The sequence below is a fragment of the Paralichthys olivaceus genome, chromosome 16 (assembly GCF_024713975.1).
Source record: "Paralichthys olivaceus isolate ysfri-2021 chromosome 16, ASM2471397v2, whole genome shotgun sequence".
NCBI classification, from domain to species: Eukaryota; Metazoa; Chordata; class Actinopteri; order Pleuronectiformes; family Paralichthyidae; genus Paralichthys; species Paralichthys olivaceus.
In genome coordinates, this window is record NC_091108.1 from 23,331,786 (window position 1) to 23,403,874 (window position 72,089).

At 40.5% G+C, this 72,089-nt stretch overlaps 1 protein-coding gene, 1 long non-coding RNA gene and 1 pseudogene across 2 annotated transcripts; 2 read left to right on the forward strand and 1 right to left on the reverse strand.

The window, feature by feature from the left end:
- Positions 1-5,453: 5,453 nt before the first annotated feature.
- Positions 5,454-8,972, reverse strand: LOC138405185 (EF-hand domain-containing protein 1-like; annotated as a pseudogene).
- Positions 8,973-16,662: 7,690 nt separating this feature from the next.
- Positions 16,663-21,086, forward strand: LOC109645709 (uncharacterized). Its single transcript, XR_011238859.1, has 7 exons — positions 16,663-16,785; positions 19,855-19,883; positions 20,186-20,356; positions 20,447-20,590; positions 20,693-20,768; positions 20,883-20,903; positions 21,002-21,086. It is a non-coding gene; the product is annotated as an uncharacterized lncRNA (long non-coding RNA).
- A 388-nt stretch (positions 21,087-21,474) lies between these two features.
- LOC138405164 (uncharacterized) lies at positions 21,475-33,673 on the forward strand. Its single transcript, XM_069511731.1, has 8 exons — positions 21,475-21,557; positions 21,741-21,824; positions 22,082-22,165; positions 22,631-31,957; positions 32,149-32,692; positions 32,794-32,850; positions 32,937-33,089; positions 33,232-33,673. Exon 4 carries the CDS (start codon positions 26,092-26,094, stop codon positions 29,149-29,151), a length of 3,060 nt encoding a protein of 1,019 aa, XP_069367832.1. The 5' UTR covers positions 21,475-21,557; positions 21,741-21,824; positions 22,082-22,165; positions 22,631-26,091; the 3' UTR covers positions 29,152-31,957; positions 32,149-32,692; positions 32,794-32,850; positions 32,937-33,089; positions 33,232-33,673.
- Positions 33,674-72,089: the final 38,416 nt, after the last annotated feature.

A 72,089-nucleotide genomic window follows, 5' to 3' on the forward strand; every position in this document is an offset into this window, starting at 1 on the left:
TTTCAAAATAAAACACCCAGATGGTTACAGGATGTTCCCAGGGTGCTGGAAAAATAGTGGATTTTCAAAATAAAACTCCCAAATAGTTACAGGATGTTCCTAGGAAGAGTAAAAAAAAGCTAGAATTTCAAAATAAAATCCCCAAATTGTTAAGGAATGTTTCTAAGAAGCCTAAAAAAAGCGGGACTTTCAAAATAAAATGCCCAAATAGTTACAGAATGTTCCCAGGGAGCCGGAAAAAGAGTGGACTTTCAAAATAAAACTCCCAAATAGTTACAGAATGTTCCCAGGAAGCCTGAAAGATGCTGGATTTTCAAAATAAAACCCCCAAATAGTTACAGAATGTTTCCAGGAATCCTGAAAGACACTGGATTTTCAAAATAAAACCCCCAGATAGTAACACAATGTTCCCAGGAAGCCTGAAAGATGCTGGATTTTCAAAATAAAACTCCCAAATAGTTACAGAATGTTTCCGGGAAGCCTAAGAGATGCTGGATTTTCAAAATAAAATCCCCAGATGGTTAAGGGATGTTCCTAAGAAGCCCAAAAAAGTCTGGACTTTCAAAATAAAAACCCCAGATAGTTGCGGGATGTTGTCAGGATGCTTGAAGGAGTCTGGATTTTCAAAATAAAATCCACAAATAGTTACAGAATGTTCCCAGGAAGCCTGAAAGTGGCTGAATTTTTAAGATTAAATGCCATGGATGGTGATCAGACCTTATAACATGGTTTCTCTCTGTCTCTGAAATTGGTACAGTCTCTCTGTTACTGACCTGGATTCATGCATGATTATAAAACCAAGCAACATTTGGAAATGTCTTTCGCTCTCACCGTCTCTCATGTAAACCTGGATAATATGCGTCTCTGTGTTCGAAGCAACGCCGGCATCGACGAGCACAAGGCACCCATTCAAAATGTCTCGGCAGGAGAGATTTTCTAGTTATGGGTGCCTTGCCAGCTGGGGGCGGAGCCCCCAGCTGGCAATGCATTGCATGGGGCGAAGCCCCATGCAATGCATTGGCACTTATATTATTATTGCTCGGGCTTATTATTCTTAGTTCTTCTTCCGTAAATTTTCGTCCCGCTACTCCTCCCACAGATTTCATCGCACATACTCGAGACCTATAAAAATACATGCGGAAATACGTCGAATCGTGTGCTATGACTTTTCTAAGAATTTCGTCCAATAATTCGCTCAAAAATCGCGAAAACGCGGCCAAAACCGACGAATGGGACTCAAGGTCTCTCGTCCTAAAGAGCGAGTTTCCAAAAACGGGCGTTTTTCAGCCACTTTTTTTGTCTTTAAACACTTCTCCTAGCCACAAACGGAGTCCGACAGACATGATTTTTACATCTGGTGAAAGTAGAGTTTGTTTCCTACGCACACATGCCACTCTGACATCTCTCGGTCCAGTAGTTTAGGCTGAGTCAATTTACCGAGAAATCTTTTCCGGTCTCACCTCTCCATTGACTCCCATGTTAATTTTGGGAAAAAAAGTCAGAAAAGGAGAAATACAAAGAAAAATTTCCAACTCGCTCCCACGGTGTCATTTCTGAACCCTTTCTCGCCAAAACATATCTGTACGCTCGTGGAAGTCTTGGGATTCTCAAAATGTTTTCATTTCTTAGATAGGACCTATAGTTTTTGAGTTACAAGCATTTGTTTGAAGAGTGGCGCTAGAGCAGCACCCTCTAACTTTTGAATGGACTTCAATGGAGATCACCAAAAAAGATTCCTGATGAGAAAACTAAATTTCTAAATCGCTCTTACGGTCTCATTTCTTAACTCTTATGAAATATAAACATATGTGGACGTCGGCCAAAGTCTTGTCATTCTCACAATGTGTTCATTTCTCAGATACGACTTATAGATTTTGAGTTAGAAGCTTTTGTTTGAGGGGTGGTCTGAAACCAGTTTTTGTCTCCAAAGTGTGCGCGCAGCAGGTGTTCCTCATCTAATCAGTGAGTAACCATAGCAACCCCATAGACTGTCAGAGGTCAAGTCTCCTCTATAAATTTACTAGATTCAAAGTTTTTGCCACCATCCGCTTTGGCCCAGTGGTTAAGGCACTCGGATCATGTGACGTAAGTCTGGGTTCGAATCCGGGTGAGGGTGGTGGTTTTTGCTAAATTTTGGAGCATATAAATAAAAGTAAAAATAAGCCCCCCCACCCCCCCCATAGTAACTGGATATTACCAGGAACATGTAATGGGCCTTTATTTTGAAAATAAGCCCCCCCCATTATAATAGAATGTTACCAGCAAACATGTAATGAGTCTTTATTTTGAATATAAAAATAAACAACCCTCCCCCATTGTAATAGAATGTTATCAGGAAGTCTGTACAAAGCCTTTATTTTGAAAATAAGCCCCCCCCCCATTATAATAGAATGTTACCAGCAAACATGTAATGAGTCTTTATTTTGAATATAAAAATAAACAACCCTCCCCCATTGTAATAGAATGTTATCAGGAAGTCTGTACAAAGCCTTTATTTTGAAAATAAGCCCCCCCCCCATTATAATAGAATGTTACCAGCAAACATGTAATGAGCCTTTATTTTGAATATAAAAATAAACAACCCTCCCCCATTGTAATAGAATGTCACAAGGAAGACTGTACAAAGCCTTTATTTTGAAAATAAGCCCCCCCACCCCCCGATATTACAAGGAAACATGTACAGAGCTTATGTTTGAGTGTATAAATAAGCCCCCCCACCCCCCCCATAGTAACTGGATATTACCAGGAAACATGTAATGAGCCTTTATTTTGAAAATAGCCCCCCCCCATTGTAATAGAATGTTACCAGGAAGTCTGTACAGAGCCTTTATTTTGAAATAAGCCCCCCCATAGTAATAGAATGCTACCAGGAAAGCTGTACAGAGCCTGGTTTTTCAAAATAAAACCCCCAGATGGTTACAGGATGTTCCCAGGGAGCTGGAAAAATAGTGGATTTTCAAAATAAAACTCCCAAATAGTTACAGGATGTTCCTAGGAAGAGTAAAAAATAGCTAGAATTTCAAAATCAAACCCCCAAATAGTTACAGAATATTTCCAGGAAGCCTGAAAGACACTGGATTTTCAAAATAAAACCCCCAGATGGTTACAGGATGTTTCCAGGCAGCCGGAAAAAGAGTGGACTTTCAAAATAAAACTCCCAAATAGTAACAGAATGTTCCCAGGACGCCTGTGAGATGCTGGATTTTCAAAATAAAAACCCCAAATAGTTACAAAATATTCCCAGGAAGTCTAAAAGATGCTGTACCTTCAAAATAAAACGCCCAAATAGTTACAGAATATTCCGAGGAAGCCTAAAAGACACTGGATTTTCAAAATAAAACCCCCAAATAGTTACAGGATGTCCCTAGGAAGTCTAAAAAACGCTGGACCTTCAAAATAAAATGTCCAAATAGTTACAGAATATTCCGAGGAAGCCTAAAAGATGCTAGATTTTCAAAATAAAATCCCCAGATTGGGAAGGAATGTTACTAAGACGCCTAAAAAAAGCTGGACTTTCAAAATAAAATGCCCAAATAGTTATAGAATGTTCCCAGGGAGCCGGAAAAAGAGTGGATTTTCAAAATAAACCCCCCAAATAGTAACAGAATGTTCCCAGGACGCCTGAGAGATGCTGGATTTTCAAAATAAACCCCCCAAATAGTAACAGAATGTTCCCAGGACGCCTGAGAGATGCTGGATTTTCAAAATAAAAACCCCAAATAGTTAAAAAATATTCCCAGGAAGTCTAAAAGATGCTGTACCTTCAAAATAAAACCCCCAAATAGTTACAGGATGTCCCTAGGAAGTCTAAAAAACGCTGGACCTTCAAAATAAATTGTCCAAATAGTTACAGAATATTCTGAGGAAGCCTAAAAGATGCTAGATTTTCAAAATAAAACCCCCAAATAGTTACAGGATGTTCCCAGGAAGCCTGAAGGAGGCTGAATTTTTAAAATGAAATCCCATGGATGGTGATAAGACCTTACATCATGGTTTCTCTCTGTCTCTCTGAAATTGGTCTCTCACTGACCTGGATCATGTATGTTTACAAAATCAAGCAGCTCTCACCGTCTCTCTCTCTCTCTTAAACGTAATGTCTCTCTGAAATCGAATGTCATGTAAACCTGGATAATATATGTCTCTCTGTCCTTCGTCTTAAAGGAAATGTGTCTGTGTTCGAAGCAACGCCGGCATCGACGAGCACAAGGCACCCATTCAAAATGTCTCGGCAGGAGAGATTTTCTAGTTTTTCTTATTTCTTCTTCCTAAAACTTTGTCCCGCTACTCCTCCCACAGATTTCGTCGCACATACTCGAGACCTATAAAATACGATGCGGATTTACGTCGAATCGTGTGCTATGACTTTTCTAAGAATTTCGTCCAATAATTCGCTCAAAAATCGCGAAAACGTGGCCGAAATCGATGAATGGGACTCAAGCTCGCTTTATCAAAAGAGCGAGTTTCCAAAAACGGGCGTTTTTCAGCCACTTTTTTTGTCTTTAAACACTTCTCCTGGCCACAAACGGAGTCCGACAGACATGATTTTTACATCTGGTGAAAGTAGAGTTTGTTTCCTACGCACACATGCCACTCTGACATCTCTCGGTCCAGTAGTTTAGGCTGAGTCAATTTACCGAGAAATCTTTTCCGGTCTCACCTCTCCATTGACTCCAATGTTAATTTTTGGAAAAAAGTCAGAAAAGGAGAAATACCAAGAAAAATTTCTAACTCGCTCCCACGGTCTCATTTCTGAACCCTTTCTCGCCAAAACATATCTGTACGTTCGTGGAAGTCTTGGGATTCTCAAAATGTTTTCATTTCTTAGATAGGACCTATAGTTTTTGAGTTACAAGCATTTGTTTGAAGAGTGGCGCTAGAGCAGCGCCCTCTACCGTTTTCATTGACTTCAATGGAGATCACCAAAAATGATTTCTGATGAGAAAACTAAATTTCTAAATCGCTCTTACGGTCTCATTTCTTAACTCTTATGAAATATAAACATATGTGGACGTCGGCCAAAGTCTTGTGATTCTCACAATGTGTTCATTTCTCAGATACGACTTATAGATTTTGAGTTAGAAGCTTTTGTTTGAGGTTTGGTCTGAAACCAGTTTTTGGCTCCAAAGTGTGCGCGCAGCAGGTGTTCCTCATCTAATCAGTGAGTAACCATAGCAACCCCATAGACTGTCAGAGGTCAAGTCTCCTCTATAAATTTACTAGATTCAAAGTTTTTGCCACCATCCGCTTTGGCCCAGTGGTTAAGGCACTCGGATCATGTGACGTGAGTCTGGGTTCGAATCCGGGTGAGGGTGGTGGTTTTTGCTAATTTTTGGAGCATATAAATAAAAGTAAAAATAAGCCCCCCCCATAGTAACTGGATATTACCAGGAACATGTAATGGGCCTTTATTTTGAAAATAAGCCCCCCGCCCATTGTAATAGAATGTTACCAGCAAACATGTAATGAGCCTTTATTTTGAATATAAAAATAAACAACCATCCCCCATTGTAATAGAATGTTATCAGGAAGTCTGTAATGGGCCTTTATTTTGAAATAAGCCCCCCCATAGTAATAGAATGCTACCAGGAAAGCTGTACAGAGCCTGATTTTTCAAAATAAAACCCCCAGATGGTTACAGGATGTTCCCAGGGAGCCAGAAAAAGAGTGGACTTTCAAAATAAAACTCCCAAATAGTTACATAATGTTCCCAGGAATCCTGAAAGATGCTGGATTTTCAAAATAAAAACCCCAAATAGTTACAGGATGTCCCTAGGAAGTCTAAAAAACGCTGGACCTTCAAAATAAAATGTCCAAATAGTTACAGAATATTTCGAGGAAGCCTAAAAGATGCTAGATTTTCAAAATAAAACCCCCAAATAGTTACAGGATGTTCCCAGGAAGCATGAAGGAGGCTGAATTTTTTTAAATGAAATCCCATGGATGGTGATTAGACCTTATAACATGGTTTCTCTCTGTCTCTGAAATTGGTAAAGTCTCTCAGTCAGTCTGTGAGTCCTGGAATCAATAACATAGGGACAGCTTAACATAAAAGAGAAATATGTCTTGTCTCTCTCCTTATTAGCATGGCTTTGAATCTTGTCTTGTTAATCAATAAAATGATTTTGGAGTTACACTTCTTGGGTAATTTTTCTGCATCCTGGATTGGACCAAACGGCACAAACCCATTGACTCACCAGTGTGGCACTGTAGCACAACACTTTGTTATTGTTCTCCAGCATCTTCATCACATCCTTTTTCGGAGGCTTGGGAATCAGAGCCGAACAATTCTGGAGAGAATCTTCAAGTGAACCAAAACCATTGTAGGGAGGAACCTCCTGTAGATGTGGACAGCATGGACATGAGAGGTTTATGGACAAGAGATAATAGTAACCACAACACAAGTACCCACAGGCAGGTCAGATGACATTGACATGTGAAAGAAAAGATGAAGACAGATAATATAATTCTCACCTTTTTCCTGTCCACATCAACCGTCTTTTGTACTTCAATGGGTTTCATATCCATGTCAGGGTGGTTGGTTTGGTAATACTTTCGGGTGAAGTCATCACAGTCATACAGCAAGAAGGGACGACCCAGCAGCTTCACTGTGTGACCCACCTGGAAGTCTTTGGGTGAGTAGTACTCCTCCACCTCATCCTTTGAGACCTGCATCACACAGCTGGGGAAGGGCTCTGAAAGGAAATAAGACAAGAACAATTATGCAGTGACTCAATAATGAAAATGCCACCATATCACAATTTAGCTGGAATATTTGTTGTCATCTACTGGATGTTTCTTTTAGAAATTGCATTTTCCAGTCTCTCGACTTTGCAACATACGTGATTTGAGTTTCTTGTGCAGCTTCTGTCGGCGCATCACAACAGGGAAGGGATGATGACCACTATTGGGTCCATGGATCTCTCTGATCTCCACTGTGTCGTCTGCAAGGTAATAGTGGATGGTAACGGATCTGGTGTCCTCCTGCAGACAATCAGCGTCATCCCACAGAGCGAAGAAACACAGCACCTGAACAGAGAGAAGTTAAGAGACTGAAACTAGAACCGGTTCATTTCCTGCCTCTGTGTTGATAGCTGTCTGGATCAGAGTTTATAATGGTTACAGAAGGAATTTACTCTACCTTCCCGTCCATAGTGAGAAACTGGTGTTTTCTGTCAAATTCTGAGGGTGTGGTGTGGCAAGGCAGAGTCATTTTGCGACTGTTGCTGTAAGGATCAACTGGCATCGGCTCAGGGTCGTTCAAAATAATGCCCTCACTTTCCATGAATTTCTGTTTAGACATAGACAGGGTGTATTTTCAACAACTGACGGGTACATATTAAACATACTGTAAAAAAATAAAGATCAATCAAACAGGTTGTACCATTGTAAACTCATCGCAATTTGTGATGTGGTACTTGTGCTCATACACCACCAGGTCTATGCCAAGGTTGAGGTCTTTATACTCGTAATGCTCTCCTCATTCATTCTTGGGCACACGCTGTCGTTTCAACCGTTTCCCCTGCGATAACCCAGAGTTCTCCACTATGGGCTCATAGATGTACATGCTTTCATCCTCTAGGTAGTAGTATATAATTACAGGGCGTACATGGTACACCTCGTCAGGGGAAAACTGGACATCCTCCTTAAAGTATGCATAGAAGCGCAGCACCTACAAGACAAAAGTTTGGTGAGCAGACAAACAAGGGATTAATTAGTCAGGTTACACAGCAACAAACACCATCAAACACTATTCTAAGTCTTCAAAGTTGTACCATACCTTCTTGTCTAAGGTCACGTAAGCTGGTACGAATTGTTTAAGCGGGCTCTTGTATGAGGAGCCATGAGTCATGTCCGGTGTTTTGAAGGTCCGCTTGTTGATCTCCTGCTGGATCACTTGCTCTGACAGAAGAGGATCCTGCCCGATGCCAACAGTGGGGGTACGGGGCAGAGCGAAGCCGTTCTTGTACGTGAGAGTCTGTGATCGATGGAAGGCAGACTTCTGCAGAGAATGATCATTAAGAAGTACATGCGTTAGATTTTTTAAATCCTGTAAATAGATATAAATCAATTCAAGAATCCAATTAAATTGAAGTCCAATTAACATGGTATGTGATCCTATTGTTACAATACATACAACAGCACTAAACTACATAAAAACCTGTCTGACACACAACCAAAGGAGTGGACAGAAAAGAACCAGTACAAGATAAATAATTTGAATATAATATTTTTCATGTTTACTAGTAAACGTCTCTACCTGACAACACTGCAACAGAGAATTTTAGCTTGGTCATTTGTATAGAAACTTTTGTTTCAGATCCCTCTGTCAACTCTGCAGTTGATAGAAAGTTAAAATTTATATATTCAAATTTGCTTAAACTGGAGGAATGCAGAAAGTAAACTGTAAATATTATATAACTTCAGTTTTGCTAACTGTACTGAAACATTAAACCCTCATGTTATGTAAACTTAAATACGCTTTAAATTAAAAATGATAGCTAGTTTCACTTTAGCATAAAAAACGTACATACCGTGATATCTTGAAAGGTGTATCCAGGTAAGAACGGTAATCTGTGGCTGTTATTGTTCCAAGACATTGCCCCAAACAAATCTTTCCTAGTGTTCTTATTCTTGTTTCTTCTCTACAACCTGATAAACAACATAATTTACATTTAACGTTTATTGTAACCAAATGATCACAATTGCAGCCATGGAAGTTAATTGCATAGTCAGACATGACAGTATGGCGATCGTAGGCAATACTATAATATTGACTCTGATTTTTACATTTGCTATGTTTGTTATTCATGTTTAGGCAATATTTGGAAATTAGACTGTAACTAATAAAATATATGGATGGGTTTCAAACTAAGTAAAGAAAAAAATGTTTTCCCCCATCATCCATATGGCCCCAGTTAATAAGCAATCGTGTCTGTAGGGGGCAGCTTATGCATGTTTAAAATATACTTCTTTTTAAGATACCTTTTTCCTCTGGCCAAAAGGTGACTGCAGCTCGTGGTTTATAACTAAAAGTGTCTTTCTGCTTCAAAATACCTTCCTCTTCATCTTTGTTCTCTTTGTTTGTGGGTGGCAACAAACATTAAAGGGCATTTCCACCATAGCTCACTTGTACTTCATAGGTATAAAGGGTGAAATACCTTTGATCTTTTTTATTTAAATGCTACATTTTTACACTTAATAACTGTCCTTCAGAGGCATTCTTTTACATTCTATTTGTCCTTCCCTTTGAAGTCACTGTCTGATGTCTTTAATCGTTTTCTTTTCCAAAAACCCGAACCGACTGTGTTTGATCCATAGACTGTATGTAAAAAGGTTTGATCATTGGAATCTGAAGGAGACAGGATTGGGCGAAAGAATTTAGTATGACCTACATAACTCTGTTAAATATAACAACACAATAGGTAGCGGTAATGCACCTTGACTTTGATTGCCATCACCAATAAACCTAACAAAGAAGAAAATTGATTATTCATTACTTCACATTACATTGTGAAATGTCAAAGAGAAGTACAACAATAGATGGTGGTAATGAATCCCACCAATAAACTGAACAAAGAAGAAGAAGTGCTCAATCAATTGCTCAGGCTAGCCTAACCTCACACTGTGGAGTTTGCGGAAGTTGTCAATATCATTGGACAAATACCTCTTCATGTATTGCAACCAGTTTATTTATTTATTGTGTTATGAAATACTCTTCAAAGGTTCATATTCTTATGCATAGATTTATTGAGCAGGGAACAACACTGAGGGCAATCTAGCCTTCACTGGCATCACTCGGATGGCTCCTCTACTTCATCACCTGATTAAAAAAAGAAAAGTTAGGGGTTACTTTGCTGAGTATTGTATCAGTGCATTTAAAAAAGGTGACACCAAGTATCCCTGAAAAAACAAGTAATAGAGATTATTAGCTGACTATTTAACCATTTTGTTCACCTGGCTGGTTATTCGCTGCCCCCTCACCCAGCTTCTGACGCAAAGAGTCCAGCATCTGAGAAGGGATCTGGCTTGATATGGACTCCAGGTATGTAAGGACGTATTGGTCAGCATTGGTCAGCACAAAGCGGTGGCCGAAAACTAAAGTAACAGACATTTTCCAGTCTCTCGACTTTGCATCATAGGCTGAGTCAATTTACCGAGAAATCTTTTCCGGTCTCACCTCTCCATTGACTCCCATGTTAATTTTTGGAAAAAAATTCCTAACTCGCTCCCACGGTCTCATTTCTGAACCCTTTCTCGCCAAAACATATCTGTACGTTCGTGGAAGTCTTGGGATTCTCACAATGTTTTCATTTCTTAGATAGGACCTATAGTTTTTGAGTTACAAACATTTGTTTGAAGAGTGGCGCTAGAGCAGCACACTCTAACTTTTTCATTGACTTCAATGGAGATCACCAAAAAAGATTCCTGATGAGAAAACTAAATTTCTAAATCGCTCTTACGGTCTCATTTCTTAACTCTTATGAAATAAAAACATATGTGGACGTCGGCCAAAGTCTTGTGATTCTCACAATGTGTTCATTTCTCAGATACGACTTATAGATTTTGAGTTAGAAGCTTTTGTTTGAGGGTTGGTCTGAAACCAGTTTTTGTCTCCAAAGTGTGCGCGCAGCAGGTGTTCCTCATCTAATCAGTGAGTAACCATAGCAACCCCATAGACTGTCAGAGGTCAAGTCTCCTCTATAAATTTACTAGATTCAAAGTTTTTGCCACCATCCGCTTTGGCCCAGTGGTTAAGGCACTCGGATCATGTGACGTAAGTCTGGGTTCGAATCCGGGTGAGGGTGGTGGTTTTTGCTAAATTTTGGAGCATATGAATAAAAGTAAAAATAAGCCCCCCCACCCCCCCCATAGTAACTGGATATTACCAGGAACATGTAATGGGCCTTTATTTTGAAAATAAGCCCCCCCCCCATTATAATAGAATGTTACTAGGAAGTCTATACAGAGCCTTTATTTTGAATATAAAAATAAACAACCCTCCCCCATTGTAATAGAATGTTATCAGGAAGTCTGTACAAAGCCTTTATTTTGAAAATAAGCCCCCCCATCCCCCCATATTACAAGGAAACATGTACAGAGCCTATGTTTGAGTGTATAAATAAGCCCCCCCCATCCCCCCAATAGTAACTGGATATTACCAGAAAACATGTAATGAGCCTTTATTTTGAAAATAACCCCCCCCCCCCATTGTAATAGAATGTTACTAGGAAACATCTAATGAGCCTGGTTTCTCAAAATAAAACACCAAGATGGTTACAGGATGTTCCCAGGGAGCTGGAAAAATAGTGGATTTTCAAAATAAAACTCCCAAATAGTTACAGGATGTTCCTAGGAAGAGTAAAAAAAGCTAGAATTTCAAAATAAAATCCCCAGATTGTTACAGGATGGTCCCAGGGAGCCGGAAAAAGAGTGGACTTTCAAAATAAAACTCCCAAATAGTTACAGAATGTTCCGAAGAAGCCTAAAAGACGCTGGATTTTCAAAATAAAACCCCCAAATAGTTACAGAATGTTTCCAGGAAGCCTGAAAGACACTGGATTTTCGAAATAAAACCACCAGATGGTTACAGGATGTTCCCAGGGAGTCGGAAAGAGAGTGGATTTTCAAAATAAAATGCCCAAATAGTTACAGAATGTTTCCAGGAAGCCTGAAAGATGCTGGATTTTCAAAATAAAATGCCCCAATAGTTACTGAATGTTTCCAGGAAGCCTGAAAGATGCTGGATTTTCAAAATAAAACCCCCAAATAATTACAGAATGTTCCCAGGAAGCCTAAGAGATGCTGGATTTTCAAAATAAAACTCCAAAATAGTTACAGAATGTTCCCAGGAAGCCTGAAAGATGCTGGATTTTCAAAATAAAACCCCCAAATAGTTACAGAATGTTCCCAGGGAGCCAGAAAAAGAGTGGACTTTCAAAATAAAACTCCCAAATAGATACAGAATGTTCCCAGGAAGCCTGAAAGACGCTGGATTTTCAAAATAAAACCCCCAAATAGCTACAGAATGTTTCCAGGAAGCCTGAAAGACACTGGATTTTCAAAATAAAACCCCCAAATAGTTACAGGATGTTCCTAGGAAGAGTAAAAAAAGCTAGAATTTCAAAATAAAATCCCGAGATTGTTAAGGAATGTTTCTAAGAAGCCTAAAAGAAGCTGGACTTTCAAAATAAAATGCCCAAATAGTTACAGAATGTTCCCAGGGAGCCGGAAAAAGAGTGGATTTTCAAAATAAAATCCACAAATAGTTACAGGATGTTCCCAGCAAGCCTGAAGGAGGCTGAATTTTTAAAATGAAATCCCATGGATGGTGATTAGACCTTATAACATGGTTTCTCTCTGTCTCTGAAATTGGTAAAGTCTATCAGTCACCACTCTGGATCATGTGATCAAAATGCAGCTTTTATACATGTCTTTCTCTCTCACTGTCTCACTCTCTCTCCCAGGGTCTCTCTCCTTCCTCTCAAACTGTTACACTATCTCTCTCTCTCTCTCTCTCTGAAATTGGTCAACTCTCAGGGTCTCTGTCCTTCGTCTTAAAGGAAATGTCTCTGTGTTCGAAGCAACGCCGGCATCGACGAGCACAAGGCACCCATTCAAAATGTCTCGGCAGGAGAGATTTTCTAGTTATTCTTATTTCTTCTTCCGTAAATTTTCGTCCCGCTACTCCTCCCACAGATTTCGTCGCACATACTCGAGACCTATAAAAAAACATGCGGAAATACGTCGAATCCTGTGCTATGACTTTTCTAAGAATTTCGTCCAATAATTCGCTCAAAAATCGCGAAAACGCGGCCAAAACCGACGAATGGGACTCAAGGTCTCTCGCCCTAAAGAGAGAATCGGCAAAAACGGGCGTTTTTCAGCCACTTTTTTTGTCTTTAAACACTTCTCCTAGCCACAAACGGAGTCCGACAGACATGATTTTTACATCTGGTGAAAGTAGAGTTTGTTTCCTACGCACACATGCCACTCTGACATCTCTCGGTCCAGTAGTTTAGGCTGAGTCAATTTACCGAGAAATCTTTTCCGGTCTCACCTCTCCATTGACTCCCATGTTAATTTCTGGAAAAAAGTCCGAAAAGGAGAAATACGAAGAAAAATTTCTAACTCGCTCCCACGGTCTCATTTCTGAACTCTCTCGCACCAAAACATATCTGTACGTTCGTGGAAGTCTTGGGATTCTCAAAATGTTTTCATTTCTTAGATAGGACTTATAGTTTTTGAGTTACAAGCTTTTGTTTGAAGAGTGGCGCTAGAGCAGCGCCCTCTACCGTTTTCATTGACTTCAATGGAGATCACCAAAAAAGATTCCTGATGAGAAAACTAAATTTCTAAATCGCTCTTACGGTCTCATTTCTTAACTCTTATGAAATATAAACATATGTGGACGTCGGCCAAAGTCTTGTGATTCTCACAATGTGTTCATTTCTCAGATACGACTTATAGATTTTGAGTTAGAAGCTTTTGTTTGAGGGTTGGTCTGAAACCAGTTTTTGTCTCCAAAGTGTGCGCGCAGCAGGTGTTCCTCATCTAATCAGTGAGTAACCATAGCAACCCCATAGACTGTCAGAGGTCAAGTCTCCTCTATAAATTTACTAGATTCAAAGTTTTTGCCACCATCCGCTTTGGCCCAGTGGTTAAGGCACTCGGATCATGTGACGTAAGTCTGGGTTCGAATCCGGGTGAGGGTGGTGGTTTTTGAAAATTTTTGGAGCATATGAATAAAAGTAAAAATAAGCCCCCCCACCCCCCCCATAGTAACTGGATATTACCAGGAACATGTAATGGGCCTTTAATTTGAAAATAAGCCCCCCCCCCCCATTTTAAAAGAATGTTACTAGGAAGTCTATACAGAGCCTATATTTTGAATATAAAAATAAACAACCCTCCCCCATTGTAATAGAATGTTATCAGGAAGTCTGTACAAAGCCTTTATTTTGAAAATAAGCCCCCCCACCCCCCCATATTACAAGGAAACATGAACAGAGCCTATGTTTGAGTGTATAAATAAGCCCCCCCACCCCCCCCCCCATAGTAACTGGATATTACCAGGAAACATGTAATGAGCCTTTATTTTGAAAATAGCCCCCCACCCATTGTAATAGAATGTTACCAGGAAGTCTGTACAGAGCCTTTATTTTGAAAATAAGCCCCCCCACCCCCCATATTACAAGGAAACATGAACAGAGCCTATGTTTAAGCGTATAAATAAGCCCCCCCCATCCCCCCCCATAGTAACTGGATATTACCAGGAATTCTGTACAGAGCCTTTATTTTGAAAATAAGCCCCCCCCCAATTGTAATAGAATGTTACCAGGAAACATCTAATGAGCCTTTATTTTGAAAATAGCCCCCCCCATTGTAATAGAATGTTACCAGGAAAGCTGTAATGGGCCTTTATTTTGAAATAAGCCCCCCCATAGTGATAGAATGCTACCAGGAAAGCTGTACAGAGCCTGGTTTTTCAAAATAAAACCCCCAGATGGTTACAGGATGTTCCTAGGGAGCTGGAAAAATAGTGGATTTTCAAAATAAAACTCCCAAATAGTTACAGGATGTTCCTAGGAAGAGTAAAAAAAAGCTAGAATTTCAAAATAAAATCCCCAAATTGTTAAGGAATGTTTCTAAGAAGCCTAAAAAAAGCTGAACTTTCAAAATAAAATACCCAAATAGTTACAGAATGTTCCCAGGAAGCCTGAAAGACGCTGGATTTTCAAAAAAAAAACCCCAGATGGTTACAGTATGTTCCCAGGGAGCCGGAAAAAGAGTGGACTTTCAAAATAAAACTCCCAAATAGACACAGAATGTTCCCAGGAAGCCTGAAAGATGCTAGATTTTCTAAATAAAACCCCCAGATGGTTAAGGGATGTTGTCAGGATGCTTGAAGGAGTCTGGATTTTCTAAATAAAATCCACAAATAGTTACAGAATGTTCCCAGGAAGCCTGAAAGTGGCTGAATTTTTAAGATTAAATGCCATGCAAAGTGATCAGACCTTATAACATGGTTTCTCTCTGTCTCTGAAATTGGTACAGTCTCTCTGTCACTGACCTGGATTCATGCATGATTATAAAATCAAGCAACATTTGGAAATGTCTTTCGCTCTCACCGTCTCTCATGTAAACCTGGATAATATGTGTCTCTCTGTACGCGAGCGTTGGCGACGAGCGCAAGGCACCCATTCAAAATGTCTCGGCAGGAGAGATTTTCTAGTTTTTCTTAGTTCTTCTTCCGTAAATTTTCGTCCCGCTACTCCTCCCACAGATTTCGTCGCACATACTCGAGACCTATAAAAATACATGCGGAAATACGTCGAATCCTGTGCTATGACTTTTCTAAGAATTTCGTCCAATAATTCGCTCAAAAATCGCGAAAACGCGGCCAAAACCGACGAATGGGACTCAAGGTCTCTCGCCCTAAAGAGAGAATCGGCAAAAACGGGCGTTTTTCAGCCACTTTTTCTCTGTTTAAACACTTCTCCTAGCCACAAACGGAGTCCGACAGACATGATTTTTACATCTGGTGAAAGTAGAGTTTGTTTCCTACGCACACATGCCACTCTGACATCTCTCGGTCCAGTAGTTTAGGCTGAGTCAATTTACCGAGAAATCTTTTCCGGTCTCACCTCTCCATTGACTCCCATGTTAATTTTGGGAAAAAAGTCCGAAAAGGAGAAATACGAAGAAAAATTTCTAACTCGCTCCCACGGTCTCATTTCTGAACCCTTTCTCGCCAAAACATATCTGTACGTTCGTGGAAGTCTTGGGATTCTCACAATGTTTTCATTTTTCAGATAGGACCTATAGTTTTTGAGTTACAAGCTTTTGTTTGAAGAGTGGCGCTAGAGCAGCGCCCTCTACCGTTTTCATTGACTTCAATGGAGATCACCAAAAAAGATTCCTGATGAGAAAACTAAATTTCTAAATCGCTCTTACGGTCTCATTTCTTAACTCTTATTAAATATAAACATATGTGGACGTCGGCCAAAGTCTTGTGATTCTCACAATGTGTTCATTTCTCAGATACGACTTATAGATTTTGAGTTAGAAGCTTTTGTTTGAGGGTTGGTCTGAAACCAGTTTTTGGCTCCAAAGTGTGCGCGCAGCAGGTGTTCCTCATCTAATCAGTGAGTAACCATAGCAACCCCATAGACTGTCAGAGGTCAAGTCTCCTCTATAAATTTACTAGATTCAAAGTTTTTGCCACCATCCGCTTTGGCCCAGTGGTTAAGGCACTTGGATCATGTGACGTGAGTCTGGGTTCGAATCCGGGTGAGGGTGGTGGTTTTTGCTAAATTTTGGAGCATATAAATAAAAGTAAAAATAAGCCCCCCCACCCCCCCATAGTAACTGAATATTACCAAGAACCAAGAACATTTAAAAGATGGCATTTGCAGCATTTATACTGCTGTCAAATGTCAAAAAGGGTCAAATACAACATAAGTTTTAAACATTCAGTTGTATCAAATAACATTATTCTTAACATTATTATTATAATTTCAAATGAATATCAAATGTAGTCGTCAAATGAACTTAATGAGTGAGAGTAAAAAAAAGTATTTACTGAAATAAATGACTAGAAAAACTTCCCTCATATCAGTATGTGTTTCACCCACCATAGCAACCAGCTGCTTAGATTTGAAATGGATAACAGGTGAATCTGATTGGACTTCTTCGATAGGAGACCTCTGATTGGCTCTTGTCTTTTTGACCTTTCCTTAAAACCTTTGGTTCAACGTTCTCCGACCTCTCTGATCTTCATCTGAGGTAAGTGATGTATCTCTCTCTATTGAAGTATGTACTTAGCCAGCATGCTAACTTATACAATTCAGGCTCATAATTTAAGATTGAAGTTAAACTACTGTAAAATATGCAGTTGATGCTGTTACCTGCTGCTGTTAAATGTTTCTAATGTGCTGGTTATTGTGCTGGTTGCTTTCATGACAAATGTGGAAATATTGTTGCTGGCTTGTCTTGTATTTTCTGCTGCTTATCTTTGATTCCTGTGGTCATTTTATGTTGCTAATTACATGAACGAGTGAAAACAGGGAGCTAACATGATGCTAAGTAGCGTTAGCTTGCCTCGGTCAGGTAGGGCGTGGCAGTGTGGAAAAACTCTTTCGCGCCGGACTATTTTCTCATCTAACTCGGTGAGTTCATGGTTTATTTGGACCAGATGTCATTGTGAGTGGTTTTTGGAACAGTTAGGAGACTAACCGCGGTGGGTTCGATTAGTTTTATTTGGGTTTTGTGTAGTTTGAATGTTTTTCACGGATAGCTTAAGCTAGTAGCACATGTTGCATGAGGTACGTAGCTCCTTAAAGGAATAGCCGTAGGTCTACGCTGTTTGCGTAGTGAGCGGGCGAGGGAGGGGGCGTATGCGTCACGGTTGGCAGAGAAGCTTCGAGAAGTTTGAACGTAGAGTTGTGTTCGCTGTTAAACTTTGTCGGAGAATACGCGCTACACCTCCAGACACCAGATGAGCATTGTAGCCGAGCATTAGCCCCAACATGACTCCCGATGATGGTCGGGACGCGGAAGGTTGCGGTTGTAGTTTAATGTATAATAGTTGACTTGATAAAGCAAGTAATCTAGCGGAGGGATTGGTTGTATTGTTAATTCGTAACTGACGTTATCCGGTTGGAAATGTTTAACGTGTAGCCCAAGCTATCCCGAAGTACAGTTAAATGTCCGTTATCCACAGCGCTGCTTAATTTTGTGGTTTTACTCTGTGAATTGATACCCCAGGCACAGACAGTGTGATTAAACCCCAAGTAGCATTAACTTATAGATGTGTGTGTGTGTACATGTCTATGGGTAGTGTTGCCTTTTTGTGCAAATTATTTCATTGTGTGTTACTGAGAGCATTGGTATTTTGTGTTTCTGCAGCATGTTTGGATTCACGTTGTAAAAAATGTGTGTGCATGGAAAGTGGGACCTGCTGGCTTGTTACTAAAACTGATGTAAAATAATAGAGACAAAGTGTAGTTACATGTTGATCTATGTGATTTTAGTTTTTGGGCTATTAATGCACAGTAACTTTATCTGAGTAAATTCCAAAGTAACATTAACTTATAGGTGTGTGTGTGTGTGTGTGCGCGCGCGCGTGTGTTTGTGTGTGTGTGTACATGTCTATGGGTAGTGTTGCCTTTTTGTGCAAATTATTTCATTGTGTGTTACTGAGAGCATTGGTATTTTGTGTTTCTGCAGCATGTTTGGATTCACGTTGTAAAAAATGTGTGTGCATGGAAAGTGGGACCTGCTGGCTTGTTACTAAAACTGATGTAAAATAATAGAGACAAAGTGTAGTTACATGTTGATCTATGTGATTTTAGTTTTTGGGCTATTAATGCACAGTAACTTTATCTGAGTAAATTCCAAAGTAACATTAACTTATAGGTGTGTGTGTGTGCGCGCGCGTGTGTTTGTGTGTGTGTGTACATGTCTATGGGTAGTGTTGCCTTTTTGTGCAAATTATTTCATTGTGTGTTACTGAGAGCATTGGTATTTTGTGTTTCTGCAGCATGTTTGGATTCATGTTGTAAAAATGTGTGTGCATGGAAAGTGGGACCTGCTGGCTTGTTACTAAAACTGATGTAAAATAATAGAGACAAAGTGTAGTTACATGTTGATCTATGTGATTTTAGTTTTTGTGCTATTAATGCACAGTAACTTTATCTGAGTAAGTTCCAAAGTAACATTAACTTATAGTTGTTTGTGCGCGCGTGTGTGTGTTTGTGTGTACATGTCTATGGGTAGTGTTGCCTTTTTGTGCAAATTATTTCATTGTGTGTTACTGAGAGCATGGGTATTTTGTGTTTCTGCAGCATGTTTGGATTCACGTTGTAAAAATGTGTGTGCATGGAAAGTGGGACCTGCTGGCTTGTTACTAAAACTGATGTAATATAATAGAGACAAAGTGTAGTTACATGTTGATATATGTGATTTTAGTCTGTGAGCTATTAATGCACTATGAGTAACTGAGTTGATAAAGTAGGCACAGACGGTTTGTGATTAAAGGTCCAGTGTGTTTGATTTATGTGAAAGGGGTCTATTGGTAGAAATTCAATTCAACTGTATCTGTATAGCACCAAATCATAATCTACATTACCTCAAGACACTTTACATAGAAGGTCAAGACCTTAAAATCTTATTGATATAGAGAGAAACAACAGTTCCCACAATGAGTAGCACTTTGGCGACTGAAGAGGAAAAACTCCCTCATTAACAGGGAGAAACCTGAACCAGGCTCAATATGGGCGGTCATCTGCCTCGACCGGTTGAGGTGAGCAGAGAAAAATAGGGAGGAGAGGGGAGATGGGTGAAAATTGATTATAAAATAATCCCAGTGATATTTCCACATGTGTGTTTCATCTAAATTATACTAATTGTTGTTTTCTTAATCCTAGAATGGTGACATTTATACTTATTTATACTGGGTCATCTCTACTTAGGCTGCCATGTTTTTAGGTGTCACTAAATTCTACACACTAAACCTTTAAGTGAGGACATTGTTGCCAACACAGTTTTTTAATGAGAATACTAAATTTATATCCTGACTGCTATTTAAATAGTTTTTTTTTTTTGTGTGTGTGTGAATGATTTTTGGATTTCACTACTCTCAATGGTGTTTGGCTAAAATGTGCAGTACTTGCTGTTACTGTAGGTGTGATGGAGCCTACCAGAAATGTATAAGCTAGAAAACTATGTGATTATATTATATGTTAAGCAACTTGGTATGCAGCAGAACTGTTTTGGAGATGTCTGAGAGCACTCAATGTGTACATATATGTGATTTTACACTGCCATTAATGGTTTAATTTATTTCACTCACAGATTCACGGCTCTTGAGCAGTGCTTTACCGGTGAGTGTTGGTTGAATACTGTCACTAGAATAAAATACTAATGAAAATGCATATTGTATATTTTTTTATGTGTATATGTATCAAATCAATACAAGTGGCAATGCTTTTACAGACATGTTTGACTGCTTGTATTTAATTACATTCGTCATAAAATCATGACAGGTGATTTGATGATATAGAGCTCAGTTTGATTGCACACTATTTCTTCAAAGCAAAATATATTTTAAAAGTCCTGCCTACATTTGTTTACATATGATACTTTTATTTTAGTTACAAGTCTGTTATGCTCACTTTTTTTACAGACACAATTCATTGACCTTCAGCATCCAGCCCTTCATTGACCTTCGGCGTTCAGACCTGCATTGACCTTCAGCATCCAGCCCTGCATTGACCTTCAGCATCCATCCCTGCATTGACCTTCAGCGTCCAGCCCTGCATTGACCTTCAGCGTCCAGCCCTTCATTGACCTCATCGTGCGTGTGGCGGATCATGTCATTCTTTGTCGTATGTGGTCCTCATTAATATCTACTCTGGAGTAATTGAAAATGTATTGTCTTTCTCAGGTTTTGTGCCCAAGATCTTCAAGACAGGCTCATCGAAATTTTCATAGTGTTGCATATTTTTGTTTAAATCATTTGTATTGTTATTAACGTATTTTGTGAGTTTCTCTGTCTAGGTATCCTTCACAGCTTCACCAGATTTTCACGGTAAGTTAGAGTAGATGAGAATATACACTATACAAATTAAATTGGAAAAGCACACCTGTCGGTCAAGTAACAAACTCTTAACTTGTACCTAACAAATTGTAGGCCAACGTGTGACGACCAAGGCAGGACCACCTGTGACGAGGACAACCAGGGTCCAGTCAAATCTTTTTCTATCTTGGTGAGTATTTTGGATTCATAGATGTATAACTATCCACCTTACTGTACTGTTTTGCTTCTTTTCCACTTACATTCCTTTTCTGTTCATCCTATGATCATCATCCACTGGCCACAGACGGGACAAACTTGGTTGAAGGTATTGTATTAAGTATTTAAATTACAATTAAAAAGAAATTACAAAAAAAAAAAATTTTGTTACAAGACTTTTTTTTTTTTATCCCCAAATTGTATCAGAGATGCCGAGGAAGGGCAAGAGGTCACAGGCACAAAAAGTGCGCTGGTCAAAGCTCGACCTGGCAGATCCAGCCACAGTTAGCCCACCCGGTCTTGGCCGAGAGGTACCTAAACAATAAATACATAGCTGAATTTGACAGCATTATCCTAATGTAATGTTAAGATAATGTATTTGTATTAATTGATAAGTTATATGTATTATCAGGTTCCCAAAGTACAGACCTCTCCACGGCCAAGAAATGCTTGGAGGACGGATGGACCCACTGGCTCCCATTCTCCAGCTAAAAAGGTGGGCTTTTATATCTCCCACACTTTCCATACAACATGCAGTCTTGAACTTGGTATTTAGTTATCAGATGACTGAAACCATAGTCCACTCACTCACACACACACACACAGTCTCTGTCACTCTAGTATATCTATACAATACACAATGTCTTGAGTTTCACATACTTGGTATAATTTTTTTCCTCAGACGGCAGAGACGCCTCCACCAGCCAGACATTTCTGGTCAAAGGACAATTCGCACACCCCTGTGAATTCTCCACCTACAAAGGTATGGATTTGTTTTTGACACATTGGAGATATGGGCTGAACCCAGACTCTGTTATAATTTTACAAAGTTAAGTAGTCATAAATACTTGATTTCCAGATACAATTATTTGTTTTATAATTATCAAGTGACTGCTATGTTTGACAAAAAATCATTAATAAATCAAATTTAATTTCATGTCATCAGGTTTCCAAAATACAGACACCTCCGCAACCAAGACATTTTTGGAGGAGAGATGCACCTACTGGCTCCTGTTCTCCAGCTAGAGAGGTAGGCTTTTTATTCCCCACACTGTGGAACATGTATACAATACACTATGTGTCATGAACTTGGTATTGGGTTATTAGACGGTACTTTTGACAAAGTGGACACACAGATATGACCTGAACCCAGAGTCTGTTCAATCTGATTGAACAGGCTCTGTCATAAATACTTGATTTGCAGAAAAAAATATATGTTTTATAATTATCAAGTGATTGTTTTGTTTGACATGAAGCCAAACTTCAAATTTAACTTTACATCATCAGCTTCCAAAAGAACACAACCCTCCACAGCCAGGAAATGTGTGGAAGACGGCTACACCCAGTGGCTCCTGTTCTTCAGCTACGAAGGTAGTGTTTCTTTTTTCTCTCCACAATTAATAGACACAGGATACACTTAAAACATTGCATGTGTTCAACTTAAAAAAAAAAACAAAACAAAAAAAAAACGCATTCTAAGTGTTCATGACGGGGAAAAAAAATCACACTAAAGTTACCCATACAAATCTCTAAACTATATAATAATTTCAACTGTCCTCTGGGTATTGTTACTTATGAATTGATTGTCAGCAGTGGCTTTTTAGAAACATACACATCTGAAAAAAAAGGAGGACTACCCTTAAAGTGTACTGTTAATAGTGCTCTGTCTCAAATTTGCCCTTGCCAATGTAGTAGCATAGAGATGGGCCTTTTTTAAATGCGTAGGAGGTCCAGCTAAACAGGTTGTAGAACGCTTTCATTTTGTGTGCACGTGTATCAAGACAAACCCCATAAATTGAATATTAATAATAATCCTTTATATCATACTTTGTTTAGCTTCAGCCCTGGGCAGATGAAGACCCACTGTTTGAGGGTCCAAACAAAGAGAGAGGGACCATGTGGACGGTGAGGGCAAGTCATAGTCAGAATGATGGTCGATACAACACATTCTCCAGGAATCATCAGTGCACCTGCATGGCACTGACATTTTTGGCATACCACAACGAAGGATTGCGGTTCAACAAAGACAACCTCGACAGAGTGCTTCAGCAGGGAGATGCTCTCTATGTTGGCATCAAAAACCAGCTCATTTTAGATAAAAGCTTTGTAAGTGACCATCTGACAGTCGAGGAAATGCCGAAGCAGGTACTAACAGACACTGATATCTACAATGTCCACATGTCTTCAGTGAGATGTGGCTGCGTGAAGGCCCCAGAACACACCCCTGTTGGTTGGTTGACTCTTGCCAAGCAACTTGAGGCTCTGACAACAGAAGTCAATCATGCCATACTTATGGTATCTCCTGAGTGCTACGCAGTTTTCCGTGACAGATCAGGACGTTATGGACTCTTTGACTCTCACACAAGAAGTGGCAGAGGTCTTCCCCAACCAGAAGGAACTGCAGTTATGCTGAGTTTCAATCATCTCTGTGACTTGATCGACCACCTGCACAAGCTGTTCAAAGACCGTGGTTGTTATGCCGGCTATGAGTTTGTGCCTGTTCGTTTCCAGTCTGTCAATTCCAGTGGCAGTCCTGGACAGGCAGCTGATGTGGAGGTAACAGTAAGTGCTACATCTGTACCTCAACCAGACTCAATTGCACAAGACCCAGAATCGCAGTCACAAACAACTTCCTACATACCAGAAGCAGAAACTGTTAGTGTTATTTCTGATCTAAATGTGCACCTGCCAAAGATTTCCTCAGCTCTCCCACAAGCACAACCAAGTGTGGAAGCTGAAAGCCCGGAGAAAAATGAATGCAAAACACAACCAAAAAATGTAGAATTTAATCTAGGGGCAGATCAAACAAACAAATCAGGAAAAAATGTATCAAAACTAAACAAAGAACGTCGCAAAAAAGCAATGCGTACATGTAAGTCTCCCATTCGCAGAAGCAAATGTGAAAGAAACAAATATGCTCGCTGTTCAGAATCTCGCGTTAAGAAACTGCAGGCAATGCGCATTAAATATGCCCAAGACCAACATTACCACAAACAAAAGCTGTTATCATCCAAACTTAGTTATACACATCCTCGTGTTAAAGGCAAAAAAATATCAAACACTGTCTTTAGGTACAAGACAAATCCTGAATTTCGGTGCAGATGGAAAAAATACATGGCCCAGAAATATAACACAGATTCTGATGTCAGAGAAACTAAGAAAATGTACGTTAAATCAAAATATGCATGTGACCATGAATATAGACAAAAACAAAAACAACATATTAAAACCAGGTATTGCAATGATACAGAATTTAGACTGTATCACATACGGCGCTGTAATCTGCACAGAAGCGACAAGCTGGCTACAAATGCTGCATTTAACATTCAACACAAATTGCAGCGGGCCCTGAGAATAAGAAGGAAATACAGAAGGATTGTAATCCACCAAACTCCGCAGCCTGTGATCAACAGTGTGATGCAAGCTGCGATGTCTTCCTTCCGTGAAAAAATTCGTAATGGCCCCACCTATGTTTGCACAGTGTGCCACAGGGCACTTTTTGCTAATCAAGTTGTGCGTTGCGACAGGTCCAAATATGTCAAAAACGTTCACTTGGTAGCAAGTTGCTTAACAGGGAATTATGTTCACGTTTGTGACACGGAATGCTCGCCTACTTGTACCGTTCCACAAGAAAGGCAGCAGGAGTGGATTTGCCACACTTGTAACAGCCACCTGAGAAGAGGAAGCATGCCATCCATTGCAGTGGCTAATGAATTAGAGCTGGCACCTATCCCACCAGAGTTGGGTGAATTAAATGTGCTTGAGAGACAGCTGATTGCCAAAGTCCTGCCTTTTGCAAAAATTATTGCATTGCCCAAAGGACAGCAAAGAGCAGTACACGGCGCTGTTGTGTGTGTGCCATCAGAAGTAAGTGCAACAGTGAACTGTCTCCCAAGACCCAGCGGTGAAGCCCAGCTGTTACAGGTCAAACTGAAAAGGAACATCAAGTACAAAGGGCATCAGTACTTTTACACTGTCAACATGAGAAATGTGCTGGCAGGACTACACACACTGAAAGAGATGCACTCAGAATATGAAGACATAACCATCGATGAGAGTGCTACTTTCAACTCAGATGATCAGCCGGTGGAGGCTGAAGCAAACGGTGAACAGGCCGATCAGTCCAAATCAGACCCAGAGAAAGACAAAGAGGAACTTAGACCTGGTCTGGCCCTGGACACCTGCATGCAGCCACCTGACATTGCACAGGACATTTTATCATATGGCGAGGGAATATTTAGCATTGCACCCGCCCAAGGTAACAAACCCGTTGGCTTCTTTGCTATTCCAAAACTAGAAGCCATGGCCTTCCCTGTTCAGTTCCCAACTGGACAGAACACATTGGATGAGGTCCGGCAGATTAATGTGTCCCCAAGCATGTACTTTAATGCAAGGCTTTTCTCAGCAGATAACCGCTTTGCAATGGACCAGACTTACCTGTTCTTCTCGCAGTTTGTGACAGAAACACACATTGCTAAAAACAGCATGTCAATTCAACTGCGTAAAGGTAAACCAATCACAAGAGATGGACGCAAAATTTCCAGCCGGATGCTTCAAGATAATAAAGAGGTTGAAAGACTGATAACAAACAAGGACGCGACACGATTCATGCAACCTCTCCGAGGCACTCCAGCTTATTGGGAAAAGGCGCTGAAAGACTTACATGCCATGGTCAGACAGGTGGGCAAGCCCACATTCTTTCTTACATTTTCTGCTGCTGAGATGAGATGGCCTGAGTTCATAGAGGTCATAAAAGCACAACAAGGTGAAAGTGTTGACTTTTCACAGCTCGACTGGAATGCAAAATGTGACATTCTACGAAGCAACCCTGTCACTGTGATGAGGATGTTTGAAAAAAGGGTTGATGCGCTAATGAATCTGATCCTGTCAGACGCACAGCCCATTGGTCAAGTAGAAGATTACTTCTATCGAGTGGAGTTTCAAGCCAGAGGAAGCCCACACATCCATTTGGTGGTTTGGATTAAGGATGCACCTGAGTTTGGAGAGGATAAGGACGATGAAGTGTGCAAGTTCATCGACCAGCACGTAACATGCCAGATGCCTGACCCAGGTGCAGACCCCGAGCTCCACAAAATCGTCTCCGAGGTTCAGATGCACAGCAGAAATCATTCCAAATCTTGCAGAAAAGGCAGCAGCGAGTGCAGATTTGGTTATCCTAAAGCACCCATGGACAAAACCATCATCACTTGCCCAGACGATCGTGAAGATGATGATGACAAGAAACCAGCAACAAGTAAAAGTGGGAGAAAAGGGAAAAAGTCTGCTGCATTGCGTACATGTTGTCATACATGTCCAAGCCAGAACACGAGATGACTCAGACGCTCAATCAAGTCATCGGTGAAGTGCGTAAAAAAGACGTCAATGAGAAAGACGAAATGAAGCAGATCATGCAGGCGTACTCCAAGCACAGAGAGGTAAGTGCTCAAGAGTCTGTGGCGCGGACATGCAGCTTACCACTAAAAAAGTGTTCGCGCAGTGTGGTGTTTGTACAGACTGATGAAAACGCACTGAAGATGAGTCTTCCCATGAGCAAGTTGAAGGAAATGGCTCCTGATACAGAGCAAGTGTGGATGTCGGGATTACCAGAGAAATACGCAGACAGACCCGAGGAACTCGAAACCATGTCTTTGGCTCAGTTTGCTTCAGAGTACAGGATACTCTATGGACGGCAAACAGAAGGCCCAAATGCCATTCGCCTTTTGAATGAAAGAGGATTCATTCAAAAAAGAACTAGAGGAAAACCTGCAATCATCAGATTTCCCCGCTTCTCAGAACAGAAAGACCCAGAGAAGTTTCACTGCAGGTTGCTTAAACTGTACTTGCCACACAGATCCAATGATGACCTCAAAAGTGAACAATACCCGACATATGAGCAGTACTACAAGTGTGCTACCAAATGGGAGTATGCAGTAAAAGACCTGGTGGATGCCATGAAGAACCGATATGAAGGACATGGCAAAAAACTGCAGAAGGCCCTGGAAAAGGTCAGTGAAGAAGGTTCCCTTTTTAATGCATGGAACCGTTTTGCATCAGAGGCTGAGGTGGATCATTTGGAGTGTCTGGAACAGCGACCAGTATCGGACCCCAATGAGGAAAATGAGAGAGACGACGTGCCTGAGTATGAAGTCACACGTGATGGAACTGTACCAGCAGTAGAGGCACCAAAGCTGAGTGCAGAGTATGTTAGACAGCTGTACCGAAGCCTCAACGAAACGCAGGCATCCATTTTCTACGCTGTGCGCGAGTGGTGCCTCAAGCGTGTCTGGGGCAACAATCCAGACCAATTCTTTTACTTTGTCTCCGGGGGAGCTGGCTGTGGAAAATCCCATGTAATCAAATGCATATATGAGGAGGCCACCAAGATTCTGCGCCAACTCCCCAGATTCCGCGACCAGGCAGACATGTCCATGCCTGCAGTGCTACTGACTGCATTTACTGGCACTGCAGCATTCAACATATCTGGAAAAACCTTACACTCCATCCTCAAACTGCCAAAATCTTTGAAACCACCATATCAAGGACTTGGCAACGCATTGGATGAAATGAGAGCAACACTATCCAATGCAGACATTCTCATAATCGATGAGATATCCATGGTTTCCAAAGAGTTGTTTTCCTATGTCCACTGGAGATTTCAACAGATCAGAGGCAACAAGAAACCTTTCGGAGGGATGTCTGTCCTGGCAGTAGGAGACTTCTACCAACTCCCACCCCTAGGTAAAGCCAAACCACTCTGTGTCTATGAGGGGTCTGTGCTTGACCTATGGAAGGACAATTTTAAAATGGTCACCCTGACACAGATCATGCGTCAAAAAGATGATCTTGCTTTTGCAGAACTGCTGAATAGGATGCGCGTCAAACCAAAGACAGATGTACTCTGTGAGATTGACAGAGCTTTGCTCAACACACGTGTCACTGACATCAACAACTGTCCACCCAGTGCCCTGCATATATTTGCAACAAACAAAGAGGTTGATGCGCACAATTCTGCAACCGTAAGTGCTCTCCATTCTGACTTTGTCAACATTAAGGCAGAGGACCATCTGAAGGACATCCCCAGCGGGCAAATGGTCCAGATTAAAGGTGTCAAGGGAAACAAAAGAGATTTACCTGACAACATACAAGCTGCGCACGGTGTACGCGTTATGCTGATCAGGAATCTGGATGTGGAGGATGGGCTCGTTAATGGCACATTTGGAACGATTGCCAACCTTGTGACGAGAGAGGAAAGTGGACGAACAACAGTGAGACTGGTTGGACTTAAGTTAGACAATCCAACCGCGGGACAAAAACTCCGCAAAAAGTTAAAAGGGCCGTCAGATGACTTGGTGTACATCGAAAAGAGCGAAGAATACACCAGCAAAAAAGGAGTGGTCCGAAGGCAGTTCCCGATGAAGCTGGCCTTTGCCTGCACAGCTCACAAAGTGCAAGGCATGACAATGCAGTCTGCAGTGGTGTGCTTGAAGCGTGTTTTTGAGCCTGGAATGTCCTATGTTGCCCTCAGCCGGACAACCTCACTTCAAGGACTTTACATCACAGAATTGAATGAAAAGAAAATCTATGCTGACCCTCAAATCGCAGCTGCAATGGAAGATATGGAACAAGCATCTTTCCAGAGCACAAGGCCACTGTTGCAAAAAATCACAGCAGTAGATCAAACGGCTCAAACTTTGACACTAGTACACCACAATGCTCAGGGACTTCCTTCTCACATTGAGGACATGAAGTGCCACCATGAACTGCGACTTGCTGATGTTCTTTGCATAACAGAAACACATTTGTCTGGATCAGTTGATTCCCCACAGTTCCAGTTAGAAGGATACAACATCTTTACACGCAGCAGACATGTGTCCTACACAAACTATCCAGACATGGCAAAAAAGGATGGAGGTGGAGTTGCAGTGTACTGTAAGAGCCACATTCAAGCAGAGGCTCGAAGGTACATTCAAAATGTGACTGATCTTGAGTTTGTAGTTGTCAAATTGGAGAACCCAGTCCAAGCACTGATTGCAGCTGTGTACAGACCACCACACTTCAGCCTTGAGAGGTTTTTACCAAATATGTCTAATCTCTTGGACTCTCTTGCCATAATGAATCACCAGCCTGTCATTGTGTGCGGAGACTTTAATGAGGACCTCCTCAGCAAAGGAAAGAAGACAATTCATGAACTGTTTCAGTCAAGAGGCTATACACAGATAATCACAGCTGCAACAACTCAAGGTCAGACACTACTTGATCACATTTATGTATCTCAGCCACATACGTGCCTCCAAAGTGGTGTGCTTCAAACCTACTATAGTTATCACAGTCCAGTTTATTGCGTTTTAAGTCTGTGATAACCTTAGCAGCCAATATATATATGAATGTAACTTTTTTTTATTTGTTGATTTGCTGGCTGTTTGGATTGGCTCCCAAGGGGGCGGTTCAGGCAGCGGTGTGTTTTTACAAAGTCAAAGAGGTATTGAGGGCGTCTACTGAGCGGGCAAAATGGCATTTGTTACATCGCCATACAAGCCAGTAGTCAGTCCGATTTACCTTTAGTTTTTTATTTCTTTTATTTGCTGGCTGTTTGGATTGGCTCCTAAGGGGGCGGTCCAAGTAGCGGCGTGTTTTTACAAATTCCAAGAGGTATTGAGGGCTTCTACTGAGCGGGCTAAATGGCATTCGTTACATTGCCATACAAGCCAGTAGTCAGTCCAATTTACTATTTTTTTTTTCTGGGTGCTGCGTTCAACCATGTTACTTAAGCCCAAGTTTTCTGGGTTATTTGTTATTCCTATTTATTTGTGTATAATCATGCTACTTAGGCCTAAAATGTATGGATGTGTTGTTATTTCTATTTATTTGCGATTCTGTGTATAATCATGTGAATTAAGCCGAAGTAATCTGGAAGGTTGTTACTTCCATTTCTAATCGTGTTACTTAAGCCTACGTTCTCTGGGCTGTTGTCATTTGTATTTATTTGTGATTCCGTGTAGTATCATGTTACTTAGGCCTAAGTTCTCTGGTCAGTTTTTATTTCTATTTATTCATGATTCTGTGTATAATCATGCAACTTAAGTTCTCTGGACGGTTGTTACCTCCATTTCTAATCATGTTACTTAAGTCTAAGTTATCTGGACTATTTTTATCTCTATTTATTTGTGATTCTGTGTATAATCATGTTACTTAAGCCTAAGTTGTCACAGGGCGTTGTCATTTCTATTGCATGACTTTTTTATTTCTTTTATTTGCTGGCTGTTTGGATTGGCTCTCAAGGGGGCGGTTCAGGCAGCGGCAGGTTTTTACAAAGTCAAAGAGGTATTGAGGGCTTCTACTGAGCGGGCTAAATGGCATTCGTTACATCGCCATACAAGCCAGTAGTCTGTCCAATTTACCTTTATTTTTTTTATTTCTTTTATTTGCTGGCTGTTTGGATTGGCTCTCAAGGGGGCGGTTCAGGCAGCGGCAGGTTTTTACAAAGTCAAAGAGGTATTGAGGGCTTCTACTGAGCGGGCTAAATGGCATTCGTTACATCGCCATACAAGCCAGTAGTCTGTCCAATTAACTTCATTTTTTTTTATTTCTTTTATTTGCTGGCTGTTTGGATTGGCTCTCAAGGGGGCGGTTCAGGCAGCGGCAGGTTTTTACAAATTCCAAGAGGTATTGAGGGCTTCTACTGAGCGGGCTAAATGGCATTCGTTACATCGCCATACAAGCCAGTAGTCTGTCCAATTTACCTTTATTTTTTTTATTTCTTTTATTTGCTGGCTGTTTGGATTGGCTCTCAAGGGGGCGGTTCAGGCAGCAGCAGGTTTTTACAAAGTCAAAGAGGTATTGAGGGCTTCTACTGAGCGGGCTAAATGGCATTCGTTACATCGCCATACAAGCCAGTAGTCTGTCCAATTTACCTTTATTTTTTTTATTTCTTTTATTTGCTGGCTGTTTGGATTGGCTCTCAAGGGGGCGGTTCAGGCAGCGGCAGGTTTTTACAAAGTCAAAGAGGTATTGAGGGCTTCTACTGAGCGGGCTAAATGGCATTCGTTACATCGCCATACAAGCCAGTAGTCTGTCCAATTTACCTTCAGTTTTGCGTACCGTTAGGTTTAAAAAATTCATCAACATCTGATTCTTTCATCTGCGATTCTGGGTCAATCACATTCTTAAATTCTAACTTCTCTGGGTTCAGTATTATTTCTATTGTGTGACTTTTTTATTTCTTTTATTTGCTGGCTGTTTGGATTGGCTCTCAAGGGGGCGGTTCAGGCAGCGGCAGGTTTTTACAAAGTCAAAGAGGTATTGAGGGCTTCTACTGAGCGGGCTAAATGGCATTCGTTACATCGCCATACAAGCCAGTAGTCTGTCCAATTTACCTTTATTTTTTTTATTTCTTTTATTTGCTGGCTGTTTGGATTGGCTCTCAAGGGGGCGGTTCAGGCAGCGGCAGGTTTTTACAAAGTCAAAGAGGTATTGAGGGCTTCTACTGAGCGGGCTAAATGGCATTCGTTACATCGCCATACAAGCCAGTAGTCTGTCCAATTTACCTTTATTTTTTTTATTTCTTTTATTTGCTGGCTGTTTGGATTGGCTCTCAAGGGGGCGGTTCAGGCAGCGGCAGGTTTTTACAAAGTCAAAGAGGTATTGAGGGCATATACTGAGTGGGCAAAATGGCATACGTTACATCGCCATACATTTTATTTCTTTTATTTGCTGGCTGTTTGGATTGGCTCCCAAGGGGGCGTTTCAGGCAGCGGCGTGTTTTTACAAAGTCAAAGAGGTATTGAGGGCGTCTACTGAGCGGGCTAAATGGCATTCGTTACATCGCCATACAAGCCAGTAGTCTGTCCAATTTAACTTTAGCCTTTGTGTTCTGTTAGGTTGACATTTCATTTTATTTGTTGAATCTCATTTTTCTTTCTTTTTGTATATTGTTTACCCGAGTGTTTTGAGTCATTGTAAACTCGTGGTATAGTGGCACAGTTGTCTATTGGGTGGACATTGATTGACAAACGCTGTGTAACTGTAAACAAAGTGAGATAAAAAATGAGACAGAGGGATCCTGGAGCAGTTCCAGTGCAATGCAGTTCCAGAGATCCAGATGCAGACAAGGATAGGGACAGCTGCTTGAATGAAGAAGTTGCAGCCCAAAAAGAAGAAATTGAGGTAAGTAGTAGTTTAACATAAGTATAGAGATGCACAGACATCATTGTTGGTGTTTATTCAGTCAAATGTTCATCTACATATTGTTTGGTATATAATGCCCAGAGAATTATTGTTTGTAACTCATTCAGAGAGATCTAGAATGTTTTGTAGGTTATGCTGAGTATCCTGATGTTTGTTTTATTTTTCCATAGCCACACACAGTGAAGACGGTTACAGCGGTGCAAAGTCCGAGAGATGGCAGTTCAAAAGAGGAAGAAATTTGGTAAATGCTGCACCACACAAAATGTCTTCACCTCTTTGTCTATTAAGGTTGTTATGCCTTTTGATAATTATTCTTAATTGCTTAAGTTAGTTGCTGAAGTTATGCCCAGTGCCTAATAATGCTTTTGTTTCCTCATGCCATGACACCCACATGAGGTAGTGCCTGACTACTCGTTATCATATGCAGAAAAACTGCGTAAAGCTAAGTACTCATTTTCTTCAACATAATACAATTCAGATTTTTCCCTTTGGTCTGAAACATTAAAAGTAATGCAGTTTTGTTTTCTTTTTTTTTTGTAATATGACTGCCATAATCTTGAAATGGTGAGAAAAAGTCATGAGGACGAGCAGGACGAGGATGACCAGTTCCTGTGAGGGACCCAAATGAGGCTGGCAAGGAGAAGAACCTGGTTCATCAGTGAAGACAGCACTTCCATGTCCAGTGAAGAATCAGCTTTAAACACAAGGCTTGAGGTGACACCTTAAACTTTATGAAGACTACTGCATCATTACCGTTGATCAGATGTACTACTTGCCAAAGATATTTCATCAGCAACTTGTCTTTTTCCCACTAGAAATCAGAACAGGAGGGAGAATCTAGACTGACATGTCATAAGACACCAGCAGTTTCAGTAAGGGAAAGCAGTAACAACAATAATTACGCAAGTGATGCCAACAGTAGCTCTTTTGAAGTTTCTGTTTATGCTTTTTCTTTTAGAAAATTAAAAACCAAATGAGACAGAGGCCGAATCAATGATCAGCAAAATGGGTACAGTCATAGCTTTAGTGAAGGACAAGAGGATCATCAGTGAGAACCCAAGTAACAACAGCAACCTTTGAGAGAACTCGAGGGAAGAAGCGACATCCCAAGGTAAACAATACGACTGACAACTCGCATTTAATCTTTTGCCAAACTGGTGTTTTCTTTGAGTTCCTTACTGAATTCAAATACAGTTGAGTCACACTACAATGTAAGATTGCCATTACTGATGTTTGCTTTTGTGTGCTTTCAGGGATAGAGGAAGATGGCTGGATTCTTCCAAGATGTCCCTCTGCTGCACATCAAACCAACTGTATCCATTCTCCATAATGGTTACCTCAAAGCAAAGTCTTAACCTTTCTTGATGCTGCATACTATGTGGTTTAACATTGTGCTTATTGTAGTGTTTTCATTTGAGTGTTTTGAATATTTCCCTTTTGTTTTTTTTGTTTTTATAAATATAGATGTAGGGAAAGTACAATACAAATACATACAAATTTAAACATATTTTTAAACAAATCATAATTTATTAACTTTTATAAATGTATAAAATGTGAAGTTATATTCTATCAAATGTTGTCAATGTATATCTTGAGTTTGTAATTTATAGTTTTCTTGTTCAATGTGTAATATTTTTGTTATTTATTTAATTTATTTATTCCTTTGTACAAATAAACTGAGAGATGCTTTACTTACTCTTTCTCTGGAATTGAGTTTTATTTGTAATGGTGTAAACTGCAATTCTGGGTTCGAAATTTGTAGGCATAGCTACAGTGTGGCAAAACAAATAAAACCTGCCACAAAGAAGGCAATCTGCAGTGTGGTTCAATTCACTTCCATTGACTTTGTGACTTACTACTGGAAACATCAGAGTCTCATCAGGCTGCAGATCAAAATGCAGCTTTTATAAATGTCTCTCTCAGGTTCTCTCTCTTTCCTATTGAACTGGTACAGTCTCTCTCTGAAATTGGTCGACTCTCAGGGTCTCTGTCCTTCGTCTTAAAGGAAATGTCTCTCTGTACGCGAGCGTCGGCGACGAGCACAAGGCACCCATTCAAAATGTCTCGGCAGGAGAGATTTTCTAGTTATGGGTGCCTTGCCAGCTGGGGGCTCCGCCCCATGCAATGCATTGGCACTTATATTATTATTCCTCGAACATTCCAACTTATTATGGGTGCCTTGCCAGCTGGGGGCTCCGCCCCCAGCTGGCAATGCATTGCATGGGGCAAAGCCCCATGCAATGCATTGGCACTTATATTATTATTCCTCGAACATTCCAGGTTTATTATTCTTATTTCTTCTTCCGTAAATTTTCGTCCCGCTACTCCTCCCACAGATTTCGTCGCACATACTCGAGACCTATAAAAAAACATGCGGAAATACGTCGAATCCTGTGCTATGACTTTTCTAAGAATTTCGTCCAATAATTCGCTCAAAAATCGCGAAAACGCGGCCAAAACCGACGAATGGGACTCAAGGTCTCTCGCCCTAAAGAGAGAATCGGCAAAAACGGGCGTTTTTCAGCCACTTTTTTTGTCTTTAAACACTTCTCCTAGCCACAAACGGAGTCCGACAGACATGATTTTTACATCTGGTGAAAGTAGAGTTTGTTTCCTACGCACACATGCCACTCTGACATCTCTCGGTCCAGTAGTTTAGGCTGAGTCAATTTACCGAGAAATCTTTTCCGGTCTCACCTCTCCATTGACTCCAATGTTAATTTTTGGAAAAAAGTCCGAAAAGGAGAAATACGAAGAAAAATTTCTAACTCGCTCCCACGGTCTCATTTCTGAACTCTCTCGCACCAAAACATATCTGTACGTTCGTGGAAGTCTTGGGATTCTCAAAATGTTTTCATTTCTCAGATAGGACCTATAGTTTTTGAGTTACAAGCATTTGTTTGAAGAGTGGCGCTAGAGCAGCGCCCTCTACCGTTTTCATTGACTTCAATGGAGATCACCAAAAAAGATTCCTGATGAGAAAACTAAATTTCTAAATTGCTCCTACAGTCTCATTTCTTAACTCTTATGAAATATAAACATATGTGGACGTCGGCCAAAGTCTTGTGATTCTCACAATGTGTTCATTTCTCAGATACGACTTATAGATCTTGAGTTAGAAGCTTTTGTTTGAGGGTTGGTCTGAAACCAGTTTTTGTCTCCAAAGTGTGCGCGCAGCAGGTGTTCCTCATCTAATCAGTGAGTAACCATAGCAACCCCATAGACTGTCAGAGGTCAAGTCTCCTCTATAAATTTACTAGATTCAAAGTTTTTGCCACCATCCGCTTTGGCCCAGTGGTTAAGGCACTCGGATCATGTGACGTAAGTCTGGGTTCGAATCCGGGTGAGGGTGGTGGTTTTTGCTAAATTTTGGAGCATTTAAATAAAAGTAAAAATAAGCCCCCCCACCCCCCCATAGTAACTGGATGTTACCAGGAACATGTAATGGGCCTTTATTTTGAAAATAAGCCCCCCCCCCCCATTATAACAGAATGTTACTAGGAAGTCTATACAGAGCCTTTATTTTGAATATAAAAATAAACAACCCTCCCCCATTGTAATAGAATGTTATCAGGAAGTCTGTACAAAGCCTTTATTTTGAAAATAAGCCCCCCCAGAGTAATAGAATGTTAATAGGAAACATGTAATGAGCCTGGTTTTTCAAAATAAAACCCCCAGATGGTTACAGGATGTTCCCAGGGAGCTGGAAAAATAGTGGATTTTCAAAATAAAACTCCCAAATAGTTACAGTATGTTCCCAGGAAGAGTAAAAAAGAGCTAGAATTTCAAAATAAAATCACCAGATTGTTAAGGAATGTTTCTAAGAAGCCTAAAAAAAGCTGGACTTTCAAAATAAAAAGCCCAAATAGTTACAGGATGTTCCCAGGGAGCCGGAAAAAGAGTGGACTTTCAAAATAAAACTCCCAAATAGTTACAGAATGTTCCGAGGAAGCCTGAAAGACGCTGGATTTTCAAAATAAAACCCCCAAATAGTTACAGAATGTTTCCAGGAAGCCTGAAAGACACTGGATTTTCAAAATAAAACCCCCGAATAGTTACAGAATGTTTCCTGGAAGCCTGAAAGACACTGGATTTTCAAAATAAAACCCCCAAATAGTTACAGGATGTTCCGGAGAAGCCTGAAGGAGGGGGAATTTTAAAAATTAAATGCCATGGATGGTGATAAGACCTTACATCATGGTTTCTCTCTGTCTCTCTGAAATTGGTCTCTCACTGACCTGGATCATGTATGTTTACAAAATCAAGCAGCTTTTGGTCATGTCTTTCGCTCTCACCGTCTCTCTCTCTCTCTTAAACGTAATGTCTCTCTGAAATCGGATTTCATGAAAACCTGGATAATATGAGTCTCTCTGTCCTTCGTCTTAAAGGAAATGTCTCTGTGTTCGAAGCAACGCCGGCATCGACGAGCACAAGGCACCCATTCAAAATGTCTCGGCAGGAGAGATTTTCTAGTTATGGGTGCCTTGCCAGCTGGGGGCTCCGCCCCCAGCTGGCAATGCATTGCATGGGGCGAAGCCCCATGCAATGCATTGGCACTTATATTATTATTGCTCGGGCTTATTATTCTTAGTTCTTCTTCCGTAAATTTTCGTCCCGCTACTCCTCCCACAGATTTCGTCGCACATACTCGAGACCTATAAAAATACATGCGGAAATACGTCGAATCGTGTGCTATGACTTTTCTAAGAATTTCATCCAATAATTCGCTCAAAAATCGCGGAAACGCGGCCAAAACCGACGAATGGGACTCAAGGTCTCTCGTCCTAAAGAGCGAGTTTCCAAAAACGGGCGTTTTTCAGCCACTTTTTCTCTGTTTAAACACTTCTCCTAGCCACAAACGGAGTCCGACAGACATGATTTTCACATCAGGTGAAAATAGAGATTGTTTCCTACGCACACATGCCACTCTGACATCTCTCGGTTCAGTAGTTTAGGCTTGAACATTTTTTTGAAAAATCTTTTCCGGTCTCACCTCTCCATTGACTCCCATGTTAATTTTGGGAAAAAAAGTCAGAAAGGAGAAATACAGGAAAAAATTTCTAACTCGCTCCCACGGTCTCATTTCTGAACCCTTTCTCGCCAAAACATATCTGTACGTTCGTGGAAGTCTTGGGATTCTCACAATGTTTTCATTTCTCAGATAGGACTTATAGTTTTTGAGTTACAAGCATTTGTTTGAAGAGTGGCGCTAGAGCAGCGCCCTCTACCGTTTTCATTGACTTCAATGGAGATCACCAAAAAAGATTCCTGATGAGAAAACTAAATTTCTAAATCGCTCTTACGGTCTCATTTCTTAACTCTTATGAAATATAAACATATGTGGACGTCGGCCAAAGTCTTGTGATTCTCACAATGTGTTCATTTCTCAGATACGACTTATAGATTTTGAGTTAGAAGCTTTTGTTTGAGGGTTGGTCTGAAACCAGTTTTTGGCTCCAAAGTGTGCGCGCAGCAGGTGTTCCTCATCTAATCAGTGAGTAACCATAGCAACCCCATAGACTGTCAGAGGTCAAGTCTCCTCTATAAATTTACTAGATTCAAAGTTTTTGCCACCATCCGCTTTGGCCCAGTGGTTAAGGCACTTGGATCATGTGACGTGAGTCTGGGTTCGAATCCGGGTGAGGGTGGTGGTTTTTGCTAAATTTTTTAACATTTAAATAAAAGTAAAAATAAGCCCCCCCACCCCCCCCATAGTAACTGGATATTACCAGGAACATGTAATGGGCCTTTATTTTGAAAATAAGCTCCCCCCCATTATAATAGAATGTTACTAGGAAGTCTATACAGAGTCTTTATTTTGAATATAAAAATAAACAACCCTCCCCCATTGTAATAGAATGTTATCAGGAAGTCTGTACAAAGCCTTTATTTTGAAAATAAGCCCCCCCACCCCCCATATTACAAGGAAATATGTACAGAGCCTATGTTTGAGTGTATAAATAAGCCTCCCCATCCCCCCCCATAGTAACTGGATATTACCAGAAAACATGTAATGAGCCTTTATTTTGAAAATAGCCCCCCCCCCATTGTAATAGAATGTTACCAGGAAGTCTGTACAGAGCCTTTATTTTGGAATAAGCCCCCCATAGTAATATAATGCTACCAGGAAAGCTGTACAGAGCCTGGTTTTTCAAAATAAAACCCCCAGATGGTTACAGGATGTTCCCAGGGAGCTGGAAAAAGAGTGGATTTTCAAAATAAAACTCCCAAATAGTTACAGGATGTTCCTAGGAAGAGTAAAAAAAAGCTAGAATTTCAAAATAAAATCCCCAGATTGTTAAGGAATGTTTCTAAGAAGCCTAAAAAAAGCTGGACTTTCAAAATAAAATGCCCAAATAGTTACAGGATGTTCCCAGGGAGCCGGAAAAAGAGTGGACTTTCAAAATAAAACTCCCAAATAGTTACAGAATGTTCCCAGGAATCCTGAAAGACGCTGGATTTTCAAAATAAAACCCCCAAATAGCTACAAAATGTTTCCAGGAAGCCTGAAAGACACTGGATTTTCAAAATAAAACCCCCAGATGGTTACAGGATGTTCCCAGGGAGCCGGAAAAAGAGTGGACTTTCAAAATAAAACTCCCAAATAGATACAGAATGTTCCCAGGAAGCCTGAAAGACGCTGGATTTTCAAAATAAAACCCCAAAATAGTTACAAAATATTCACAGGAAGTCTAAAAGATGCTGTACCTTCAAAATAAAATGCCCAAATAGTTACAGAATATTCCGAGGAAGCCTAAAAGACACTGGATTTTCAAAATAAAACCCCCAACTAGTTACAGGATGTTCCCAGGAAGCCTGAAGGAGGCTGAATTTTTAAAATGAAATCCCATGGATGGTGATTAGACCTTATAACATGGTTTCTCTCTGTCTCTGAAATTGGTCAAGTCTCTCAGTCACCCCTCTGGATCATGTGATCAAAATGCAGCTTTTATACATGTCTTTCTCTCTCACTGTCTCACTCTCTCTCCCAGGGTCTCTCTCCTTCCTCTCGAACTATTAGTCTCTCTCTGTCTCTCTCTCGCTCTCTCTCTGAAATTGGTCAACTCTCAGGGTCTCTGTCCTTCGTCTTAAAGGAAATGTCTCTCTGTACGCGAGCGTCGGCGACGAGCACAAGGCACCCATTCAAAATGTCTCGGCAGGAGAGATTTTCTAGTTATTCTTCGTTCTTCTTCCGCCGTTTTTTTGTCCTGCTACTCCTCCCACAGATTTCATCGCACATACTCGAGACCTATAAAAATACATGCGGAAATACGTCGAATCGTGTGCTATGACTTTTCTAAGAATTTCGTCCAATAATTCGCTCAAAAATCGCGAAAACGTGGCCGAAATCGACGAATGGGACTCAAGGTCTCTCGCCCTAAAGAGAGAATCGGCCAAAACGGGCGTTTTTCAGCCACTTTTTCTCTGTTTAAACACTTCTCCTAGCCACAAACGGAGTCCGACAGACATGATTTTCACATCAGGTGAAAATAGAGATTGTTTCCTACGCACACATGCCACTCTGACATCTGTCGGTTCAGTAGTTTAGGCTTGAACATTTTTTTGAAAAATCTTTTCCGGTCTCACCTCTCCATTGACTCCCATGTTAATTTTGGGAAAAAAAGTCAGAAAGGAGAAATACAGGAAAAAATTTCTAACTCGCTCCCACGGTCTCATTTCTGAACTCTCTCCCGCCAAAACATATCTGTACGTTCGTGGAAGTCTTGGGATTCTCAAAATGTTTTCATTTCTTAGATAGGACCTATAGTTTTTGAGTTACAAGCATTTGTTTGAAGAGTGTCGCTAGAGCAGCGCCCTCTACCGTTTTCATTGACTTCAATGGAGATCTCCAAAAAAGATTCCTGATGAGAAAACTAAATTTCTAAATCGCTCTTACGGTCTCATTTTTTAACTCTAACCAATAAAAACATATGTGGACGTCGGCCAAAGTCTTGTGATTCTCACAATGTGTTCATTTCTCAGATACGACTTATAGATTTTGAGTTAGAAGCTTTTGTTTGAGGGTTGGTCTGAAACCAGTTTTTGTCTCCAAAGTGTGCGCGCAGCAGGTGTTCCTCATCTAATCAGTGAGTAACCATAGCAACCCCATAGACTGTCAGAGGTCAAGTCTCCTCTATAAGTTTACTAGATTCAAAGTTTTTGCCACCATCCGCTTTGGCCCAGTGGTTAAGGCACTCGGATCATGTGACGTAAGTCTGGGTTCGAATCCGGGTGAGGGTGGTGGTTTTTGATAAATTTTGGAGCATATAAATAAAAGTAAAAATAAGCCCCCCCACCCCCCCCATAGTAACTGGATATTACCAGGAACCTGTAATGGGCCTTTATTTTGAAAATAAGCCCCCCCCCCATTATAATAGAATGTTACCAGCAAACATGTAATGAGCCTTTATTTTGAATATAAAAATAAACAACCCTCCCCCATTGTAATAGAATGTTATCAGGAAGTCTGTACAAAGCCTTTATTTTGAAAATAAGCCCCCCCACCCCCCATATTACAAGGAAACATGTACAGAGCTTATGTTTAAGCGTATAAATAAGCCCCCCCACCCCCCCAATAGTAACTGGATATTACCAGAAAACATGTAATGGGCTTTTATTTTGAATATAAAAATAAACAGCCCTCCCCCATTGTAATAGAATGTTATCAGGAAGTCTGTACAAAGCCTTTATTTTGAAATAAGCCCCCCCATAGTAATAGAATGCTACCAGGAAAGCTGTACAGAGCCTGGTTTTTCAAAATAAAACCCCAAGATGGTTACAGGATGTCTCAGTGAGACGGAAAAAGAGTGGATTTTCAAAATAAAACTCCCAAATAGTTACAGGATGTTCCTAGGAAGCGTAAAAAAAGCTAGAATTTCAAAATACAACCCCCAAATAGTTACAGAATATTCTGAGGAAGCCTAAAAGATGCTGGATTTTCAAAATAAAACCCCCAGATGGTTACAGGATGTTCCCAGGGAGCCGGAAAAAGAGTGGACTTTCAAAATAAAACTCCCATATAGTTACAGAATGTTCCCAGGAAGCCTGAAAGACGCTGGATTTTCAAAATAAAACCCCCAAATAGTTACAGAATGTTGCCAGGAAGCCTGCAAGACACTGGATTTTCAAAATAAAACCCCCAGATGGTTACAGAATGTTTCCAGGAAGCCTAAAAGATGCTGGTATTTCAAAATAAAAGTCCTGGATGATGACAAGACCTTACCAGGAAGCCCGAAGGAGTCTGGATTTTCAAAATAAAAACCCCAGATGGTTACAGGATGTTCCCAGGAAGCCTGAAGGAGGCTGAATTTTTTAAATGAAATCCCATGGATTGTGATTAGACCTTATAACATGGTTTCTCTCTGTCTCTGAAATTGGTCAAGTCTCTCAGTCACCACTCTGGATCATGTGATCAAAATGCAGCTTTTATACATGTCTTTCTCTCTCACTGTCTCCCTCTCTCTCCCAGGGTCTCTCTCCTTCCTCTCGAACTGTTACACTCTCTCTCTCTCTGTCTGAAATTGGTCAACTCTCAGGGTCTCTGTCCTTCGTCTTAAAGGAAATGTCTCTGTGTTCGAAGCAACGCCGGCATCGACGAGCACAAGGCACCCATTCAAAATGTCTCGGCAGGAGAGATTTTCTAGTCCCGCTACTCCTCCCGCAGATTTCATCGCACATACTCGAGACCTATAAAATACGATGCGGAATTACGTCGAATCCTGTGCTATGACTTTTCTAAGAATTTCGTCCAGTAGTTCGCTCAAAAATCGCGAAAACGTGGCCGAAATCGACGAATGGGACTAAAGCTCGCTTTCTCAAAAGAGCGAGTGGCCAAAAACGGGCGTTTTTCAGCCACTTTTTTTGTCTTTAAACACTTCTCCTAGCCACAAACGGAGTCCGACAGACATGATTTTTACATCTGGTGAAAGTAGAGTTTGTTTCCTACGCACACATGCCACTCTGACATCTGTCGGTTCAGTAGTTTAGGCTTGAACATTTTTTTGAAAAATCTTTTCCGGTCTCACCTCTCCATTGACTCCCATGTTAATTTTGGGAAAAAAAGTCAGAAAGGAGAAATACGAAGAAAAATTTCTAACTCGCTCCCACGGTCTCATTTCTGAACCCTTTCTCGCCAAAACATATCTGTACGTTCGTGGAAGTCTTGGGATTCTCAAAATGTTTTCATTTCTCAGATAGGACTTATAGTTTTTGAGTTACAAGCTTTTGTTTGAAGAGTGGCGCTAGAGCAGCGCCCTCTACCGTTTTCATTGACTTCAATGGAGATCACCAAAAAAGATTCCTGATGAGAAAACTAAATTTCTAAATCGCTCTTACGGTCTCATTTCTTAACTCTTATTAAATATAAACATATGTGGACGTCGGCCAAAGTCTTGTGATTCTCACAATGTGTTCATTTCTCAGATACGACTTATAGATTTTGAGTTAGAAGCTTTTGTTTGAGGGTTGGTCTGAAACCAGTTTTTGTCTCCAAAGTGTGCGCGCAGCAGGTGTTCCTCATCTAATCAGTGAGTAACCATAGCAACCCCATAGACTGTCAGAGGTCAAGTCTCCTCTATAAATTTACTAGATTCAAAGTTTTTGCCACCATCCGCTTTGGCCCAGTGGTTAAGGCACTCGGATCATGTGACGTGAGTCTGGGTTCGAATCCGGGTGTGGCTGGTGGTTTTTGCTAATTTTTGGAGCATATAAATAAAAGTAAAAATAAGCCCCCCCACCCCCCCCATAGTAACTAGATATTACCAGGAACATGTAATGGGCCTTTATTTTGAAAATAAGCTCCCCCCCATGATAATAGAATGTTACTAGGAAGTCTATACAGAGTCTTTATTTTGAATATAAAAATAAACAACCCTCCCCCATTGCAATAGAATGTTATCAGGAAGTCTGTACAAAGCCTTTATTTTGAAAATAAGCCCCCCCATCCCCCCATATTACAAGGAAACATGTACAGAGCCTATGTTTGAGTGTATAAATAAGCCCCCCCACCCCCCCAATAGTAACTGGATATTACCAGCAAACATGTAATGAGCCTTTATTTTGAATATAAAAATAAACAACCCTCGCCCATTTTAATAGAATGTTGTATGTCTGTACAAAGCCTTTATTTTGAAAATAAGCCCCCCCATCCCCCCATATTACAAGGAAACATGTACAGAGCTTATGTTTGATGGTACAAATAAGCCCCCCCATCCCCCCCCATAGTAACTGGTTATTACCAGGAAACATGTAATGAGCCTTTATTTTGAAAATAGCCCCACCCATTGTAATAGAATGTTACCAGGAAGTCTGTGCAGAGCCTATATTTTGAATATAAAAATAAACAACCCTCCCCCATTGTAATAGAATGTTATCAGGAAGTCTGTAATGGGCCTTTATTTTGAAATAAGCCCCCCCATAGTAATAGAATGCTACCAGGAAAGCTGTACAGAGCCTGGTTTTTCAAAATAAAACCCCCAGATCGTTAAAGGATGTTCCAAGGGAGCTGGAAAAATAGTGGATTTTCAAAATAAAACTCCCAAATAGTTACAGGATGTTCCTAGGAAGAGTAAAAAAAAGCTAGAATTTCAAAATAAAATCCCCAGATTGTTAAGGAATGTTTCTAAGAAGCCTAAAAAAAGCTGGACTTTCAAAATAAAATGCCCAAATAGTTACAGGATGTTCCCAGGGAGCCGGAAAAAGAGTGGACTTTCAAAATAAAACTCCCAAATAGTTACAGAATGTTCAGAGGAAGCCTGAAAGACGCTGGATTTTCAAAATAAAACCCCCAAATAGTTACAGAATGTTTCCAGGAAGCCTGAAAGACACTGGACTTTCAAAATAAAACTCCCAAATAGTTATAGAATGTTCAGAGGAAGCCTGAAAGACGCTGGATTTTCAAAATAAAACACCCAAATAGTTACAGAATGTTTCCAGGAAGCCTAAAAGACGCTGGTATTTCAAAATAAAAGTCCTGGATGGCGACAAGACCTTACCAGGAAGCACGAAGGAGTCTGGATTTTCAAAATAAAAACACCAATTATTTACAAAATGTTCCCAGGAAGCCTGAAAGATGCTAGATTTTCAAAATAAAAACCCCAAATAGTTACAGGATGTTCCGAAGAAGCCTGAAGGAGGGGGAATTTGGATGGTGATAAGACCTTACATCATGGTTTCTCTCTGTCTCTCTGAAATTGGTCAAGTCTGTCACTGACCTGGATCATGTATGTTTATAAAATCAAGCAGCTTTTGGAAATGTCTTTCGCTCTCACCGTCTCTCTCTCTCTCTCTCTCTTTTAAACGTAATGCCTCTCTAAAATTGGATTTCATGTAAACCTGGATAATATGCGTCTCTGTGTTCGAAGCAACGCCGGCATCGACGAGCACAAGGCACCCATTCAAAATGTCTCGGCAGGAGAGATTTTCTAGTTATTCTTATTCTTCTTCCGTAAATTTTCGTCCGGCTACTCCTCCCAGAGATTTCATCGCACATACTCGAGACCTATAAAAAAACATGCGGAAATACGTCGAATCCTGTGCTATGACTTTTCTAAGGATTTCGTCCGATATTTCGCTCAAAAATCGCGAAAACGCGTCATTTTCAAATGAATGGGAGTCAAGGTCTCTCGCCCCCCAAAACGAGAGTGTAGACGATCGGATTTTCAGCCGCTTTTTTTGTCTTTAAACACTTCTCCTAGCCACAAACGGAGTCCGACAGACATGATTTTTACATCTGGTGAAAGTAGAGTTTGTTTCCTACGCACACATGCCACTCTGACATCTCTCGGTCCAGTAGTTTAGGCTGAGTCAATTTACCGAGAAATCTTTTCCGGTCTCACCTCTCCATTGACTCCAATGTTAATTTTTGGAAAAAAGTCCGAAAAGGAGAAATACGAAGAAAAATTTCTAACTCGCTCCCACGGTCTCATTTCTGAACCCTTTCTCGCCAAAACATATCTGTACGTTCGTGGAAGTCTTGGGATTCTCACAATGTTTTCATTTCTTAGATAGGACCTATAGTTTTTGAGTTACAAGCATTTGTTTGAAGAGTGGCGCTAGAGCAGCGCCCTCTACCGTTTTCATTGACTTCAATGGAGATCTCCAAAAAAGATTCCTGATGAGAAAACTAAATTTCTAAATCGCTCTTACGGTCTCATTTCTTAACTCTTATGAAATAAAAACATATGTGGACGTCGGCCAAAGTCTTGTGATTCTCACAATGTGTTCATTTCTCAGATACGACTTATAGATTTTGAGTTAGAAGCTTTTGTTTGAGGGTTGGTCTGAAACCAGTTTTTGTCTCCAAAGTGTGCGCGCAGCAGGTGTTCCTCATCTAATCAGTGAGTAACCATAGCAACCCCATAGACTGTCAGAGGTCAAGTCTCCTCTATAAATTTACTAGATTCAAAGTTTTTGCCACCATCCGCTTTGGCCCAGTGGTTAAGGCACTCGGATCATGTGACGTAAGTCTGGGTTCGAATCCGGGTGAGGGTGGTGGTTTTTGCTAAATTTTGGAGCATATAAAAATAAGCCCCCCCACCCCCCCCCCATAGTAAGTGGATATTACCAGGAACATGTTATGGGCCTTTATTTTGAAAATAAGCCCCCCGCCTATTGTAATAGAATGTTACCAGCAAACATGTAATGAGCCTTTATTTTGAAAATAAGCCCCCCCAATAGTAACTGGATATTACCAGGAAGTCTATACAGAGCCTTTATTTTGAAAATAAGCCCCCCCAATAGTAACTGGATGTTACCAGGAAGTCTGTACAAAGCCTTTATTTTGAAAATAAGCCCCCCCATAGTAATAGAATGTTACTAGGAAACATGTAAATAGCCTGGTTTTTCAAAATATAACCCCCAGATGGTTACAGGATGTTACCAGGGAGCTGGAAAAATAGTGGATTTTCAAAATAAAACTCCCAAATAGTTACAGGATGTTCCTAGGAAGAGTAAAAAAAGCTAGAATTTCAAAATAAAATCCCCAGATTGTTAAGGGATGTTTCTAAGAAGCCTAAAAAAAGCTGGACTTTCAAAATAAAATGCACAAATAGTTACAGAATGTTCCCAGGGAGCCGGAAAAAGAGTGGACTTTCAAAATAAAACTCCCAAATAGTTACAGAATGTTCCCAGGAAGCCTGAAAGATGCTGGATTTTCAAAATAAAACCCCCAAATAGTTACAGAATGTTTCCAGGAATCTTGAAAGACGCTGTTTTTTCAAAATAAAACCCCCAGATAGTAACACGATGTTCCCAGGAAGCCTGAAAGATGCTGAATTTTCAAAAAAAAATTCCACAAATAGTTACACAATGTTCCCAGGAAGCCTGACAGTGGTTGAATTTTTAAGATTAAATGCCATGGATGGTGATCAGACCTTATAACATGGTTTCTCTCTGTCTCTGAAATTGGTACAGTCTCTCTGTGACCGACCTGGATTCATGCATGATTATAAAATCAAGCAACATTTGGAAATGTCTTTCGCTCTCACCGTCTCTCATGTAAACTTGGATAATATGTCTCTCTGTACGCGAGCGTCGGCGACGAGCACAAGGCACCCATTCAAAATGTCTCGGCAGGAGAGATTTTCTAGTTATTCTTATTTCTTCTTCCCAAAATTTCGTCCCGCTACTCCTCCCGCAGATTTCATCGCACATACTCGAGACCTATAAAATACGATGCGGAATTACGTCGAATGCTGTGCTATGACTTTTCTAAGAATTTCGTCCAGTAGTTCGCTCAAAAATCGCGAAAACGTGGCCAAAATCGACGAATGGGACTAAAGCTCGCTTTCTCAAAAGAGCGAGTGGCCAAAAACGGGCGTTTTTCAGCCACTTTTTTTGTCTTTAAACACTTCTCCTAGCCACAAACGGAGTCCGACAGACATGATTTTCACATCAGGTGAAAATAGAGATTGTTTCCTACGCACACATGTCACTCTGACATCTGTCGGTTCAGTACTTTAGGCTTGAACATTTTTTTGAAAAATCTTTTCCGGTCTCACCTCTCCATTGACTCCCATGTTAATTTTGGGAAAAAAAGTCCGAAAAGGAGAAATACGAAGAAAAATTTCTAACTCGCTCCCACGGTCTCATTTCTGAACTCTCTCCCGCCAAAACATATGTGTACGTTCGGGGAAGTCTTGGGATTCTCACAATGTTTTCATTTCTTAGATAGGATCTATAGTTTTTGAGTTACAAGCATTTGTTTGAAGAGTGGCGCTAGAGCAGCACACTCTAACTTTTGAATGGACTTCAATGGAGATCTCCAAAAAAGATTCCTGATGAGAAAACTAAATTTCTAAATCGCTCTTACGGTCTCATTTCTTAACTCTTATGAAATATAAACATATGTGGACGTCGGCCAAAGTCTTGTGATTCTCACAATGTGTTCATTTCTCAGATACGACTTATAGATTTTGAGTTAGGAACTTTTGTTTGAGGGTTGGTCTGAAACCAGTTTTTGGCTCCAAAGTGTGCGCGCAGCAGGTGTTCCTCATCTAATCAGTGAGTAACCATAGCAACCCCATAGACTGTCAGAGGTCAAGTCTCCTCTATAAATTTACTAGATTCAAAGTTTTTGCCACCATCTGCTTTGGCCCAGTGGTTAAGGCACTCGGATCATGTGACGTGAGTCTGGGTTCGAATCCGGGTGTGGCTGGTGGTTTTTGCTAAATTTTTGAACATATAAATAAAAGTAAAAATAAGCCCCCCCACCCCCTCATAGTAACTAGATATTACCAGGAACATGTAATGGGCCTTTATTTTGAAAATAAGACCCCCCCCCCATTATAATAGAATGTTACCAGCAAACATGTAATGAGCCTTTATTTTGAATATAAAAATAAACAACCCTCCCCCATTGTAATAGACTGTCACAAGGAAGACTGTACAAAGCCTTTATTTTGAAAATAAGCCCCCCCACCCCCCATATTACAAGGAAACATGTACAGAGCTTATGTTTGAGTGTATAAATAAGACCCCCCACCCCCCCCATAGTAACTGGATGTTACCAGGAACATGTAATGGGCCTTTATTTTGAAAATAAGCCCCCCCCCATTATAACAGAATGTTACTAGGAAGTCTATACAGAGCCTTTATTTTGAATATAAAAATAAACAACCCTCCCCCATTGTAATAGAATGTTATCAGGAAGTCTGTACAAAGCCTTTATTTTGAAAATAAGCTCCCCCCCATTATAACAGAATGCTACCAGGAAACATGTAATGAGCCTTTACTTTGAATATAAAAATAAACAACCCTCCCCCATTGTAATAGAATGTTATCAGGAAGTCTGTACAAAGCCTTTATTTTGAAAATAAGCCCCCCCACCCCCCATATTACAAGGAAACATGTACAGAGCTTATGTTTAAGCGTATAAATAAGCCCCCCCACCCCCCCAATAGTAACTGGATATTACCAGAAAACATGTAATGGGCTTTTATTTTGAATATAAAAATAAACAACCCTCCCCCATTGTAATAGAATGTTATCAGGAAGTCTGTACAAAGCCTTTATTTTGAAATAAGCCCCCCCCATAGTAATAGAATGCTACCAGGAAAGCTGTACAGAGCCTGGTTTTTCAAAATAAAACCCCAAGATGGTTACAGGATGTTCCCAGTGAGACTAAAAAAGAGTGGATTTTCAAAATAAAACTCCCAAATAGTTACAGGATGTTCCTAGGAAGCGTAAAAAAAGCTAGAATTTCAAAATACAACCCCCAAATAGTTACAGAATATTCTGAGGAAGCCTAAAAGATGCTGGATTTTCAAAATAAAACCCCCAGATGGTTACAGGATGTTCCCAGGGAGCCGGAAAAAGAGTGGACTTTCAAAATAAAACTCCCAAATAGTTACAGAATGTTCCCGGGAATCCTGAAAGATGCTGGATTTTCAAAATAAAACTCCCAAATAGTTACAGAATGTATCCAGGAAGCCAGGAAGGTGCTGGTTTTTCAAAATAAAAGTCCTGGATGATGACAAGACCTTATCAGCAATCCCAAAGGAGTCTGCATTTTCAAACCAAAAACCCCAGATAGTTACGGGATGGTCCCAGGAAGCCTGAAGGAGGCTAAATTTTTAAAACGACATCCCATGGATGGTGATTAGACCTTATAACATGGTTTCTCTCTGTCTCTGAAATTGGTCAAGTCTCTCTGTCATGGATCTGATCATGCATGATTGTAAAATCAAGCAGCTTTTGGAAATGTCTTTCACTCTAACCGTCTCTCTCTCTCTCTCTTAAACGTAATGTCTCTCTGAAATTGGATTTCATGAAAACCTGGATAATATGTGTCTCTCTGTCCTTCCTCTTAAAGGAAATGTCTCTGTGTTCGAAGCAACGCCGGCATCGACGAGCACAAGGCACCCATTCAAAATGTCTCGGCAGGAGAGATTTTCTAGTTATGGGTGCCTTGCCAGCTGGGGGCTCTGCCCCCAGCTGGCAATGCATTGCATGGGGCGAAGCCCCATGCAATGCATTGGCACTTATATTATTATTCCTCGGGTTTATTATTCTTATTTCTTCTTCCCAAAATTTCGTCCCGCTACTCCTCCCGCAGATTTCATCGCACATACTCGAGACCTATAAAATACGATGCGGAATTACGTCGAATCCTGTGCTATGACTTTTCTAAGAATTTCGTCCAGTAGTTCGCTCAAAAATCGCGAAAACGTGGCCAAAATCGACGAATGGGACTAAAGCTCGCTTTCTCAAAAGAGCGAGTGGCCAAAAACGGGCGTTTTTCAGCCACTTTTTTTGTCTTTAAACACTTCTCCTAGCCACAAACGGAGTCCGACAGACATGATTTTTACATCTGGTGAAAGTAGAGTTTGTTTCCTACGCACACATGCCACTCTGACATCTCTCGGTCCAGTAGTTTAGGCTGAGTCAATTTACCGAGAAATCTTTTCCGGTCTCACCTCTCCATTGACTCCCATGTTAATTTTGGGAAAAAAAGTCAGAAAAGGAGAAATACGAAGAAAAATTTCTAACTCGCTCCCACGGTCTCATTTCTGAACTCTCTCCCGCCAAAACATATCTGTACGTTCGTGGAAGTCTTGAGATTCTCAAAATGTTTTCATTTCTCAGATAGGACTTATAGTTTTTGAGTTACAAACATTTGTTTGAAGAGTGGCGCTAGAGCAGCACCCTCTAACTTTTGAATGGACTTCAATGGAGATCACCAAAAAAGATTCCTGATGAGAAAATTAAATTTCTAAATCGCCCTTACGGTCTCATTTCTTAACTCTTATTAAATATAAACATATGTGGACGTCGGCCAAAGTCTTGTGATTCTCACAATGTGTTTATTTTTCAGATACGACTTATAGATTTTGAGTTAGAAGCTTTTGTTTGAGGGTTGGTCTGAAACCAGTTTTTGTCTCCAAAGTGTGCGCGCAGCAGGTGTTCCTCATCTAATCAGTGAGTAACCATAGCAACCCCATAGACTGTCAGAGGTCAAGTCTCCTCTATAAATTTACTAGATTCAAAGTTTTTGCCACCATCCGCTTTGGCCCAGTGGTTAAGGCACTCGGATCATGTGACGTAAGTCTGGGTTCGAATCCGGGTGAGGGTGGTGGTTTTTGCTAATTTTTGGAGCATATGAATAAAAGTAAAAATAAGCCCCCCCACCCCCCCCATAGTAACTGAATATTACCAGGAACATGTAATGGGCCTTTATTTTGAAAATAAGCCCCCCCCCCATTATAACAGAATGTTACTAGGAAGTCTATACAGAGCCTATATTTTGAATATAAAAATAAACAACCCTCCCCCATTGTAATAGAATGTTATCAGGAAGTCTGTACAAAGCCTTTATTTTGAAAATAAGCCCCCCCACCCCCCATATTACAAGGAAACATGTACAGAGCCTATGTTTAAGCGTATAAATAAGCCCCCCCACCCCCCCCCATAGTAACTGGATATTACCAGGAAACATGTAATGAGCCTTTATTTTGAAAATAGCCCCCCCCATTGTAATAGAATGTTACCAGGAAGTCTGTACATAGCCTTTATTTTGAAAATAAGCCCCCCCATCCCCCCATATTACAAGGAAACATGTACAGAGCCTATGTTTGAGTGTATAAATAAGCCCCCCCCATCCCCCCAATAGTAACTGGATATTACCAGAAAACATGTAATGAGCCTTTATTTTGAAAATAACCCCCCCCCCCCATTGTAATAGAATGTTACTAGGAAACATCTAATGAGCCTGGTTTCTCAAAATAAAACACCAAGATGGTTACAGGATGTTCCCAGGGAGCTGGAAAAATAGTGGATTTTCAAAATAAAACTCCCAAATAGTTACAGGATGTTCCTAGGAAGAGTAAAAAAAGCTAGAATTTCAAAATAAAATCCCCAGATTGTTACAGGATGGTCCCAGGGAGCCGGAAAAAGAGTGGACTTTCAAAATAAAACTCCCAAATAGTTACAGAATGTTCCGAAGAAGCCTAAAAGACGCTGGATTTTCAAAATAAAACCCCCAAATAGTTACAGAATGTTTCCAGGAAGCCTGAAAGACACTGGATTTTCGAAATAAAACCACCAGATGGTTACAGGATGTTCCCAGGGAGTCGGAAAGAGAGTGGATTTTCAAAATAAAATGCCCAAATAGTTACAGAATGTTTCCAGGAAGCCTGAAAGATGCTGGATTTTCAAAATAAAATGCCCAAATAGTTACTGAATGTTTCCAGGAAGCCTGAAAGATGCTGGATTTTCAAAATAAAACCCCCAAATAATTACAGAATGTTCCCAGGAAGCCTAAGAGATGCTGGATTTTCAAAATAAAACTCCAAAATAGTTACAGAATGTTCCCAGGAAGCCTGAAAGATGCTGGATTTTCAAAATAAAACCCCCAAATAGTTACAGAATGTTCCCAGGGAGCCAGAAAAAGAGTGGACTTTCAAAATAAAACTCCCAAATAGATACAGAATGTTCCCAGGAAGCCTGAAAGACGCTGGATTTTCAAAATAAAACCCCCAAATAGCTACAGAATGTTTCCAGGAAGCCTGAAAGACACTGGATTTTCAAAATAAAAACCCCAAATAGTTACAGGATGTTCCTAGGAAGAGTAAAAAAAGCTAGAATTTCAAAATAAAATCCCCAGATTGTTAAGGAATGCTTCTAAGAAGCCTAAAAAAAGCTGGACTTTCAAAATAAAATGCCCAAATAGTTACAGGATGTTCCCAGGGAGCCGGAAAAAGTGTGGACTTTCAAAATAAAACTCCCAAATAGTTACAGAATGTTCCCAGGAATCCAGAAAGACGCTGGATTTTCAAAATAAAACCCCCAAATAGTTACAGAATGTTCCCAGGAATCCTGAAAGACGCTGGTTTTTCAAAATAAAACCCCCAGATAGTAACACAATGTTCCCAGGAAGCCTGAAAGATGCTGGATTTTCAAAATAAAACTCCCAAATAGTTACAGAATGTTCCCAGGAAGCCTAAAAGATGCTGGATTTTCAAAATAAAAACCCCAAATAGTTACAGAATGTTCCCAGGAAGCCTGAAAGACACTGGATTTTCAAAATAAAACCCCCAGATGGTTACAGGATGTTCCCAGGGAGCCGGAAAAAGAGTGGATTTTCAAAATAAAACTCCCCAATAGTTACAGGATGTTCCTAGGAAGAGTAAAAAAAAGCTAGAATTTCAAAATAAAATCCCCAGATTGTTAAGGAATGCTTCTAAGAAGCCTAAAAAAAGCTGGACTTTCAAAATAAAATGCCCAAATAGTTACAGGATGTTCCCAGGGAGCCGGAAAAAGTGTGGACTTTCAAAATAAAACTCCCAAATAGTTACAGAATGTTCCCAGGAAGCCTGAAAGACGCTGGATTTTAAAAATAAAACCCCCAAATAATTACAGGATGTTCCCAGGAAGCCTGAAGGAGGCTGAATTTTTAAAATGAAATCCCATGGATGTTGATTAGACCTTATAACATGGTTTCTCTCTGTCTCTGAAATTGGTAAAGTCAATCAGTCACCACTCTGGATCATGTGATCAAAATGCAGCTTTTATACATGTCTTTCTCTCTCACTGTCTCACTCTCTCTCTCAGGGTCTCTCTCCTTCCTCTCGAACTGTTACAGTCCCTCTCTCTCTCTCTGAAATTGGTCAACTCTCAGGGTCTCTGTCCTTCGTCTTAAAGGAAATGTCTCTGTGTTCGAAGCAACGCCGGCATCGACGAGCACAAGGCACCCATTCAAAATGTCTCGGCAGGAGAGATTTTCTAGTTATGGGTGCCTTGCCAGCTGGGGGCGGAGCCCCCAGCTGGCAATGCATTGCATGGGGCGAAGCCCCATGCAATGCATTGGCACTTATATTATTATTGCTCGGGCTTATTATTCTTAGTTCTTCTTCCGTAAATTTTCGTCCCGCTACTCCTCCCACAGATTTCGTCGCACATACTTGAGACCTATAAAAAAACATGCGGAATTACGTCGAATGGTGTGCTATGACTTTTCTAAGAATTTCGTCCAATAATTCGCTCAAAAATCGCGAAAACGCGGCCAAAACCGACGAATGGGACTCAAGGTCTCTCGCCCTAAAGAGAGAATCGGCAAAAACGGGCGTTTTTCAGCCACTTTTTTTGTCTTTAAACACTTCTCCTAGCCACAAACGGAGTCCGACAGACATGATTTTTACATCTGGTGAAAGTAGAGTTTGTTTCCTACGCACACATGCCACTCTGACATCTCTCGGTCCAGTAGTTTAGGCTGAGTCAATTTACCGAGAAAAGTTTTCCGGTCTCACCTCTCCATTGACTCCCATGTTAATTTTGGGAAAAAAGTCAGAAAAGAGAAATACAGAAAAAAATTTCTAACTCGCTCTTACGGTCTCATTTCTTAACTCTCAGCAATAAAAAAGAGATCTGTATATTCGGGGAAGTCTTGGGATTCTCACGCTGTGTTCATTTCACCGATAGGACTTATAGTTTTTGAGTTACAAGCTTTTGTTTGAAGAGTGGCACTAGAGCACAGAGCTCGCTGTTCCCCATTGGATTCAATGTAAAGTTGAAGAGAAGATTTTGGAGGGAAAAAACTAAATTTCTAAATCGCTCTTACGGTCTCATTTCTTAACTCTTATTAAATATAAACATATGTGGACGTCGGCCAAAATCTTGTGATTCTCACAATGTGTTCATTTCTCAGATATGACTTATAGATTTTGAGTTAGAAGCTTTTGTTTGAGGGGTGGTGTGAAACCAGTTTTTGTCTCCAAAGTGTGCGCACAGCAGGTGTTCCTCATCTAATCAGTGAGTAACCATAGCAACCCCATAGACTGTCAGAGGTCAAGTCTCCTCTATAAATTTACTAGATTCAAAGTTTTTGCCACCATCCGCTTTGGCCCAGTGGTTAAGGCACTCGGATCATGTGACGTAAGTCTGGGTTCGAATCCGGGTGAGGGTGGTGGTTTTTGATAAATTTTGGAGCATATAAATAAAAGTAAAAATAAGCCCCCCCACCCCCCCCATAGTAACTGGATATTACCAGGAACATGTAATGGGCCTTTATTTTGAAAATAAGCCCCCCCCCATTATAACAGAATGTTACTAGGAAGTCTATACAGAGCCTTTATTTTGAATATAAAAATAAACAACCCTCCCCCATTGTAATAGAATGTTATCAGGAAGTCTGTACAAAGCCTTTATTTTGAAAATAAGCCCCCCCACCCCCCATATTACAAGGAAACATGTACAGAGCCTATGTTTGAGTGTATGAATAAGCCCCCCCATAGTAATAGAATGCTACCAGGAAAGCTGTACAGAGCCTTGTTTTTCAAAATAAAACTCCCAAATAGTTACAGAATGTTCCCAGGAAGCCTGAAAGACGCTGGATTTTCAAAATAAAACCCCCAAATAGTTATAGAATGTTTCCAGGAAGCCTGAAAGACACTGGATTTTCAAAATAAAACCCCCAGATGCTTACAGGATGTTCCCAGGGAGCCGGAAAAAGAGTGGACTTTCAAAATAAAACTCCCAAATAGTAACAGAATGTTCCCAGGAACCCTAAAAGATGCTGGATTTTCAAAATAAACCCCCCAAATAGTTACAGAATGTTTCCAGGAAGCCTGAAAGACACTGGACTTTCAAAATAAAACCCCCAAATAGTTTCAGGATGTTTCGAAGAAGCCTGAAGGAGGGGGAATTTTAAAAATTAAATGCCATGGATGGTGATAAGACCTTACATCATGGTTTCTCTCTGTCTCTCTGAAATTGGTCAAGTCTCTCACTGACCTGGATCATGTATGTTTATAAAATCAAGCAGCTTTTGGTAATGTCTTTCGCTCTCACCGTCTCTCTCTCTCTCTCTCTTTTAAACGTAATGTCTCTCTAAAATTGGATTTCATGTAAACCTGGATAATATGCGTCTCTGTGTTCGAAGCAACGCCGGCATCGACGAGCACAAGGCACCCATTCAAAATGTCTCGGCAGGAGAGATTTTCTAGTTATGGGTGCCTTGCCAGCTGGGGGCAATGCATTGCATGGGGCGAAGCCCCATGCAATGCATTGGCACTTATATTATTATTCCTCGAACATTCCAGGTTTATTTTTCTTTTTCTTCTTCCGTGTTTTTTTTGTCCCGCTACTCCTCCCACAGATTTCGTCGCACATACTCGAGACCTATAAAATACGATGCGGAATTACGTCGAATGCTGTGCTATGACTTTTCTAAGAATTTCGTCCAGTAGTTCGCTCAAAAATCGCGAAAACGTGGCCAAAATCGACGAATGGGACTAAAGCTCGCTTTCTCAAAAGAGCGAGTGGCCAAAAACGGGCGTTTTTCAGCCACTTTTTTTGTCTTTAAACACTTCTCCTAGCCACAAACGGAGTCCGACAGACATGATTTTCACATCAGGTGAAAATAGAGATTGTTTCCTACGCACACATGTCACTCTGACATCTGTCGGTTCAGTAGTTTAGGCTTGAACATTTTTTTGAAAAATCTTTTCCGGTCTCACCTCTCCATAGACTCCCATGTTAATTTTGGGAAAAAAAGTCAGAAAGGAGAAATACAGAAAAAAAATTCTAACTCGCTCCCACGGCCTCATTTCTGAACTCTCTCCCGCCAAAACATATCTGTACGTTCGTGGAAGTCTTGGGATTCTCAAAATGTTTTCATTTCTTAGATAGGACCTATAGTTTTTGAGTTACAAGCATTTGTTCGAAGAGTGGCGCTAGAGCAGCGCCCTCTAACGTTTTCATTGACTTCAATGGAGATCACCAAAAAAGATTCCTGATGAGAAAACTAAATTTCTAAATCGCTCTTACGGTCTCATTTCTGAACTCTTATGAAATATAAACATATGTGGACGTCGGCCAAAGTCTTGTGATTCTCACAATGTGTTCATTTCTCAGATACGACTTATAGATTTTGAGTTAGAAGCTTTTGTTTGAGGGTTGGTCTGAAACCAGTTTTTGTCTCCAAAGTGTGCGCGCAGCAGGTGTTCCTCATCTAATCAGTGAGTAACCATAGCAACCCCATAGACTGTCAGAGGTCAAGTCTCCTCTATAAATTTACTAGATTCAAAGTTTTTGCCACCATCCGCTTTGGCCCAGTGGTTAAGGCACTCGGATCATGTGACGTAAGTCTGGGTTCGAATCCGGGTGTGGCTGGTGGTTTTTGCTAAATTTTGGAGCATATAAATAAAAGTAAAAATAAGCCCCCCCACCCCCCCCATAGTAACTGGATATTACCAGGAACATGTAATGGGCCTTTATTTTGAAAATAAGCTCCCCCCCATTGTAATAGAATGTTACCAGCAAACATGTAATGAGCCTTTATTTTGAATATAAAAATAAACAACCCTCCCCCATTGGAATAGAATGTTACCAGGAAGTCTGTACAGAGCCTTTATTTTGAAAATAAGCCCCCCCCATCATAATAGAATGTTACTAGGAAACATGTAATAAGCCTGGTTATTCAAAATAAAACCCCCAGATGGTTACAGGATGTTCCCAGGGAGCCAGAAAAAGAGTGGATTTTCAAAATAAAACTCCCAAATAGTTACAGGATGTTCCTAGGAAGAGTAAAAAAAAGCTAGAACTTCAAAATAAAATCCCCAGATTGTTAAGGAATGCTTCTAAGAAGCCTAAAAAAAGCTGGACTTTCAAAATAAAATGCCCAAATAGTTACAGGATGTTCCCAGGGAGCCGGAAAAAGAGTGGACTTTCAAAATAAAACTCCCAAATAGTTACAGAATGTTCCCAGGAATCCTGAAAGACGCTGGATTTTCAAAGTATAACCCCCAAATAGTTACAGAATGTTCCCAGGAATCCTGAAAGACGCTGGTTTTTCAAAATAAAACCCCCAGATAGTAACACGATGTTCCCAGGAAGCCTGAAAGATGCTGGATTTTCAAAATAAAACTCCCAAATAGTCACAGAATGTTCCCAGGAAGCCTGAAAGACGCTGGATTTTCAAAATAAAACCTCCAAATAGTTACAGAATGTTTCCAGGAAGCCTGAAAGACACTGGATTTTCAAAATAAAACCCCCAGATGCTTACAGGATGTTCCCAGGGAGCCGGAAAAAGAGTGGACTTTCAAAATAAAACTCCCAAATAGTAACAGAATGTTCCCAGGAACCCTAAAAGATGCTGGATTTTCAAAATAAACCCCCCAAATAGTTACAGAATGTTTCCAGGAAGCCTGAAAGACACTGGACTTTCAAAATAAAACCCCCAAATAGTTTCAGGATGTTTCGAAGAAGCCTGAAGGAGGGGGAATTTTAAAAATTAAATGCCATGGATGGTGATAAGACCTTACATCATGGTTTCTCTCTGTCTCTCTGAAATTGGTCAAGTCTCTCACTGACCTGGATCATGTATGTTTATAAAATCAAGCAGCTTTTGGTAATGTCTTTCGCTCTCACCGTCTCTCTCTCTCTCTCTCTTTTAAACGTAATGTCTCTCTAAAATTGGATTTCATGTAAACCTGGATAATATGCGTCTCTGTGTTCGAAGCAACGCCGGCATCGACGAGCACAAGGCACCCATTCAAAATGTCTCGGCAGGAGAGATTTTCTAGTTATGGGTGCCTTGCCAGCTGGGGGCTCCGCCCCCAGCTGGCAATGCATTGCATGGGGCGAAGCCCCATGCAATGCATTGGCACTTATATTATTATTCCTCGAACATTCCAGGTTTATTTTTCTTTTTCTTCTTCCGTGTTTTTTTTGTCCCGCTACTCCTCCCACAGATTTCGTCGCACATACTCGAGACCTATAAAAAAACATGCGGAAATACGTCGAATCCTGTGCTATGACTTTTCTAAGAATTTCGTCCAATAATTCGCTCAAAAATCGCGAAAACGCGGCCGAAATCGACGAATGGGACTCAAGGTCTCTCGCCCTAAAGAGAGAATTGGCAAAAACGGGCGTTTTTCAGCCACTTTTACTCTGTTTAAACACTTCTCCTAGCCACAAACGGAGTCCGACAGACATGATTTTTACATCTGGTGAAAGTAGAGTTTGTTTCCTACGCACACATGCCACTCTGACATCTCTCGGTCCAGTAGTTTAGGCTGAGTCAATTTACCGAGAAATCTTTTCCGGTCTCACCTCTCCATTGACTCCCATGTTAATTTTTGGGAAAAAGTCAGAAAAGGAGAAATACGAAGAAAAATTTCTAACTCGCTCCCACGGTCTCATTTCTGAACCCTTTCTCGCCAAAACATATCTGTACGTTCGTGGAAGTCTTGGGATTCTCACAATTCTCACAAAATTGGTCAAGTCTGTCACTGACCTGGATCATGTATGTTTATAAAATCAAGCAGCTTTTGGAAATGTCTTTCGCTCTCACCGTCTCTCTCTCTCTCTCTCTTTTATTTCGTAATGTCTCTCTAAAATTGGATTTCATGTAATCCTGGATAATATGCGTCTCTGTGTTCGAAGCAACGCCGGCATCGACGAGCACAAGGCACCCATTCAAAATGTCTCGGCAGGAGAGATTTTCTAGTTATGGGTGCCTTGCCAGCTGGGGGCAGAGCCCCCAGCTGGCAATGCATTGCATGGGGCGAAGCCCCATGCAATGCATTGGCACTTATATTATTATTCCTCGAACATTCCAACTTATTTTTATTCTTATTCTTCTTCCGTAAATTTTCGTCCGCCTACTCCGCCTATACTCGAGACCTATAAAAAAACATGCGGAAATACGTCGAATCCTGTGCTATGACTTTTCTAAGGATTTCGTCCGATATTTCGCTCAAAAATCGCGAAAACGCGTCATTTTCAAATGAATGGGAGTCAAGGTCTCTCGCCCCCCAAAACGAGAGTGTAGACGATCGGATTTTCAGCCACATTTTTTGTCTTTAAACACTTCTCCTAGCCACAAACGGAGTCCGACAGACATGATTTTTACATCTGGTGAAAGTAGAGTTTGTTTCCTACGCACACGTGCCACTCTGACATCTCTCGGTCCAGTAGTTTAGGCTGAGTCAATTTACCGAGAAAAGTTTTCCGGTCTCACCTCTCCATTGACTCCCATGTTAATTTTGGGAAAAAAAGTCAGAAAGGAGAAATGCAGAAAAAAATTTTCTAACTCGCTCTTACGGTCTCATTTCTTAACTCTCAGCAACAAAAAAGAGATCTGTATGTTCGGGGAAGTCTTGGGATTCTCACGGTGTGTCCATTTCACAGATAGGACTTATAGTTTTTGAGTTACAAGCTTTTGTTTGAAGAGTGGCGCTAGAGCACAGAGCTCACTGTTCCCCATTGGATTCAATGTAAAGTTGAAGAGAAGATTTTGGAGGGAAAAAACTAAATTTCTAAATCGCTCTTACGGTCTCATTTCTTAACTCTTATTAAATATAAACATATGTGGACGTCGGCCAAAGTCTTGTGATTCTCACAATGTGTTCATTTCTCAGATACGACTTATAGATTTTGAGTTAGAAGCTTTTGTTTGAGGTGTGGTCTGAAACCAGTTTTTGGCTCCAAAGTGTGCGCGCAGCAGGTGTTCCTCATCTAATCAGTGAGTAACCATAGCAACCCCATAGACTGTCAGAGGTCAAGTCTCCTCTATAAATTTACTAGATTCAAAGTTTTTGCCACCATCCGCTTTGGCCCAGTGGTTAAGGCTCTCGGATCATGTGACGTAAGTCTGGGTTCGAATCCGGGTGTGGCTGGTGGTTTTTGCTAAATTTTGGAGCATATGAATAAAAGTAAAAATAAGCCCCCCCACCCCCCCCATAGTAACTGGATATTACCAGGAACATGTAATGGGCCTTTATTTTGAAAATAAGCCCCCCCCCCATTATAATAGAATGTTACCAGCAAACATGTAATGAGCCTTTATTTTGAATATAAAAATAAACAACCCTCCCCCATTGTAATAGAATGTCACAAGGAAGACTGTACAAAGCCTTTATTTTGAAAATAAGCCCCCCCACCCCACCATATTACAAGGAAACATGTACAGAGCTTATGTTTGAGTGTATAAATAAGCCCCCCCACCCCCCCCCCCATAGTAACTGGATATTACCAGGAAACATGTAATGAGCCTTTATTTTGAAAATAGCCCCCCCCCATTGTAATAGAATGTTACCAGGAAACATCTAATGAGCCTTTATTTTGAAAATAAGCCCCCCCAATAGTAACTGGATATTACCTGGAAGTCTGTACAGAGCCTTTATTTTGAAAATAAGCCCCCCCAATAGTAACTGGATATTACCTGGAAGTCTGTACAAAGCCTTTATTTTGAAAATAAGCGCCCCCTTAGTAATATAATGTTGCTAGGAAAATGTAATGAGCCTGGTTTTCCAAAATAAAACCCCAAGATGGTTACAGGATGTTCCCAGTTAGACGGAAAAAGAGTGGATTTTCAAAATAAAACTCCCAAATAGTTACAGGATGTTCCTAGGAAGTGTAAAAAAAAGCTAGATTTTCAAAATACAACCCCCAAATAGTTACAGAATATTCTGAGGAAGCCTAAAAGATGCTGGATTTTCAAAATAAAACCCCCAGATGTTTACAGGATGTTCCCAGGGAGCCGGAAAAAGAGTGGACTTTCAAAATAAAACTCCCAAATAGTTACAGAATGTTCCCAGGAAGCCTAAAAGATGCTGGATTTTCAAAATAAAACCCCCAAATAGTTACAGAATGTTTCCAGGAAGCCTGAAAGACACTGGAATTTCAAAATAAAACTCCCAGATGGTTACAGGATGTTCCCAGGGAGCCGGAAAAAGAGTGGACTTTCAAAATAAAACTCCCAAATAGATACAGAATGTTCCCAGGAAGCCTGAAAGACACTGGATTTTCAAAATAAAACCCCCAAATAGTTACAGAATGTTTCCTGGAAGCCTGAAAGACACTGGATTTTCAAAATAAAACCCCCAAATACTTACAGAATGTTTCCAGGAAGCCTGAGGAGGGGGAATTTTAAAAATTAAATGCCATGGATGGTGATAAGACCTTATATCATGGTTTCTCTCTGTCTCTCTGAAATTGGTCTCTCACTGACCTGGATCATGTATGTTTACAAAATCAAGCAGCTTTTGGTAATGTCTTTCGCTCTCACCGTCTCTCTCTCTCTCTTAAACGTAATGTCTCTCTGAAATCGGATGTCATGTAAACCTGGATAATATATGTCTCTCTGTCCTTCGTCTTAAAGGAAATGTCTCTGTGTTCGAAGCAACGCCGGCATCGACGAGCACAAGGCACCCATTCAAAATGTCTCGGCAGGAGAGATTTTCTAGTTCTTAGTTCTTCTTCCGTAAATTTTCGTCCCGCTACTCCTCCCACAGATTTCGTCGCACATACTCGAGACCTATAAAAATACATGCGGAAATACGTCGAATCGTGTGCTATGACTTTTCTAAGAATTTCGTCCAATAATTCGCTCAAAAATCGCGGAAACGCGGCCAAAACCGACGAATGGGACTCAAGGTCTCTCGTCCTAAAGAGCGAGTTTCCAAAAACGGGCGTTTTTCAGCCACTTTTTTTGTCTTTAAACACTTCTCCTAGCCACAAACGGAGTCCGACAGACATGATTTTCACATCAGGTGAAAATAGAGATTGTTTCCTACGCACACATGCCACTCTGACATCTGTCGGTTCAGTAGTTTAGGCTTGAACATTTTTTTGAAAAATCTTTTCCGGTCTCACCTCTCCATTGACTCCCATGTTAATTTTGGGAAAAAAAGTCAGAAAAGGAGAAATACGAAGAAAAATTTCTAACTCGCTCCCACGGTCTCATTTCTGAACTCTCTCCCGCCAAAACATATCTGTACGTTCGTGGAAGTCTTGAGATTCTCAAAATGTTTTCATTTCTTAGATAGGACCTATATTTTTTGAGTTACAAACATTTGTTTGAAGAGTGGCGCTAGAGCAGCACCCTCTAACTTTTGAATGGACTTCAATGGAGATCACCAAAAAAGATTCCTGATGAGAAAACTAAATTTCTAAATCGCTCTTACGGTCTCATTTCTTAACTCTTATGAAAGATAAACATATGTGGACGTCGGCCAAAGTCTTGTGATTCTCACAATATGTTCATTTTTCAGATACGACTTATAGATTTTGAGTTAGAAGCTTTTGTTTGAGGGGTGGTGTGAAAGCAGTTTTTGTCTCCAAAGTGTGCGCGCAGCAGGTGTTCCTCATCTAATCAGTGAGTAACCATAGCAACCCCATAGACTGTCAGAGGTCAAGTCTCCTCTATAAATTTACTAGATTCAAAGTTTTTGCCACCATCCGCTTTGGCCCAGTGGTTAAGGCACTCGGATCATGTGACGTAAGTCTGGGTTCGAATCCGGGTGTGGCTGGTGGTTTTTGCTAATTTTTGGAGCATATAAATAAAAGTAAAAATAAGCCCCCCCACCCCCCCATAGTAACTGGATATTACCAGGAACATGTAAGGGGCCTTTATTTTGAAAATAAGCCCCCCCCCCCATTATAATAGAATGTTACTAGGAAGTCTATACAGAGTCTTTATTTTGAATATAAAAATAAACAACCCTCCCCCATTGTAATAGAATGTTATCAGGAAGTCTGTACAAAGCCTTTATTTTGAAAATAAGCCCCCCCACCCCCCCATATTACAAGGAAACATGTACAGAGCCTATGTTTGAGTGTATAAATAAGCCCCCAAACCCCCCCCATAGTAACTGGATATTACCAGGAAACATGTAATGAGCCTTTATTTTGAAAATAGCCCCCCCCCCATTGTAATAGAATGTTACCAGGAAGTCTGTACATAGCCTTTATTTTGAAATAAGCCCCCCCATAGTAATAGAATGCTACCAGGAAAGCTGTACAGAGCCTGGTTTTTCAAAATAAAACCCCCAGATGGTTACAGGATGTTCCCAGGGAGCTGGAAAAATAGTAGATTTTCAAAATAAAACTCCCAAATAGTTACAGGATGTTCCTAGGAAGAGTAAAAAAAGCTAGAATTTCAAAATAAAATCCCCAGATTGTTAAGGAATGCTTCTAAGACGCCTAAAAAAAGCTGGACTTTCAAAATAAAATGCCCAAATAGTTATAGAATGCTCCCAGGGAGCCGGAAAAAGAGTGGATTTTCAAAATAAAACCCCCGAATAGTAACAGAATGTTCCCAGGACGCCTGTGAGATGCTGGATTTTCACAATATAAACCCCAAATAGTTACAAAATATTCCCAGGAAGTCTAAAAGATGCTGTACCTTCAAAATAAAACCCCCAAATAATTACAGAATGTTCCCAGAAAGCCTAAGAGATGCTTGATTTTCAAAATAAAACCCCCAAATAGTTACAGAATGTTCCAAGCAAGCCTGAAAGATGCTGGATTTTCAAAATAAAACCCCCAGATTATTACAGGATGTTCCCAGTGAGTCGGAAAGAGAGTGGATTTTCAAAATAAAATGCCCAAATAGTTACAGAATGTTTCCAGGAAGCCTGAAAGATGCTGGATTTTCAAAATAAAACGCCCAAATAGTTACTGAATGTTTCCAGGAAGCCTAAAAGATGCTGGTATTTCAAAATAAAAGTCCTGGATGATGACAAGACCTTACCAGGAAGCCCGAAGGAGTCTGGATTTTCAAAATAAAAACCCCAATTATTTACAAAATGTTCCCACGAAGCCTGAAAGATGCTAGATTTTCAAAATAATACCCCCAAATAGTTACAGGATGTTCACAGGAAGACTGAAGGAGGCTGAATTTTAAAATTTAAATGCCAAGGATGGTGATAAGACCTTAAAACATGGTTTCTCTCTGTCTCTCCGAAATTGGTCAAGTGTCTCACCGACCTGGATCATGCATGTTCATAAAATCAAGCAGCTTTTGGAAATGTCTTTCGCTCTCACCATCTCTCTCTCTCTCTCTTTCCCACCAAAACGTAATGTCTCTCTGAAATTGGATTTCACGTAAACCTGGATAATATGCGTCTCTGTGTTCGAAGCAACGCCGGCATGGACGAGCACAAGGCACCCATTCAAAATGTCTCGGCAGGAGAGATTTTCTAGTTATGGGTGCCTTGCCAGCTGGGGGCGGAGCCCCCAGCTGGCAATGCATTGCATGGGGCGAAGCCCCATGCAATGCATTGGCACTTATATTATTATTCCTCGAACATTCCGGGTTTATTATTATGGGTGCCTTGCCAGCTGGGGGCTCTGCCCCCAGCTGGCAATGCATTGCATGGGGCGAAGCCCCATGCAATGCATTGGCACTAATATTATTATTCCTCGAACATTCCAGGTTTATTATTCTTAGTTCTTCTTCCGTAAATTTTCGTCCCGCTACTCCTCCCACAGATTTCGTCGCACATACTCGAGACCTATAAAAAAACATGCGGAATTACGTCGAATGGTGTGCTATGACTTTTCTAAGAATTTCGTCCAATAATTCGCTCAAAAATCGCGAAAACGCGGCCAAAACCGACGAATGGGACTCAAGGTCTCTCGCCCTAAAGAGAGAATCGGCAAAAACGGGCGTTTTTCAGCCACTTTTTCTCTGTTTAAACACTTCTCCTAGCCACAAACGGAGTCCGACAGACATGATTTTTACATCTGGTGAAAGTAGAGTTTGTTTCCTACGCACACATGCCACTCTGACATCTCTCGGCCCAGTAGTTTAGGCTGAGTCAATTTACCGAGAAATCTTTTCCGGTCTCACCTCTCCATTGACTCCCATGTTAATTTTTGGAAAAAAGTCCGAAAAGGAGAAATACGAAGAAAAATTTCTAACTCGCTCCCACGGTCTCATTTCTGAACCCTTTCTCGCCAAAACATATCTGTACGTTCGTGGAAGTCTTGGGATTCTCAAAATGTTTTCATTTCTTAGATAGGACTTATAGTTTTTGAGTTACAAGCATTTGTTTGAAGAGTGGCGCTAGAGCAGCACCCTCTAACTTTTGAATGGACTTCAATGGCAAGGGCCAAAAAAGATTCCTGATGAGAAAACTAAATTTCTAAATCGCTCTTACGGTCTCATTTCTTAACTCTTATTAAATATAAACATATGTGGACGTCGGCCAAAGTCTTGTGATTCTCACAATGTGTTCATTTCTCAGATACGACTTATAGATTTTGAGTTAGAAGCTTTTGTTTGAGGGGTGGTGTGAAACCAGTTTTTGTCTCCAAAGTGTGCGCGCAGCAGGTGTTCCTCATCTAATCAGTGAGTAACCATAGCAACCCCATAGACTGTCAGAGGTCAAGTCTCCTCTATAAATTTACTAGATTCAAAGTTTTTGCCACCATCCGCTTTGGCCCAGTGGTTAAGGCACTCGGATCATGTGACGTAAGTCTGGGTTCAAATCCGGGTGAGGGTGGTGGTTTTTGCTAAATTTTGGAGCATATAAATAAAAGTAAAAATAAGCCCCCCCACCCCCCCCATAGTAACTGGATATTACCAGGAACATGTAATGGGCCTTTATTTTGAAAATAAGCCCCCCGCCCATTGTAATAGAATGTTACCAGCAAACATGTAATAAGCCTTTATTTTGAATATAAAAATAAACAACCCTCCCCCATTGTAATAGAATGTTATCAGGAAGTCTGTACAAAGCCTTTATTTTGAAAATAAGCCCCCCCACCCCCCCATATTACAAGGAAACATGTACAGAGCCTATGTTTGAGTGTATAAATAAGCCCCCCCACCCCCCCCATAGTAACTGGATATTACCAGAAAACATGTAATGAGCCTTTATTTTGAAAATAAGCCCCCCCCATAGTAATAGAATGTTACTAGGAAGTCTATACAGAGCCTTTATTTTGAATATAAAAAAACAACCCTCCCCCATTGTAATAGAATGTCACAAGGAAGACTGTACAAAGCCTTTATTTTGAAAATAAGCCCCCCCACCCCCCATATTACAAGGAAACATGTACAGAGCCTATGTTTGAGTGTATAAATAAGCCCCCCCATAGTAACTGGATATTACCAGGAAACAGGTAATGAGCCTTTATTTTGAAAATAGCCCCCCCCCCCCATTGTAATAGAATGTTACCAGGAAGTCTGTACATAGACTTTATTTTGAAATAAGCCCCCCATAGTAATAGAATGTAACCAGGAAAGCTGTACAGAGCCTGGTTTTTTAAAATAAAACCCCCAGATGGTTACAGGATGTTCCCAGGGAACTGGAAAAATAGTGGATTTTCAAAATAAAACTCCCAAATACTTACAGGATGTTCCTAGGAAGAGTAAAAAAAGCTAGAATTTCTAAATAAAATCCCCAGATTGTTAAGGAATGTTTCTAAGAAGCCTAAAAAAAGCTGGACTTTCAAAATAAAATGCCCAAATAGTTACAGGATGTTCCCAGGGAGCCGGAAAAAGAGTGGACTTTCAAAATAAAACTCCCAAATAGATACAGAATGTTCCCAGGTAGCCTGAAAGACGCTGGATTTTCAAAATAAAACCCCCAAATAGTTACAGAATGTTTCCAGGAAGCCTGAAAGACACTGGATTTTCAAAATAAACCCCCCAAATAGTTACAGGATGTTCCGGAGAAGCCTGAAGGAGGGGGAATTTTAAAAATTAAATGCCATGGATGGTGATAAGACCTTACATCATGGTTTCTCTCTGTCTCTCTGAAATTGGTCTCTCACTGACCTGGATCATGTATGTTTACAAAATCAAGCAGCTTTTGGTAATGTCTTTCACTCTCACCATCTCTCTCTCTCTCTTAAACGTAATGTCTCTCTGAAATCGGATGTCATGTAAACCTGGATAATATATGTCTCTCTGTCCTTCGTCTTAAAGGAAATGTCTTTGTGTTCGAAGCAACGCCGGCATCGACGAGCACAAGGCACCCATTCAAAATGTCTCGGCAGGAGAGATTTTCTAGCTCTTAGTTCTTCTTCCGTAAATTTTCGTCCCGCTACTCCTCCCACAGATTTCATCGCACATACTCGAGACCTATAAAAATACATGCGGAAATACGTCGAATCGTGTGCTATGACTTTTCTAAGAATTTCGTCCAATAATTCGCTCAAAAATCGCGGAAACGCGGCCAAAACCGACGAATGGGACTCAAGGTCTCTCGTCCTAAAGAGCGAGTTTCCAAAAACGGGCGTTTTTCAGCCACTTTTTCTCTGTTTAAACACTTCTCCTAGCCACAAACGGAGTCCGACAGACATGATTTTCACATCAGGTGAAAATAGAGATTGTTTCCTACGCACACATGCCACTCTGACATCTGTCGGTTCAGTAGTTTAGGCTTGAACATTTTTTTGAAAAATCTTTTCCGGTCTCACCTCTCCATTGACTCCCATGTTAATTTTGGGAAAAAAAGTCAGAAAGGAGAAATACAGGAAAAAATTTCTAACTCGCTCCCACGGCCTCATTTCTGAACCCTTTCTCGCCAAAACATATCTGTACGTTCGTGGAAGTCTTGGGATTCTCAAAATGTTTTCATTTCTTAGATAGGACCTATAGTTTTTGAGTTACAAGCATTTGTTTGAAGAGTGGCGCTAGAGCAGCACACTCTAACTTTTGAATGGACTTCAATGGCAAGGGCCAAAAAAGATTCCTGATGAGAAAACTAAATTTCTAAATCGCTCTTACGGTCTCATTTCTTAACTCTTATGAAATAAAAACATATGTGGACGTCGGCCAAAGTCTTGTGATTCTCACAATGTGTTCATTTCTCAGATACGACTTATAGATTTTGAGTTAGGAGCTTTTGTTTGAGGGTTGGTCTGAAACCAGTTTTTGGCTCCAAAGTGTGCGCGCAGCAGGTGTTCCTCATCTAATCAGTGAGTAACCATAGCAACCCCATAGACTGTCAGAGGTCAAGTCTCCTCTATAAATTTACTAGATTCAAAGTTTTTGCCACCATCCGCTTTGGCCCAGTGGTTAAGGCACTCGGATCATGTGACGTGAGTCTGGGTTCGAATCCGGGTGAGGCTGGTGGTTTTTGCTAAATTTTGGAGCATATGAATAAAAGTAAAAATAAGCCCCCCCACCCCCCCACAGTAACTGGATATTACCAGGAACATGTAATGGGCCTTTATTTTGAAAATAAGCCCCCCCCCCATTATAATAGAATGTTACCAGCAAACATGTAATGAGCCTTTATTTTGAATATAAAAATAAACAACCCTCCCCCATTGTAATAGAATGTCACAAGGAAGACTGTACAAAGCCTTTATTTTGAAAATAAGCCCCCCTACCCCCCCATATTACAATGAAACATGTACAGAGCCTATGTTTGAGTGTATAAATAAGCCCCCCCATCCCCCCAATAGTAACTGGATATTACCAGGAAACATGTAATGAGCCTTTATTTTGAAAATAGCCCCCCCCATTGTAATAGAATGTTACCAGGAAGTCTGTACAGAGCCTTTATTTTGAAAATAAGCCCCCCCCATAGTAATAGAATGTTACTAGGAAACATGTAATGAGCCTGGTTTTTCAAAATAAAACCCCCAGATGGTTACAGGATGTTCCCAGGGAGCTGGAAAAATAGTGGATTTTCAAAATAAAACTCCCAAATAGTTACAGGATGTTCCTAGGAAGAGTAAAAAAAGCTAGAATTTCAAAATTAAATCCCCAGATTTTTAAGTAATGTTTCTAAGAAGCCTAAAAAAAGCTGGACTTTCAAAATAAACCCCCCAGATGGTTACAGGATGGTCCCAGGGAGCCGGAAAAAGAGTGGACTTTCAAAATAAAACTCCCAAATAGTTACAGAATGTTCCCAGGATGCCTGAGTGATGCTGGATTTTCAAAATAAAACTCCTAAATAGTTACAAAATAGTCCCAGGAAGCCTAAAAGATGCTGTACCTTCAAAATAAAACGCCCAAATAGTTACAGAATGTTTCAAGGAAGCCTAAAAGATGCTGGTTTTTCAAAATAAAACCCCCGGATGGTTACAGGATGTTCCCAGGGAGTCTGTAAAAGAGTGGATTTTCAAAATAAAATCCACAAATAGTTACAGAATGTTCCCAGGAAGCCTGAAAGATGCTGGATTTTCAAAATAAAACCCCACAATAGTTACAGGATGTTCCCAGGAAGCCTGAAAGTGGCTGAATTTTTAAGATTAAATGCCATGGATGGTGATAAGACCTTACAACCTTACAACATGGTTTTCTCTCTCTGAAATTGGTACAGTCTCTCCGTTGCCAACCTGGATCGTGTGATCAAAATGCAGCTTTTATACATGTCTCTCCCTCTCAGTGTCTCTGTCCTTCGTCTTAAAGGAAATGTCTCTCTGTACGCGAGCGTCGGCAACGAGCACAAGGCACCCATTCAAAATGTCTCGGCAGGAGAGATTTTCTAGTTATATTAATTGTTGCTGCTATCATTAATAATCAATAATTTCTTTACACTGTTATTGTTTTCATTATAAGTAGTCAGATCTGATACCTGCTCAAATGTTCCTGGTCTCTCTCGCCTCTCTCTCCCCCTCCCAATATCTCTTTCTCTTCTCTCCCCTCTTTTCCACCCATCTACCCTCTCCTCCCCATTTTTCTCTGCTCACCCCAACTTGTCGAGGCAGATGACCGCCCACATTGAGCCTGGTTCTTCTAGAGGTTTCTCCCTGTTAATGAGGGAGTTTTTCCTCTCCACAGTCTCCAAAGTGCTGCTTATTGAGGGAACTGTTGGGTTTCTCTATATTTAATAAAATTTTAAGGTCCTGCCCTTTTATATAAAGTGCCTTGAAATAATGTATGATTTGGTGCTATACAAATAAAATTGAATTGAATTGAATTGAATACACTCAACTAGCAAGTGGCTGCAAATGGGTCGTCCCACTATAGAGCTGCAGATAATTGCCAAAAGTAGGATTTTCTAACTTCAGAACCAGGACAATGGAAATGAGCAATAAACTTAAATCTAAGGTTGAAGATTAAATATATATCAATAAATCAATCAAATTTTATTTGTATAGCCCATATTCACGAATCACAAATTCAACTTGTCTCATAGGGCTTTAACAAGGTGTGACATCCTCTGTCCTTAACCCTCAACAAAAGTAAGGGAAAACTACCAAAAAAACCTTTTTAACAGAGGAAATAGAACTCAGAAAGAGCCACATGTGATGGATCCCTCTCCCAAGATGGACAGAAGTGCAATAGATGCCACGTGTAATGGAGAACATCAGAAAAATAAGAGTATTTACAGCATTGGTTAGAATAAACAGTTTGTAGCATGATGGAAGGTAAATGAATTGAGGAATTATTGTCAGTAATGGTAGCGTATCTGAGTAGACATATTGTATATCAAGCAGTCTTTTTGTAATCATAGTCCACAATCAGCTGCCACCACGATTAGGATACACCATAATAATCAATCATCATGATCCACCACCATCAGCAGCCACCTTAATCATGGTCCACCACTACGATCAGATGCCAGCACGATGCAGGATCCACCATTATGATCACGATCTCTGATTCGCGATCCACCATCATAATCCACGACGAGGCCGCAGTCGCAGCCCTGGATCTGTGAACGATAAGGCACAGGGACTCAGGGAAAGAAGTCAAGTCAGTAACATGAGACGTTAAGTTATTTGATGTGATGAGGAGGGAGAAGAGGAAATAGAAGCTCCACGTGTCATGTGTCCCTCGATTGTAAACCTCGAGGGACACATGACAAAAATTAGCAGCACAACTGAGAGCAGATTTAAGACAAGCCTGGACCAGCTCTAACTATAGCTATATCATGATGTATAAAGAAATAATAGATAAATAATAATAATAATAATAATAATAACAATAAATAATAGACAGATAGACTGGGACATCCCTGGACTGTTGAAAGAAGGCAGGATGGCTCTATGGATTTTTACAGTTAACTCTAGATTCAGAACATCTGCAGCCTCACTAGCTCTCAATCCAGTCTACAACTGTACAGTGTTGGACAGTCTTTGTCCACTGCAGCCTCACGTCTGTTCTTGGCTCACAGAGTGGAACCTGATGTATAGACCATCCACCTCAAGGCTGGATGTGTTGTTCATCCTGAAATGCTTCTCTGCTCACCACAGTTGTAAAGAGTAGTTATCTGAGTTACTGCAGCCTTTTTGTCTTCTCCAACCAGTAAGACCATTCTCCTCTGACCTCTCTCTTTAACACTCTGTCTACAGAACAGAAGATCAGCAGTTACAGAAGAAGTCAAACCATGCTGAATACCATACCACAAGTCACTGTAATCACATATTTCATCATTCTGATTTAAAGGTCAAGCTGTATCTGCTTTCCCCAGGCTTTTGGTCTTTGTCCTTACCTGGGCTAAAAAATAGCCCCTAATTTCTTCACTGTACGAGACATGCAGAGATTAATTAATGTGAATTTTTCTTATCTCTGTGTAAGAAAAGACGTATTTCTACAACATCAGTGTGTTCTGTCAGTCATAACATTAACTTGTTTTAAACCTTAAGGAAAATCAAGTCTTGCTGTCACAAAATCATCTGTATGACCTACAGACAGATTATTTTATACTCACATGAAGAATTTGACAAAATTCCCTTACAGTGTGCTCAGACAAGGATAGAGATAACTGAATTACAATTTCCCCTCACCATTACTGTCTCTGCCTGCACTACTTGTATGTTGTAGACAGTGAATGTTATTCTGTGAAGTTGTAGATGTCATTGTGAACTAAGGTATATTTAGGATGACCAGGATGGTGTATACAAAGTGAAGTGAAGCCAGTGTAGGAGTTTAATGGCAGCTTTGGTGCTGAGTCAATGATGATACTGACCTCCTGTG

What these genes read in the sequence shown, in the direction of transcription:
- LOC138405164 (XM_069511731.1), top strand. Translation starts at nt 26,092, where the DNA reads ATGTTGTCATACATGTCCAAGCCAGAACACGAGATGACTCAGACGCTC.